The sequence below is a fragment of the Ovis canadensis genome, chromosome 4 (genome assembly GCF_042477335.2).
Source record: "Ovis canadensis isolate MfBH-ARS-UI-01 breed Bighorn chromosome 4, ARS-UI_OviCan_v2, whole genome shotgun sequence".
NCBI classification, from domain to species: domain Eukaryota; kingdom Metazoa; phylum Chordata; class Mammalia; order Artiodactyla; family Bovidae; genus Ovis; species Ovis canadensis.
In genome coordinates this window covers 113124737-113196546 of record NC_091248.1, presented here as the reverse complement: position 1 = coordinate 113196546, position 71810 = coordinate 113124737, and the positions used below count along the sequence as shown (strand labels likewise).

The window sequence follows — 71810 nt, the reverse complement described above, 5'->3', positions numbered from 1 at the left end:
ACAAGATTCCCAGGCGATTCGTGTTCACACGGAAGTTTGAAAAGTGCTAGGATAACAACCCCTTCTCTACAGACACATGGCACCCAGAAATTCATCCTATTCCTAGACCCCAACCTTCCTCCCCTCTCCCACCCTTTCACCCTACAGCACCACAGAGGGTGTCCTGCTGGTTTCAGGCAGGAGGTCAGGCAGTGGGCCTGAGGTGAGCAGCTGCGAGATGTCCTCTTCAGGACCTCAGCAGCTGTTCAGTCGCTCAACTGTGTCCGACTCTTTGCGACCCCATGGACTGCAGCACGCCAGGCTTCCCTGTCCATCACCATCTCCCGGAGTTTGTGCAAACTCATGTCCATTGAGTCAATGATGCCATCCAACCATCTCATCCTCTGTCATCCCCTTCTCTTCCTGCCTTCAATCTTTCCCAGCATCAGGGTCTTCTCCAATGAGTCAGCTCTTCACATCAGGTGGCCAAAGTATTGGAGTTTCAGCTTCAGCATCTGTCCTTCCCATGAATATTCAGGACTGATTTCCTTTAGGACGGACTGGTTGGATCTCCTTGCAGTCCAAAGAACGCTCAAGAATCTTCTCCAACACCACAGTTCCAAAGCATCAATTCTTCGGCGCTCAGCTTCCTTTATGGTCCAGCTCTCACATCCTTACATGACTACTGGAAAAACCATAGCTTTGACTATACAGACATTTGTCAGTAAAGTAATGTCTGCTTTTTAATATGCTGTCTAGGTTGGTTATAGCTTTTCTTCCAAGGAGCAAGCATCTTTTAATTTCATGGCGGCAGTCACCATCTGCAGTGAATTTGGAGCCCAGGAAAACAAAGTCTGTCACTGTTTCCATTGTGTGTTCATATTTGGTACTTAGTTCCTTGAAATAGTGAAAAGAAATAAGCGAGCCCCTTCCTCTTTCTTATGTCTCCACAGGGAGCGTGTCTCACATCTCAGGCTTCTCCCCGGCTGCTCAGTGCCTCTTTGAGGAAGGAGCTCCGTCTAGAGTTTCCTCTCCCTGTCCAAAGCTGCCATTAGCTTGCTGTGGAGGAGAAAGGAAACTGGAAACAAATTCCTCTTGAGGGGTGAATGCTTGTCAAGAGCTTTTTGGGGAGAGATTTGTCTTTCTGCAAATCTGTCTTTTGATTTGCAAAGATTTTTCTGTCTTTTGCACTTCCCTGGTGGCTCAGACGGTAAAGCATCTGCCTACAGCGCAGGAGACCCGGGTTCAGTCCCTGGGTTGGGAAGACCTCCTGGAGAAGGAAATGGCAACCCACTCCAGTATTCTTGCCTGGAAAATCCCATGGACAGAAGAGCCTGGTAGGTAGGCTACAGTCCATGGGGTCGCAAAGAGTTGGACGTGACTAAGCGACTCCACTTTTGTCTTTCTGCAGAGTAAGGGCTTATGAGCCGTGGCCTCAGAGTTATTTGAGTGAACGAGAGCTTCCCCAGGACTGTCAGATGGGTCCTTGGATGTGGGTGCTCAGCCCCAGGGCTCTTTGGGAAGAACGACTTGTCACCATGGGAGCTGATGCTGATGCTCTATGAGTGCAGGGCACTGGCCTGGGAACCCACTCAGCCTCCCTGAAGCACCGTGGGATGGAAGATGCTCCCACGGGAATGAGACACTCTGTTTTCAGATAACAGAGGCAAAAACCTTCTGAGCCTCCCAGGCTTCTTCACCCTCACTCCTCTTGAGGTAGGAGATAGATGAGCCCCTGGGCTGGACAGCTGCTGTTTGTCAAATGGGATAAAATTGAAGCTTTGCTTTTACCCAGACACTCCAAGGACAAAGCTAGTGGCAGAAGCTGAGCTCTGCTGCAGTAAAGAGATAAGATGGCTACTTCTGAGGTCAAGGAAACCTTCCCTGTCTGCACATGTGTAGGAAGACTCTCTGGGGCTCAAAAAGGGAGGGACCCCAACCCATAATAAGAGTGGACCAGTACCCACAGGCCACCGTACTGGGATCCATCTTAGAAAAAATTTGTGCACACATGTTGGGGAGGGTCCTAGGACAGGTCAGATATGAAAAAAGAAACCAGATAATTGGTCAAAAGTAAACCAAGACCCGGGGCTTCCCAGCTGGTGCTAGTGGGAAAGCACCTGCCTGCCCATGCAGGGGATGTCAGAGATGAGGGTTCAGTCCCTGGGGCGGGAAGGTCCCCTGGAGGAGGGCATGGCAACCCACTCCAGTGTTCATGCCTAGACAGTCCCATGGACAGAGGAGCCTGGTGGACTCTGGTCCGTAGGTTCTCCAAGAGTCTGACATGACTAAAGCGACCTAGTGTGTTTGCGACACACACGTAAACAAAGAGTCAAAGAACTGTCCTATGTAAGCGATTTAAATCCCCTCTTTCCTGTGTCCTCATTCAGGACACCCATCTCACTCAGGACACTCATAGCTTCTGTCTTAAATGAACTAACTGCTTTTCTGGGTGCTCTCCCATAATGATAATAATAAATAAATAATAAACTGTAATAATAAACTTTGTACCCATTTTTACAGTTTTTGACTCCTTGAAACATTCTTGCTTTCAAATGGGGGAAAGAGCCAGGATCCCTTGGCTTCTATCCTCTGGCCCCCAGTCCTCTAGTGGCCAGGATTCCTGGTTTTCATCCAGGCTGCGTGTATGTTGGAGAAGGCAATGGCACCCCGCTCCAGTACTCTTGCCTGGAAAATCCCATGGATGGAGGAGCCTGGTGGGCTGCAGTCCATGGGGTCGCCAAGAGTCAGACACGACTGAGTGACTTCACTTCCACTTTTCATTCATGCATTGGAGAAGGAAATGGCAACCCACTCCGGTGTTCTTGCCTGGAGAATCCCAGGGACAGGGGAGCCTGGTGGGCTGCTGTCTATGGGGTTGCACAGAGTCGGACACGACTGAAATGACTTAGCAGCAGCAGCATGTATGTTGAGTCACTCAGTCATGTCCAAATCTTTAAGACCATTTGGACTGTAGTCTGCCAGGCTCCTCTGTCCATGGGATTTTTCAGGCGAGAATACTGGAGTGGATTGCCATTTCCTTCTCCAGGGGATCTTCCTGACCCAGGGATCAAACCCAGGTCTCCTGCACTGCAGGCAGTTTCTTTACCATCTGAGCCACCAGCGAAGCCCCAGGTAACAAGCCCACTCCAGGTCCAGACTTGGAGTGTCTGGGAGATAGGAACCCTTCCTTCCTTCCTCTCTCTTTCCTTCCTTCCCCTCTTCCTTCCTCTCTTCCTCTTTTCCTTTTTCCCTCCTTCCTTCCCACCTCCCTTCCTTCCTTATTTCCTGCCTTACTTCCTCCTTCCCTTCTTTCCTTCCCCTCTGTGTCCCTGCGCCCTCAATACAGCACGCTTCCCTCTTTCCTCTACAGTAAGGTGAGGTCAGGTGAGGTAAGTTAGGGTGAAGTCGCTCAGTCGTGTCCTACTCTCCACGACCCCGTGGGCTGTAACCTATTAGGCTTCTCCGTCCATAGGATTCTCCAGGCAAGGACACTGGAGTGGATTGCCACCCCCCTAAGAAGCAACTGTAACATGAGCTCATGATCCCAGCAGAATCCGCCTTCACGCATCGTTTCCCAGTCCCTCCTCCCTACATGTTCCTCCCTGCGTGTTCTGGGTCTCTAAAGCTTAGCCCCCATGGATGCTCTGCTCCTTTCTTCCCAATCAAACCTGTTGCAAATGTATTCACATTGAGTCACAAATGCTCCATGGGTCCAGGAGCTAAGTTCTTTTGGGCAATTTGCAATTAAAAGCCTGGAGCTGAGCTGAAATCTTGAAGAGTGAATTGCTGGAGAAGGTCTGGGAAGTGACTTGGGTCTGCTACTCCATTTGCAGGGAAGGTTGGATTCCAAGGAGTATATATGGTCCTGAGTTCGTCACTCATCTCAAGGGTACTTGCCTCTTCCTATGGCCCCTGCTTTTGAATTTTCCCACCTGGAAAAGGTCTGGACCTAGGGTAGGCACTCAGCCTGGGACAGGACCTCACGTATAGCAAGTGCAGCCCTTGGGGAATGAATAAGCCCAGAGTTCTTTGTGGTAAACGCTTTGTGCTTTCACAGCATTATACTCAGACCACCTGTGCCGTGGTGAAAGCCTAAGCTGTTAGCCAGAAGCTTCCTAGGAGCAGGGTCCATGCACAGTTCCATTCTCCCAACTCAGCTCTGCCTACCATGAAGGCAGTCCATTCTGTCTCATGAGTAAATCAACAAGTGAAGAAATAAATGGAACAGTCTCCATGGCAAGCACAAGTGGGAAGGAGACCAGAGGCCTTTCCAGGCAATCTTTAAAGGCTTTACAGAAGGAAACTGGAAGATGCTGGCAAGGCAGTTAACTGATCCTTCTTCAACAGCAGACGTGCTTGAGGTTATTAATAGATACCACCCGTGCTTTTACATAAAAACTCTGGGGCCCTTTATGGACACAGGTTGGCTCTGAACTTCTGTTCCGCATCTCCATGGCTGTCCTACTGACTGATTTTTATCTCATTCATCTTATGAGTCAGGCCTGGTACACCACATTCAAAGTCATGTTCACTGGCAAGCACAGCACATTATGTATAAGATGGCTCTGCTTCCTCTGCCAGCACCTGGGTTCAAGTAGATATACCCTGACCAGTTATCGGCTCTTCAAAGAGATACAGAGTAAAACCTTTCCAGGTGATCTTTAAAGGCTTTACAGAAGGAAACTGGGAAGATGCTGGCAAGGCAGTTAACTGATCCTTCTTCAACAGTGGATGTGCTTGAGGTTATTAATAGATACCACCCGTGCGTTTACATAAAAACTCTGGGCCCCTTTATGGACACAGGTTGGCTCTGAATTTCTGTTCCACATCTCCATGGCTGTCCTACTGACTCTGATTTTTATCTCATTCATCTTATGAGTCAGGCCTGGTACACCACGTTCAAAGTCATGTTCACTGGCAAGCACAGCACATTATGTATAAGATGGCTCTGCTTCCTCTGCCAGCACCTGGGGTCAAGTAGATACACCCTGTAAGCCAGAAAGGAAAACACCAATACAGTATACTAACACATATATATGGAATTTAGAAAGATGGTAATGATAGCCCTGTATGTGAGACAGCAAAAGAGACACAGATGTAAATAACAGACTTTTGGACTCTGTGGGAGAGGGAGAGGGTGGAATGATTTGGGAGAACGGCATTGAAACATGTATACTATCATGTAAAAAAAAAAATTTTTTTTAAGACATATTTAAAAAAGAGAGAGAGAGAGAGACAGAGTAACCGGTGGCTAGGGGCTGACTTAGAGCCAGGCCTCTCCTGGATGTCTGGAGAGATTTTTTGCATTTGTGCTCACTCGTGCCCAACTCTTGCAACTCCATGGACTCCATAGACTGTTACCCCACCAGGCTCCTCTGTCCATGGGATTTCCCAGGCTAGAATACTGGAATGGGTTGCCATTTCCTTCTCCAGGGAATCTTCTTAACCCAGGGATCCAAGCCACATCTCTGGCAACTCCTACCCTGGCAAGCGGATTATTTACCACTGAGCCATCTGGGATTCCCTCTTGGCTTTTCACTGGGGTACTAAGTGTTCGCTGGGTGAAAAGAGCTCTTATGGGAGGGGCAATTACCTGCAGCCAGCATCCACTGGATCATCAGAAGTTCTGCTGGATGATCAAAAAAGCAAGAGAGTTCCAGAAAAACATCTACTTTTGCTTTAATAACTATGCCAAAGCCTTTGTGTGGATCACAACAAACTGGAAAATTCTTAAAGAGATGGGAATACCAGACCACCTGACCTGCCTCCTCAGAAATCTGTATGCAGGTCAAAAAGCAACAGTTAGAACTGGACATGGAACAACAGACTGGTTGCATATCTGGAAAGAGTACATCAAGGCTGTATATTGTCACCCTGCTTATTTAACTTCTATGCAGAGTACATCATGCGAAATGCTGGACTGGATGAAGCACAAGCCGGAATCAAGATTGCTGGGAGAAATATCGATAACCTCAGATATGCAGATGACACCACCCTTACGGCAGAAAGTGAAGAAGAACTAAAGAGCCTCTTGATGAAAGTGAAAGAGGAGAGTGAAAATGTTAGCTTAAAACTCAACATTCAGAAAACTAAGATCATGCAAGATGCTGAGCAGGCCTTTCTGATAGAAACCTCAGGACACCCCTAGAAGTGCGGCTATCCCTCCACCTCCTGGGGAAGACTGGCCCAGACTCAAGAGACACTGTCCACAAAGAGAGTGATGTGTTTTAATTTATGGGGGATTGTTTGTGGTGTAGAATAAAGGCTCGAAGCTTAAGCTGAAGCCATGTCTGAGTGATTAGGGTACGAGAGAGGACGTGAACGCCTCCATCATGCCCTCTGCAGCCCACCAAGCCTGCTCCTTGGGTTGGAGTGGGCCTGATCTCAGAGGCCTGAACATAGTTTCCTATGATCCAAAAACTGACAGAGATTTACGGAAGAGTCAAGAAATGAAAACAGTCCCATGTTTACTACAGAATAAAGAAGCAGCTCATCCCTGCTGTCTTAGACGAGTAAGCAAAAATCAGTGCAGGGAGTTTCTATAAACTAACATCTCTCTTTAGCATACAATCACATAAATTATGGGCTTCCTTGGCAGCCCAGACCACAAAGAATCTGACTGTATTGCAGGAGACCCAGGTTCGATCCCTGGGTCAGGAAGAGCTCTTGAGAAGGGAATGGCTACCTACTCCAGCCTTCTTGCCTGGTGAATTGCATGGACAGAGGAGCCTGGTGGTCAAAGTCCATGGGTTGCAAAGAGCCGGACACAACTGAGTAACTAACACTTACACTTTTTTTCACACATTAATTATGGGGCTTCCCCTAGGGGTAAAGAATCTGCCTGCAATGCAGGAGACTTGGGTTCCATCCCTGGGTCAGGAAGATCCCTTGGAAGAGAGTATAGCAACCCACTTCAGTATTGCTGTCTGGAGAATGCTTTGGACAGAGGAGTCTGGTAGGCTACCATCCACAGGGTCACAAAGGTCAGACATGCCTGAAGCAGCTGAGCATGCACACACATAAACTGCATGAGCAAAACTAGATTAGGGCTTTGGGTAGAAAACGCTTTATCCTTGCAGTGTGTACGTGCGCGCTCAGTCATTTCAGCCGCGTCTGGTTCTTTATAACCCTGTGGACTGTAGCCCACCAGGCTCCTCTGTCTGTGAATTCTCCAGGCAAGAATACTGGAGTGGGTTGCCATGCCCTCCTCTGGGGGATCTTCCAGACCCAGGGATGGAACCCACGTCTGCATCGCAGGTGGATTCTTGACCCACTGAGCCACTTGGGAAGCCCATCATTGTAGTGTGTGTGCCTAGTCTCTCAGTCGTGTATATAGAACATACTTTGTCTGATGTGAATCCTAAATTTATTGAGACCTGTTGTATGGACAAGGTTACTGTTTATCTTGGTAAATATTCCATATGCATTTTAAAAGAATATATATTCTGCTGTTGTTGGATGGAATGTTATATAAGTGTTTATTTGATCAAGTTGACTAATTGTGTTGTTTGAGTTTTATATACCCTTACTGATTTTCTACTTGTGCTATCAATTATTACTAAAGAAATATTGAAATCTCTTATATTACAGATTTGTTTGCTTTTCAGTTCTTTTAGTTTTTGCTGCACAGATTTTAAGTCTGTTATTGGGTACATAAATGTTCAGTGTTGTTAGATCTTCCTAATTAATTGATAATGTCCGCTATTATGAAATAACCTTCTTTATTCATGAAATATCATCTGCTCTGAAGGCAAGTTTGTTTGGTTAATAAAGCCCTTCGTGCTTTCTTTTTATTTGTGTTAGCATAGAATATAATTCTCATCCTTTTTCAATTGCTTCCTTATAATTAGCACGCTTCTTATAAACAGCATATAGTTGAATTATGCTCTTTTATGCTAGCTAATGATCTTTGCCGTTTAATAGGGATGTTTAGACCATCTTCATTTAATGTAACTATTGAGGTAAAGTTAGATTACTGTTTAGTTTCTGTTTGTCTCATCTTTTTTGCTCTCTTTTTTTTTCTTTTTCTGCATCTTGTAGGTGAACTGAGTGACTTTCATGAATTCTATCTCCATGAGATTATGAGCTGAACTCTAAGTTATATTTTTTTAGTGGTAGCATCAGGGTTTAAACTATACATTTTGAATCTATCATAGTCTCAATGCAACTTGTGAAAAAGTTTCAGGTTCGCTGAAACATTACCAACTTTAGTTTTAGTGTGAGATTGTCCTTCAGAATAATTTATGCAAATGTGCAGGGTATATAGCACACTAGCGAGACGTTTTCAAAAGCTGCTCGTGTGAACATCGACAAGCAAAGCATGTTTACTTTTCACTCACACTCCATTTCTACAAGGGTCAGGTTCACAGCAATTGCCAGACTGCACACCCTGAGAGGAAGAAACACTGGATCAGGCCCTCTGTGCTCTGGAAAAACAGGCGCTTAGATAGCTAAATGTATGTCAGGAAGAATTTCAATGACTCTAGATCCTTGCATCTTCCTATACATAGAAAAGCACTAAAATCCTTAACTTGAGGTATCTGTTCTTTGCGATTAGCAATAATCTTTTACCAAGATGCATACCCTACTGTGAGCTTCTCTGGTGGCACAGCAGTAAAGAATCCACCTGCAAAGCAGGAGACGCTTTCAGTCCCTGGGTTGGGAAGATCCCCTGGAGAAGGGAATGACAGTCCACTCCAGTATTCCTGTCTAGGAAATCCCACAGATGGAGGAGCCTGGTAGGCTACAGTCCATGGGGTCCCAAAGAGTTGGACACGACTTAGCAACTAAACAACAACAAAATACTTGACTACATGTATTTCCTGGCCAGAAAAAGCACTCATATGTAAATTGACTTCTCTCTTTACCTCTTTGGAGCAGTTCTCTCATAGCTACTAGAAGCTGTTGCCTGGGCTGTAGCCCTCAATAAGTCCCTGAGTAAAACTGGAACTCACAGCTCTCAGGGTGGGCATTTTCTTTGTCACCATACGTACATGCATGTTGCTGTTCTTTAGTCATTCAGTCATGTCTGACTCTTTGCCACCCCATGGACTGTAGCCCACCAGACTCCTCTCTCCGTGGGATTCCCCAGGCAAGAATACTGGCTGCTGCTAAGTCACTTCAGTCATGTCCGACTCTGTGCGACCCCATAGACGACAGCCCACCAGGCTCCCCTGTCCCTGGGATTCTCCAGGCAAGAACACTGGAGTGGGTTGCCATTTCCTTCTCCAATGCATGAAAGTGAAAAGTGAAAGGGAAGTCGCTCAGTCGTGTCCGACTCTTGGCGACCCCATGGACTGCAGCCCACCAGGCTCCTCCATCCATGGGATTTTCCAGGCAAGAGTACTGGAGTGGGGTGTTGCTATTTCCTTCTCCAGGGGGTCTTCTCAACCCAGGGATTGTTCCTGGGTCTCCTGCACTAGCAAGTGGATTCTTTACCACTGAGCCACCGGGACAGCCCACATACATACATGTATATATATAGTCTGGAGTTTCAACCTAAAAGCTTGGGTTATTGCGTTATTTCACCACCTCAGTGGACAGACAGGGTTACCTCTGCTACCTGGCCCTTGTGAGATACTTTGAAGAGTTTGTACACTTTGTCTTTGACAGGTGATTGCCCCAAATAACTTTCACTTGCCCTACAACAAAGCTAGTGAGACCAAAAGGTTAATTTAATAATTCCTATGAGATAAATTCATCCAGGGGTCAAGATAACTCTACATACACAGTACATTCAGTGCTTAAAATTAGAACAGGGAAGGAGGGTGAAGTAAGATGCTTTGTTTAGCATTCTCTTTGGAGATAGAGGCAATAACAGACTTTCTCTTTGGGAATAAAAGCCAATAACCGACTTTTTCCTGGTACAGTCATTCCAGGCAATTTGCCTAAAAAGAAGATTATTTCAGATAATTCTGAAAATATGTGAAACTGCTCCCCACTCCAGATTTTACCCTTTCCAAAAGCACTGAAAAGGTAGGTCATAATTATCATTATTATTTAACTTTTCTATTTTTTAACATGGGCTTCCTAGGTGGCTCAGCTGGTAAAGAATCTGCCTGCAATGCAGGAGACCTGGGTTTGATCCCTGGGTTGGGAATATCCCCTGGAGAAGGGAAAGGCTACCCACTCCAGTATTCTGGCTGGGAGAATTCCATGAACTGTATAGTCCTTGGGGTCGCAAAGAATCGGACACAACTGAGCAACTTTCACTTTCTTTTTAATATAACATCAATTTTGGGCTGGTTTACCTGCTTTAAAATTTCATATTCAATTCCTAGACTTCCCTGGTGGTCCAGTGGTTAAGAATCCGCCTGCCAATGCAGGGGACACGGGTTAGATCCCTGGTCCAGGAGGATTCCACATCTGCAGAGCAACACAGCCCACGTGCTACTACTACTGAACCCGCTCTCGCCCTAGAGCGGGTGCTCTGCAACAAGAGAAGCCACTGAAATGAGAAGCCGGAGCACGGCAGCTAGAGAGTGGCCCCTGCTCGCCACAGCGAGGGAAAGCCTGCATGCAGCGGTGGGGACCCAGCACAGCCATAAATAAACACATGATTTAAAAAAAAATTATGTTTCATTTTGTTTTTGGCGGACTGCCCAAGAGGATCCATTTTGGATTCCTCTCCAAATCTTCAACAGTTATATTCTTTAATAAGGTTAAAAATCACGTATCTCAGAACCAGCAACACTTTACATCAAGTACTTTAAACACTGAAAGCAGAGTGGCTGAGTATGAAGACTTCAGAGTCCTGGCTGTACCTTACTGTGTGACTTTCTCCAAATGTCCTTCTCTGTTAACTGTGAGGAGGGGACATTCATATTTAATTGATAGGTTTATTGTGAAAATTAAATGAATGATTCATAGATAATGGAATATATGTGTGGGTGCGTGCTCAGTCATGTCTGTCTCTTTGCAACCCCGTGGACTGTAACCCGCCAGACTCCTCTGTCCATGGAATTTTCCAGGCAAGAATACTGGAGTGGGTTGCCGTTTCCTACTCCAGGGAATCTTCCCGATCCAAGGATCAAACTTGCATCCTTTAAGTCTCTTGCGTTGGCAGGCAGATTCTTTACTACTACTGTCACCTGGGAAGTAATGGTATATATAGGCGCTTGGTATAAGTTGGGATCATTCAGTTTATTTTAGTCATGTCCCAACAGACAGTCCTGGATGTCCCTGTGAGAAAACCCAGAAGAATTACCAAAGGAATTAAAAAAGGCCTTGGCCATGCTCACACAAGTATTTCTAGATTTTTCCTGTGAAAACAAGAATTCGTTATGTCAGATAAAAAGCTTCCTGAATCCATGTCCCAGGAGAAGGCAATGGCACCCCACTCCAGTACCCTTGCCCGGCAAATCCCATGGACAGAGGAGTCTGTAGGCTGCAGTCCATGGGGTCTCGAAGAGTCGGACATGACTGAGCGACTTCACTTTCACTTTTCACTTTCATGCACTGGAGAAGGAAATGGCAACCCACTCCAGTGTTCTTGCCTGGAGAATCCCAGGGACAGGGGAGCCTGGTGGGCTGCCGTCTATGGGGTCGCACAGAGTCGGACACGACTGCAGTGACTTAGCAGCAGCAGCAGAACCCACGTTCCAAAAATCAAGTGTGATTTGTCTAAGTATTCCAAGCAGCCCTTGCCAGCCGGAGACTGTCACACACTGGGCTGCTTTTAATGGATTCCCATGCTCATCTCAATCTGTTTCACTAAAGCACTCTCCCCAAGGAGAAGGAACTCTTTTATACTGTTGGTGGGAAGGTATTTGGTGCAGCTGCAATGGAGAACGGTGTGGAGGTTCCTCAAAAAACTAAAACAAGAGTTACTATATGAGCCAGCAGTCCCGCTCCTGGGCATATATCCAGAAAAAGCTATACGTACATGGACTTCAGTGTTCACTGCAGTAGTATCTACAATAGCCAAGACATGGAAGCAACCTAAGTGTCCACTGGCAGATGAATGGATAAACAAGACGTGACACAGGAATATGATGGAATACTGCTCAGCCATAAGGAGAATGAAACAATGCCATTTGCAGCCACGCAGATGGACCCAGAGATTATCATACAAAGCGAGGTCAGTCAGAAAAAATCAAATACCATATGATATCCTGATATGTGGAATCCAAAATATGTCACAAATGAACTAATCCATGAAACAGAAACAGACTCACAGACATAGGTACCAGATCTGTGGTTGTCCAGGGAGAGGGGTTTGGGGAAGGATAGATTGGGAGCATGGGATTAGCAGGTATAAACTATCAAATATAGCATGGATAAACAATAAGGCCCTACTGTATAGCACAGGGAACTATATTCAATATTCTGTTAATAGACCGTAATGGAAAATAATATTAAAAAGAATACATATACATATATGTATATATAACTGAACACTTTGCTGTACAGATGAAATTAACACAATATTGTAAATTCATCATATTTTAATAAAAATGTTTTATAAAAAAATAAACAGGATAAAATTTCATATTTCAATTCCTTATTTCAGAAATGGAAGAAAGTAATACTAATGGAATAAAGTTTTGCCACTTTTCATCTAAGGGAAGATAAAACATATGCTATGCTAAAATTTGAGACCAAATCCAATGATGTCTGAATGAGGGTTAGGGTTTAAGGGCTCTGTTGCTCAAACACAGCATGCTGTTGCTGCTGCTGCTGCTGCTAAGTCGCTTCAGTCGTGTCCGACTCTGTGCGACCCCATAGACGGCAGCCCACCAGGCTTCCCCGTCCCTGGGATTCTCCAGGCAAGAACACTGGAGTGGGTTGCCATTTCCTTCTCCAATGCATGAAAGTGAAAAGTGAAAGTGAAGTTGCTCAGTCGTGTCTTCTAGCAATCCCATGGACTGCAGCCCACCAGGCTCCTCCGCCCATGGGATTTGCCAGAGAATACTGGAGAATACTCCAAGAATACTGGAGTGGGTTGCCATTGCCTTCTCCAAACACAGCATAGGAGGTACCTAATTCTTGGAGAAATTCATAATATAAAAAAATGGTTTGCTACCAGCCGTTCAGTAAGAAAAAAAATTGTATGAAACAGTAGAATGACCAATCGAGAAAGCTATTGCCTCGTTGCACTTGGCTCTGGCAAGATCCTTTCCAGAGAAGTTCTCTTTTCTTCCTATGTGTGCTAAGGCCAGGACAAACCAAAGTGTGCTGTTGCGCAGATTAGAAATCAAGTCAGACAGAGAACACGCCGAAGAGATAGGACTAGGAAAACGCTTGGAGAACAAACTGTACGAGAGTACAAACTGTACTGTCTTCAGAATTTGAAGAACTGTCATACGGAACTTTCAAGACTGCAAGCACTAAGACCAGAAAGAAGGTGCTGCCAGGAGTTCTATGGGGTGCACAACAGACATTAAGACATTACCATCGTCTGGCACATTGGCAAGCTGCCTCCCAAATCTCTGAATTCAGCATCTTTTCCTGGGTTGGGTGACTAACGATTAGGGTTGCTGAAAATGATTCCTCATTGAATGCTGAGTTGAAGTAAAATTCTGTGGCAGGAGTCCTCCAGCTTTTTGGTTTTAGGACCCCTTTGAACTGTTAAAGATTATTGAGGACCCTGAAGAGCTCTAGTTTAATGTGAGCTATATTAACTAATCTTTGCTATATTAAAAATCAGAACTGAGAGAGTTAAGAAATATTAATCTATTAGTTCATTAAAAAATAACAATAATATGGAATTCCCTAGTGGCTCAGTGGTTAGGACTCAGTGCTCTCACTGTCCTGGCCCCGGATTCAATCCCTGGTGGGGGAACTAGAATTCCAAAAGCCATGGGATTTGGCCAGAAATAATTAGAATAATAACAATAGTAAACTCATTATATATTATACATATATTTTATGTGAAAATGGCTCTTTTGCAATGCAAAAGAGAAGAGCCACATTATTTTTTATTTCACCACCTCTGTAATGTATGTTTTAAGAGAAGACAGTTGAATGCTCATATCTCGTGCATCCACTCTGTTGCAATGATGCATGTCACATAGCCTCTGGCAACTCCACCATATGCTTAGAAAATGACAGTCAAAAAAGGAAAGTGCTAGCTTGGAAGTATTATTGAAATAGTTTTGGCCTCATGAACCCCTTAGAAACATCTTGCACAATGCTAGTCACACTTTAACCCTTTTATTGTCTAATAACATCAACCCAATTTATTGAACTAATACTATATGAATAAGCCAGATTCTCCTCTTTCAGTGTAGGACTGAGTGGATTGGAAGAAAGTATCCACGAGTGAATTCATCAAAATACGAAAGGACTGTTCATTTTTTTCCCGCTGATCAAGATCTATCGATCTTCAACTAGGAGAAGTTCAGTCCTCTTGACAGCATCATATCGTTGGTTATTAAAAACTCAAATGATTCATCTGCAAAGAATCTATCTAAAAAAAATTCACAACTGTGTCATGTCAAAGTTGACACAGTTATGAGGAAATTTAAATTTGATGTTGTCCAAAGAGTAATTTCTTGATTCCTAAATCTAAAAGCAAAGTGAATTTTTAATTTCCGAGTAATTTCCCTAGTTTTCTCAGTTCCATATGAGAAACAATTATGCTTCAAACCTGTTGAGATAGATACAAAGTTAAAATTGTAATCAATTAAGAACATTCCAGCTTGCACTATGTTTTTTTTAAACTAAATTTACACTTACACGTTTTCACAACACTAAAACTGATCAGATCATATTTATTAGAATGCATTTTCTTATGCAAAGCAACATTTACATTTTTATAAATTTGCAAAAACATGTACTTACACATTATGTGTTAAACTTCTGGCAGATTGAGAGTAAAATACTGTGCTAATTTATAAATAATAAAGCTTATCCCACTGGCCCTATTAAATCAATCAAATAATAATTAAATATTTGCCTTTGTGGTACCATATTACAAAAGCACAATAGCCAAACAAAATTCATGGCTCTAATTTTCAGTCATTGTTCTTGTTTATTGCTGAATCATGTGCAACTCTTTCGTGACCCCATGGACTGTAGCCCACTGGGCTCCTCTTTCCACGGGACTTCCCAAGCAAAAACACTGGAGTACAGTGCCATTTCCTTCTCCAGGGGATTTCCCCAACCCTGGGATTGAACCTGTGTCTTCTGCACTGGCAAGTGGATTCTTTACAGTACTGCTGTAAAATTCATATTATTCTGAAAATGAGCCAAATTTATGGCTTAGCCCACCGCTTACTCTTAGTAATTAGATAATAATTGTGGTATTTGTTTAGTAAAAGATGAAGCTGACTAATCATTTTTCAAAAAGATCTAACCTCCTAAATTCATTTGCTTTTTCTCATTTTTGCTAGCAAATTCCTGTTTCCATGTATCTCTCACTTTTTTTTTTAACCTAGTTATCTGATTTTTTTTCCCTACTATTGTGGTCTGATTCTTTGGTAAGGCTGCCCACCCATTAATTCAATTGTTTAAAAGTTCTTGCCACATAAACTTTTCCAGCTCAAACCTTCATATTTCTACTAATTTAAGGGAAACTCTTCTTTGGAATGCTAGTCCCCAAAATAATACCAAAACAACCTGCTGATAAGAGGATGCTGACCGGACAGAAGTAAGGGAGAATGCTACCTCTAGGGAGTCTCATTAACATCTCGGGGGGGGGGGGGCAGGCAAAACTGGAATATTTATTGAGACTCTTGATGTCTGGCCTTTGGAAGGAGAAGCAGGCAGAGGTGGAGCTTGATTAGAATTAGGGGAGAATCAGGAGATAACAGATTAGGACTGGTGGACCCGGCAAGGTCAACATTTTGAGGATAAAACGAACTACCGCACCATTGCACTCAGTTCACTTGCTAGCAAAGTAATGCTCAAAATTCTCCAACCTAGGCTTCAACCGTACATGAACCAAGAGCTTCCAGATGTTCAAGCTGGATTTAGAAAAGGTAGAGGAACCAGAGGTCAAATTGCCAACATCCGTTGGATCATAGAAGAAGCACGAGAGTTCCAGGAAAACAGTTACTTCTGCTTCATTGACTACGCCAAAGCCTTTGAGTGTGTAGATCACAACAAACTGTGGAAAATTCTTCAAAAGATGGAAATACCAGACTACCTGACCTGCCCCCTGAGAAATCTGTATGCAGGTCAAGAAAAATCAGAACCGGACATGAAACAACATATTGGTTCCAAATTGGGAAAGGGGAATGTCAAGGTTGTATATTGTCACCCTGCTTATTTAACTTATATGCAGAGTACATCATGTGAAATGCTGGACTGGATGAAGAACAAGCTGGAATCAAGATTGTCGGGAGAAATATCAATAAATTCAAATACACAGATGACACCACCCTTATGGCACAAAGTGAAGAGGAACTAAAGAGCCTCTTGATGAAGGTGAAAGAGGAGAGTGTTAAAAGCTCGCTTAAAACTCAACGTTCAAAAAACCAAGATCATGGCATCCAGTCGCATCACTTCATGGCAAATAGATGGGGAAACAATGGAAACAGTGACAGACTATTTTCTTGGGCTCCAAAATCACTCAGATGGTAACTGCATCCATGAAATTAAAAGATGTTTGCTCCTTGGAAGAAAAGCTATAACCAACATAGAAAGCATATTAAAAAGCAGAGACATTACTTTGCCAACAAAGGTCCATCTAGTCAAAGCTATGGTTTTTCCAGTAGTCATGTATGGATGTGAGAGTTGGACTATAAAGAAAGCTGAGCACCGAAGAATTGATGCTTTTGAACTGTGGTGTAGGAGAAGACTCTTGAGAGTCCTTGGACTGCAAGGAGATCAAATCAGTCAATCCTAAAGGAAATAAATCCTGAATATTTGTTGGAAGGACTGATGCTGAGGCTGAAGCTCCAATACTTTGGCCACCTGATTCGAAGAGCCGACTCACTGGAAAAACCCTGATGCTGGGAAAGATTGAAGGCAGGAGAAGGGATGTCAGAAGATGAGGTGGTTGGATGGCATCACCGACTGAATGGACATGAGTTTGAACAAGTCCTGGGAGACAGTGAAGGACAGGGAAGCCTGGCTTGCTAGAGTCCATGGGGTCGCAAAGAGTCAGACACGACTGAGCAACTAAACAGCAACAAGATGCTCATGGTCTGGACCAGTCTACATTTCTGGCCACATTCTCTGTCTCTTTTCTTTCCCCAATGCCTCCCCAACTATCTATGCCAAGATACTTGCCATTTTTTGGATTCAGCATCCTCATTCATGTCAAGGTAACCATCTCTTAGAATGTCCTTCCTAAACTCTGTGTACGATGCTGTGTGCTCAGTTGCTTCAGTAATGTCTGACTCTTTGCGACCCCATGCGCCATAGCCTACCAGGCTTCTCTGTCCATGGGATTTTCCCAGCAAGAATACTGGAGTGGGTTGCCATGTCCTCCTGCAAAGGATCCTCCCAACCTAGAGATTGAACCCGTGTCTCCTGCATCGCAAGCAGGTACTTTACCTGCTGAGCCATTGGGGATGTTTCTCAACTTCAAAACCTACTCCAAATAAGACCCACTCTGTGAAAACGTTCCCATCCCCTTCCTCTGCATCCTTCCTGCCCTTCCCCCGTCATGTCACAGTTACCTTTGCTCTAAGCAGGTGGCTGGTACACAGTTCATCTCATGTTGTTTGAACTCATTTGGTTCCATTTAGCTTGACATAAGCCTGCCACTACACACACCTCTGTGGTTTTACTGTATTTTTAACCCCTGTAGTGGTTTCCTTGTTGCATTATTGACTAAGCAGATGCATGAGAGAAATGGGAAACATCCAAGCAGTTTAAACTTTAAATGTCATGAGAGTGACTCCCTGTCCAAGCTGTATTTCTCTTGCTTCTGGTTTCCAGGCAGGGGACAAATAGAATCCTATTTTAAAATAGATATTTGAAATATTACTCTGTTTTTTTCCACCTAAAGGATAATAACTATCTCCCACCTATAGACAATTGATCTTGGATGTTAAGAATCGATCCAAGAAAGAAGTCATTCAAAATGTTAAAATTAGACCAATATTGTAAAGAAGTAAACCCGCTGGGTATCAAACGGGAAGAATTCAGGTGTTCAAGACAAGTCCTATGTTAATTATAGGGAAGTGTATCTTCACAGGCAGAGCAATGGACCCATGCTTCATTACCAGGAGTCCTGGTTCTAGACTAAATGATTTCTTTCAACCTTCTATTTGGTAGCACATTTTTTTTTAATTTAGAAAAAAGCTTTGTTGACAATGTCCAATAAAGCCCAGGAGATCTTTTTTTTAAAAAAAAAAAAAAAACAAAGAATCAATCCAGAGACAGAGAGTAGACTCCATTTTACATGATCTGAGATCCATGAATGGCCCCCTGCCCTTTCCCTCCATAGAGTTACCTGAGGCTGGGGAGCCATGTCAGGCAAGAAAGGCATTCACAGGTTGATCATGATGTTTCTTATTATGAAAAACAAACAAACAAACAAACAGGTTTTCCCATGTCTCTCATTTCCCCCATCATCTCTGGGAACCCCTGCCAGCCTTCCTGGGTTCTAGGTTCTGTCTCTAGTACTTGTGAATCCATAAACTCTGGAGCCCCTAACTGCTATGTATCAGCTGCTTAGTGCAACTGCCATGTGGGCAGCCCTGGAAGAGGGTCTAGGGAGTACAAGGGGAGGAGACATACATTTTTTATGGTGCTTTGTCTCAGCTGGGGCAGACACGGGATTGAGAAGAGGGCTCCTTACTGCCCTGCCAACCCCCAGTGGAAGGACCCATAGACTGGCCAAGGCAGAGGCAGGCCTTCACTGGGATTCCCCCAAGCCTTGAATTCCAGGAAGGATACAGTCCCAGCCACTGAGGCTAAAGGTCAGGTCTCCCTCTCATGTTACACTTATTGCTTTGCAAAATTCCATCTTCTAGCAGGTGAGAGGGGGAAGATTGGTCTTCAGCTCCATTTTCTATATAGACAAGAAAGCTTGTAATCTGAGTGAAACACAGAGCTAAATAACAACCTAGAAAGGAATCCGGTATTTCTCTATATTGTTTATAACAATGTATAGACTGTAGTCATCGAAAAGACACCCTTATTTTCACTAGCATAAGTTGGGCTTCCCAGGTGGCTATAGTGGTAAGGAACCCACCTGCCAATACAAGAGACCTAAGAGATGGGTTCAATCCCTGGGTCAGGAAGATCTCCTGGAGGAGGGCATGGCAACCCACTCCAGTATTCTTGCCTGGAAAATTCCATGGAGAGAGGAGCCTGGCGGACTACAGTCCATAGGGTTGCACAGAGTCAGACACAACTGAAGCAACTTAGCATGCACGCTATGACTCAAGTACAGAAGGCATCGCACATTGGTATTCACCATCATTACTTTCACAAGTAATACCCTCTGATTCTTGCATGCAGCCAGACTTTACCCTTTAGTTTTACTCTTTTCATTGCCTGCCTGACTTACTTTAACCTTTATTTCATTACTTATGAATTCTGATAATTGGTATGCTGCTAAGTCGCTTCAGTCGTGTCTGACTCTGTGCGACCCCATAGATGGCAGCCCACCAGGCTCCCCTGTCCCTGGGATCCTCCAGGCAAGAACACTGGAGTGGGTTGCCATTTCCTTCTCCAATGCATGAAAGTGAAAAGTGAAAGGGAAGTCGCTCAGTCACATCCGACTCTTCGAGACCCCATGGACTGCAGCCCACCAGGCTCCTCCTTCCATGGAATTTTCCAGGCAAGAGTACTGGAGTGGGGTGCCATTGCCTTCTCCGATAATTGGTATGGTTTTCCTCTTTTGTTAATACTGATGGATAAAAAGAAAACCCCGAGTTTCTTCTTGCATAGGATAAATAAAAAGATAATGCCTGAGGCCTAGTATGCTTAAGTGATACACGTAAAGGGGAAGTGAAGCCTGGAAGAGTGTTGGCTCTGGAAACGAGGAGAACCTGTTTAGAAATCTCAGTTCAGTCACACAACAGCTTTGTGGCCTTGGCCACACTCTCCGAACTTCTGTCTCTTCATCAGTAGGATGTAAGTGATGAGAAACCTATTTCACAAGGGCTTTGTAAGAGCTACATGAGATAGTAGGTGTCACTCCCTTCCTCTATCATTATTACGTTAAACCACATGAGCTTGACATTTTTGTATTTTGTGTATTTTTTGATTGGTGTATAGTTGCTTTATGACGTTGTGTTAGTTTCTGCTATGCAGCAAAGGGAATCAGCCACATGTATTCATATAGAACCCTCTTCTTTGGATTTCCTTCCTAGTAAGGTCACCACAGAGCATTGCGTAGAGTTTCCTGTTCCATACAATCCGTTCTCAACAGCTATCTATTTCAAACATAGTAATACGCATTTGTCAATCCCCCAGTGTCCCCATCTATCCCACCCCCTTTCCCTCCTTGGTGTCCATACGTTTGTTCTCTGTGCCTGTGTCTATATGTCTGCTTTGTAAATAGGTTCATCTGTACCATTTTTTCTAGATTCCACCTACATGTGTTAATATGCAATATTTGTTTTTCTCTTTCTGACTTGCTTCACGCTGTATGACAGACTACAGGTCCATCCACAACTCTGCAAATGGCATATAATTTTGATCCTTTTTCTGGCTGAGTCACATGACATTTCTGTATTTTAAAAAGCTGAATATTTATACATTACTACGTTTCTATCTTATTTTAGCTAGTAAGATGCAAACCTAGAATCCAAACTCAAGGCTTCTGGGTCCCAGCCCCTTGTACTTCCATACTTTTCAAACTGTTGCTGTCAGTTAAACTTGTTTTTAGTTGGACAGGTAAAGAAAAAAACATTGCCTACCATTCCAGTTCTACAAGGTTCAAGCCATTAGCTACTGCAGTTGCCCTGAGAGGAATTCAGAATGGAGAAAAACAAGAAGCATTCTGTGCTTTGCATATACCAGCCCCCAGATAGTTAAGATGCATATCTAGGGAAAAATGTCAAATGACCCTAGGTTCTTACATCTTCCCTTTACATAAAAAAGCACTAAAATCATTAGTTTGAGATGTCTGTTCTTTGTAATTAACAGTAGTCTTTTTGATGTTTGGCTACCTGTTTTTTTCCAGCAAAAAAAAAAAAAGAAAGAAAGAAAGAAAGAAAATTCCTATTTATCTTGGTTTCACCCTTAATTCTTCAGAGCTGTTCCTCAGGGCTATCTAAGAGGCTATCTCTGGGCTACAGTCCTCTGTACGTGCATGTTAAGTCACTTCAGTCGTGTTTGACTGTTTACGATCCCATGGACTGTATAGCCCACCAGGCTCCTCTGTCCATGGGATTCTCCAAGCAAGAATACTGGAGTGGGTTATAATGCCCTCCTCCAGGGGATCTTCCCCACCCAGGGATTGAACCCACGTCCCTTATGTCTCCTGCATTGGCAGATGGGTTATTTACCACTGGTGCCAACTGGGAAGCCCTTAGTCATCAGTAAGGACACCAAATCAAACTTCACCAAATCAAACTTAACTCACAGTTCTTACATTGCGTGCCTTTTATTCAGTTGACAGACAAGTGCTGCCAAGTGGAATTATGGAGCAGCTTAATACTGGAGATGTGTGAAAAGAACAAACAGTAAGAGTGGGAGAGAAAAAGAACTTACGGGCTTGGTGCAAATGTCTAGATTTTATGAATATAATGATTGTCCAGTCAGCCTGCCTCTCATAAGAGCCATGAGCTATATGTGGTAGATGTCAGCTCTCTTTCTTAATGTCAATGTCATTGGTTAGGTAACACGATCACTAATTTTATATTCAATCTTAACTTGACTAGGCCATGGGGTGCCCAGATATTTGATCAACATTATTTTAGGTAATCTCATCCAGAGATTACATTTGAATTGGAGGACTGAGTAAAGCAGATTGCCCTCCAAAAAGAGGGTGGGCTGCATCCAATCAGTTAAAGACCTGAGTAGGAAAAAAAAAAAAAAAGCAGAGCAAGAGAAAATTCTACCTACCTGAATGCTGGAGCTGGGATGCCAGTCTTGTCCTCTGGCTAGAATCTACAGCACCAGCTCTCCCGAGTCTCCAGTTTGCAGACTGCAGCTCTTGGGACTTCCATGCAGCCTCCATAATCACATGAGCCAATTCCTTATAATAAACCCCTCTCATCTATCTTCAGGGCTTCCCAGGTGGCGATAGTGGTAAAGAACCTGCGTGCCAGTGCACAAGACATGAGAGACCTGGGTTTGATCCCTGGGTCTGGAAGATCCCCTGGAGGAGGGCATGACAACCCACTCCAGTATTCTTGCCTGGAGAATTCCATGGACAGAGGAACCTGGTGGGCTACCGTCCATAGGGTCACAAAGAGTTGGACATGACTAAAGCAACTTAGCCATGCATGGACATCTATATCTAGATAAATGTACATATAAATATTTGATGTATAGATACCCTTGTGAGGATTAAATCAGATCTCTCTATAAATTCTCTCTATCGATCCCGCTAAAGCATCCTGCTAACGAGCAAAATGAGAGATATAGGGACATTATAGCCTAGTTTTACAGGTTCTTGTGAGGATTAAAAGAGATGATATATATGATATGTATAGAAAGAGGAAAAGAAAGATTATGTGTGTGTGTGTGTATATATATATATATATATATAGAGAGAGAGAGAGAGAGATGGAGGGAAACAGAGACAGTGAGACAGAGAAAGAATGCATGTCTGTATATGTGTGTGTGTATGTATCTATTGGGAGAAATATATACACAGTATTGGTTCTGTACTAGAACACTGACTCATACAGAGATGGTTGCAAAGGTTCTAGTTGCCTTTAGATGCACTCTGGAGCTGCCACCCATAATTGTTCGTAAGGTGTTTTTTTGTTTGTTTGTTTGTTTTTTTAAGATAATGGTGTTATCCATCACTTTTAGATTTAGATTTTCAAAGTCTAAACTTGAGAATCCCCCAGTCTGTCTTTAAGCAGCCAGCTTTGCTCTGTCTGTGAGGTCATGACTCAAACAGAAAGGCTCCCTGTGGGTGAAAAGGAATGTGTCTCTGATTTCAGTGGCATTGTCCTGGGCAGAAATCGAGATGGTATGTCAGAAGACCTGCATTTGAATCCCAACTCTGCTATTTATTGTCAGTAAGAAGTAACTTTTTCTGAGCTTTGGCTTTTTTCACCTGCAAAGGGAGGTCTACATGAAGATCCCAGAGGGGTCTGGGAAAGACTTTTAAGAGGACAATATATGTGAATTGCTCATTGTAACGCAATAGCATTTTAAGAATATTAGTTGTTGGAATGTATTCTTTTATGTTGAAAGGAGTTTGGGTTTTGGACTTGTGTACTTAGTTTAGTCAATCGTCTGAGCCTAAGGATCTTCATGTACTAAACAACAAAAAGATAAAGAGAGAGTTTGCAACCTACCTTTGCTGCTTCTTGTAAGGATTAAAGAGGATAACGTATGAACTGCCTCTAGCAAAAACCATGGCAATGCATGTGCTTCCTGCTTCCTGTAAAAGCATAACTCTTTCTTAAATTAATAAACCATCATTATTTTAATGTTACTCCAAGTGTGTATTTTTAAATAAAGAAAAATCAAAGAACTGCCCCCACCCAAGTTCTGACAAATGATGTCTACATGCATCTTTCACTGTCACCCATCATTATTACCTCTTCCAGCTCCACAAAACTTCTTGTCCTGAACCATTCTTGGCCCATTGAGGACTTGTAACTATGAAACACAAGGCCCCCAACCTTTAACCGCAAGAAAAAGTCGAGAGGCACAGCTGACAGATATGCATTCTCTGTTACCTGATATTCAAGACTATTACATAGTTAAAAGCTTTCTTCCTGAAGATTTCACAGGAAAGAGAAAGCAATTTCTGCTCTGAACACTTAAATCAGCCAGAAAAAGGAAGAAGTTCTATTAATAAACTTATTACATATTCATAGATCCCTCACCACAAGCCTTCTCTATTTATAGATCTTATAAACACTCTTACTGAAAGGTTTTAAGGTACAGATCATTCATGTTCTACTTCTCAACCTGGTTCAAGCTCTTGGTAGATCATTTTCTCCTTGGCAGTGAGATAAGAGAGAAAGTGAAGGGACTTTCTGAAGTATTCCATCTGGGTTCCATCCTCCATTTAGCTTTATATGGTCAGGGGCAGGTCCCTTAACCCCTCTGAGCCTTAAAGACCTCACCTGTAAGGTAGCGCTAATACCCACCTGCAGGCTGGATTAGTAAAATCTGGGTGCCAATCAGCTGCACAGAGAAGGTGACTTCACACACTCCTCCTTCATTTTTGAACATCTTTGCCCAGATAGCCACGTTAAGGGTAGAGAGAATGTGATTGAACAATGACGCACGTGGGACACTCCTTCAATGAAATGGACCCCTGATCCAAGCTGGACCTTGGTGGCTGCTCTCCATGCACTGGGAATACCCATGCAATGTGGCTTCTGTAGCCAGAGTCAGACCAGTTTGCTCCCTGTCACCTTGTCATGTAAAACTTTTAACACACTGCCTTTCACTTGAGTCATCTTATCAGGACCTGTTTGTTGTATTTCTCTAGGTTCTACCCTGCCCCCATAAAGTAGGAAAACCTGCTCTCTGGGAACTTTTTTAGAGAACAAGACACCATTCATTCCCTTTCACCTCCACCAGCTTCACTTACTCTTCCTTGTGGGTAGTGGAGTGACTTCTTCAGTCACATTCAGGACTTTTCCTGAATTTGAATTGTGCCTGTTTGGGACACCCTTTTCCAGATCTTCTCTCTCTCCCTTTGTTTCTCAAAGAAAACCTGTCTTTGGATTGTATGCATTTTCTCCCGGGTAAATGACCAGCCTCTAAAGCGGGACACAGTGGTCCAGGTTTGCATGGCTCTGGTAGGAACATTTAATCAGAAGTTCAGGGGAGGGCACATGGTGGAGCCTGGTCACAAAGTTCAAACCCTATTCTCCAGCTCAGCCTTGTCAGAAACAAAGCTGATATTTGGGTTCCATGTATCTGATTCTTGTATCTCTGGCTCAATTTATTCTCAGCCCAGGAAGTGAAAAGCAGTCACCCTCAGACTCCAATAGAATGTGATGAATACATGTTGACGATTACTTTGACTTGATTGCACAGGCATTTCCATGCTAGGAACATGAAATATGCCATTTTTTTCTGAACATCAGATAAGTGCTTGATTGTCAAGCAAGTTCTGATACTTTTAAGATAGACAAATCCAAATTTTGTGTATGGGTGCATTAAATCAAATTATGGTTGGAGTAAATATTTCTTTTTTTTTCTGTTTTGGCCACACTGTGCAGCAAATAGGATCTTAGTTTCCTGACCAAGATCAAGCCCACTCTACCTGACTGCCAGGGGAAGTCCCTGGGTAAATATCTTTCTAGATTTTGTTACAAAGGTAACTCTCTTTGAGATTTTTTTAAATGACTACTGAAGAAAGTTTTTTTTTCTTTTTTTGCAAATATTGACTTTTGTTTCAGTCTTTAAAAAATCAATGCCTATATGTAGTTTTGGCATTGGCAGTGCTACAAAGCTGATGCTTCTTCAATACCAGAGTTAAGTCAGGGTCAACTCTGGGTTCAGTTCAGTTCAGTTCAGTCGCTCAATCGTGTCCGACTCTTTGCGACCCCATGAATCGCAGCACTCCAGGCCTCCCTGTCCATCACCAACTCCTGGAGTTCACTCAGACTCACGTCCATTGAGTCAGTGATGCCATCCAGCCATCTCATCCTCTGTCATCCCCTTCTCCTCCTGCCCCCAATCCCTCCCAGCATCAGAGTCTTTTCCAATGAGTCAACTCTTCGCATGAGGTGCCCAAAGTACTGGAGTTTCAGCTTTAGCATCATTCCTTCCAAAGGAATCCCAGGGCTGGTCTCCCAACTCTGGGTACATAGCCATAAATCAGGTGACCAGATGGCTGATATTCGTTCACTGGACAGAAGCAGCCCTCTAAGGAAGGCTGTATTGCAGAATGTCGGCCTCGAATCCCAAGTCAGATACCTGCCTTCGACCCAGCTCCATCTTCCTCGCTGTGATCTACGGTACCTTTTAACCTTCCCATGCCTCAATTTCTTCTTTCACAAATTGGGGGAATTATTATTAATGGTAACTGTCTTCTGAGTTTCCTGTGGGGATTACTTATATTAATAGGCTTGTAATGATGCCTGGCACAGAGGAAGAACACTGGTTCTGGGACCAGATTGCCTAACCCAACGTGCCACCTACTCAACCTCTGTAGGTCTTGGTTTCCTCATCTATAAAACCGGTTTAACAATACTCACCTCTTGAAGTGAGTATGATGCATAAGTAAGAACATCTGTGCAGAGTTTGTGGCAAGCAGTAGCATAAATACGCATGGTATCTTTTTATCCTGAAAAAGATTTTTTTCTATTGTTTTGACCACCCTGTGGGGCAGGTGGGATCTTAGTTCCCCAGGCAGGGATGGGACTCGTGCCCCTGCAGTGCAAGTACAGTGTTTGGGTCACTGGACCACAGGGAAGTCCCAAAAGGGAAGACTGAAGGCAGCCAGTCCAGGACGGACATGACAGCTGCACCGCTAAAAGAACCGAGGCTCCTTCTCTCCTGCTGCTCCATCCAGGCTGTCTCATGATTCCAGCTGGCTGCTTGAGCTCCAGGTCTCATATATCTACATTCCAGGCTGCAGAAAGCAAAAGAAGGAAAGGTATTCCCATAACAATTTACTTAGTTGTTAGGTTTACCAAATGTTCTCTTAGAAAATTCAATTCCCTTTGCTTGATTGGCATGGAATTAGAACCTTTTCTCAACTATAATTTTACTTCCCATAAAACCTGTGTTACCAAGTCCAAGCTTGCTCTGCTCGCTGTGCAACAGGCCAATAAATCCGAGATGAGGTGGAACTTCCGAGACAAGGAAGGGACTTTATTCAGGAGCCGGATGACCAAGAAGACGGCAGGCTAGCACCTCAAAAGAATCATCTTGTTGGGACCTGGATGCTAGGTTCTTTTATGGATAAGAGATGGGGAAAGGTGAGGAAACAAAGTAAAAAGACTATTCAGTCCTTGCAAATGTCCCTAGAATGGCGAGCTTCATGCAGCGGGACGTCTTAGTTTCACTTCCTTAACAGTCATTTTCATGGATGGTGTGAAATGGAATATCTCCTGTCATATCAACAAACAAAGATGCCACATCTATCTGTGATGCTGGCCTCCCCAAAAGTGAATCTCTGGGCCACGCTGGTAAGTAGGGGCTCTGCGCCATTTACCACACAAAGAATTTAAGAACGTCACAGTCCTTCACAGGTGGGCAGGGTCAGTTTATCTCCCTGAAGCAGGCTATTCTGTATGCCTATAATAACAAAAGCAGCAAGATGAGGGTTAAAGTCACAGAGCCGATCCAGTGTGAATTCAAAATTAACCCTTTCTGGGTATGTGACACCTGCTGGGGATTTTTCTACATTCATAATTGAAACAAATCTCAGAATTTCAGAAAACATTTTTCCCTAAGAAGTTTCATGTATATATGCATATATATATATGAAACAAGTTGCATGTATGTATAGACAAGCTGCAGTCAATGGATTTATAGTGCAAATATCAGTCATTTTACATTTTATGGATGGTGCGCACCTCTATAAGGCTTCCCACGTGGCTCAGTGGTAAAGAATCCACCTGCCAATGCAGGAGACATGGGTTTGATCCTTGTGCTGGGAAGATCCCTTGGAGGAGAGCATGACAACCCACTCCAGTGTTCTTGCCTGGGAAATCCCATGGACAGAGGAGCCTGGCAGGCTACATTCCAAGGGGTCGCAAAAGAGTAGGACAGGACTTAGTGACTGGACAACAACAAGCCCTCTGTTAACTTTTGAGGAAGTTAGAAATCCATCAGTTCAGTTCAGTCACTCAGTCGTGTCCAACTCTTTGGGACCCCATGGACTGCAGCACGCCAGGCCTCTCTGTCCATCACCAACTCCCGGAGTTTACTCAAACTCATGTCCATTGAATCGGTGATGCCATCCAACCAATTCATTCTCTGTCGTCTCCTTCTCCTCCCACCTTCAATCTTTCCCAGCATCAAGGTCTTTTCAACTGAGTCAGTTCTTCGCATCAGGTGGCCAAAGTATTGGAGTTTCAGCATCAGTCCTTCCAATGAACATTCAGGACTGATTTCCTTTAGGATGGACTGGTTGGATCTCCCTGCAGTTCGGCCCTCAGCTTTCTTTATAGTCCAGCTTTCGCATCCATACATGACTAAAAACCATAGCTTTGACTAGACTATATAAGGATCTAAAAAGAAGCTTGGAAGCCCTCCCTGAAAAGATGTACACAAAAAGATATACTCCTAACTGTGCATATATAATGGTTTTTTATTGCATTAAAAATGTATTTCTTTATCAGAAATAATATTTTAACATGTACAAAGATTTATGACTCATTCACTCTCATAAATGTTGAAGTTTAGTGAACTGTGTTGACAATGGGATTTCCTTTTCTTTTAACAAAAGGAAAAAAAAAAACTGCCTCAAGTTTCAGCATGTGCTGCCTCTGCAAAGTCCGTGAGTTTCTTGGGACTGTGTTCCCATTTCTCAACAAAATCTTGTGATTCAAACAGGCATTCAAAGCCCTGATTCTGATGAAACTGATGATGCCTGCAGCAGCAGACAAGAGTTCTTTCAGGATTTTCGCAGAGTCCTCGAAAATTACAATGAAATGCGGGGCCCTCCCCCACCCCCAGGCACTCCCCACCCGTCATTCTAACTCTTTCAGCCTTGTGATCACTGTATGAAATCATCATATCCATTTGGTTAATGAATTTATTCCTTTTTTTTAAGTATTAAAATGTTTTGCATCGTGATTACTGAGGTTTTTTTTGTTTTTTTTTTTTTTTTGGTCGAGCCTGAGGTGAATGCCTCCCTGGGCTCACCCTGATCTTGGCCCTGGAGTCTGAGGCAGTTTGAAAGAGGTGGGATGGTGTGGAGTGGGGAGAATTTCAGTTCAGTTCAGTTCAGTCGCTCAGTCGTGTCCAACTCTTTGCGACCCCATGAATCGCAGCACACCAGGCCTCCCTGTCCATCACCATCTCCCGGAGTTCAATCAGATTCACATCCATCAAGTCAGTGATGCCATCCAGCCATCTCATCCTCTGTCGTCCCCTTCTCCTGCCCCCAATCCCTCCCAGCATCAGAGCCTTTTCCAATGAGTCAACTCTTCACATGAGGTGGCCAAAGTATTGGAGTTTCAGCTACAGCATCAGTCCTTCCAAAGAAATCCCAGGGTTGATCTCCTTCAGAATGGACTGGTTGGATCTCCTTGCAGTCCAAGGGACTCTCAAGAGTCTTCTCCAACACCACAGTTCAAAAGAATCGATCCTTCAGCGCTCAGCCTTCTTCACAGTCCAACTCTCACATCCGTACATGACCACAGGAAAAACCATAGGCTTGACTAGGCAGACCTTAGTCGGCAAAGTAATGTCTCTGCTTTTGAATATAGTATCTAGGTTGGTCATAACTTTTCTTCCAAGGAGTAAGCGTCTTTTAATTTCATGGCTGCAGTCACCATCTGCAGTGATTTTGGAGCCCAGAAAAAATAAAGTCTGACACTGTTTCCACTGATTCTCCATCTATTTCCCATGAAGTGATGGGACCAGATGCCATGATCCTCGTTTTCTGAATGTTGAGCTTTAAGCCAACTTTTTCACTCTCCTCTTTCACTTTCATCAAGAGGCTTTTCAGTTCCTCTTCACTTTCTGCCATAAGGGTGGTGTCATCTGCATATCTGAGGTTATTGATATTTCTCCTGGCAATCTTAATTCCAGCTTGTGTTTCTTCCAGTCCAGCATTTCTCATGATGTACTCTGCATAGAAGTTAAATAAGCAGGGTGACAATATACAGCCTTGACGTACTCCTTTTCCTATCTTTACTGTTACTTACCAATAAACCTACTACCATTAAATCTCAAATTTAAGCATCAAATCCTGACCAATACTTCTTATCTCATTTATTTCCTCTAACACTCATACTTCATCAATTCTTTGGCACCATTAAGAGCTCTGACTGACTAATCTTATGTCATTTCTCTGTCCCTCATCTCCACCTTCCCTAGACAGTCAACATCCCGTCCTCCTTGATTCCCTCTTTATCCAGCTTAGGTTCCACGGTCTATCACAATAATTGTTGCATTTACGTTTACCTGGCAAATAGAGTTTTTCTGTTACCACCAATAAGGAGAATCAAAGGCTTTTTCCATTTAGACAGAATGGACAATAGTATGCATTTACAGGTTTTCCCCAGGATTAAGTTAATTGCTTTGTCTTCTGTCATAGTCCAAAGATATCTGGACCTCAGGACATCCCACATGGATCCATTATACCAACCACAGCACACTAATTAGACTGTCTGAGCAAGAAATGGCTAGTACATTGGAGACCTGAGAATGAAGCATGTCCTCCAGAGGGTGGGAAATAAACCCCACCAAGACTCAGGATGCATGCCACATCAATAAAGGTTTTAGGGGTCTGGCGGTTGGCACATTCTGGAACATCCCACCCAAGTAACGTGCAAGTGTGTGGCTTTAGTCACATTCAACTGTTTGCAACCCCATTGACTATAGCCTTCCACTGTCCATGGGATTTTCCAGGCAAGAATAATGGAGCGGGTTGCCATGCCCTCCTCCAGGGGATCTTCCCAACCCAGGGATTGAACCCATGTTGGCAGGCAGGTTCTTTACCACTAGCACCACCTGGGAAGCCCCCACCAAAGTAAAGCACAAATTATAGCATCTTTCAACTATCAAAACAAAGGTACAGAAGAAATAGCAAGAGTGTCATTAAGCGATAAGCTCCTACTGTTGCCTAGGTATTTGGGGCGTCTTCTTCAGCAAATAAGAAGAGTCACCATCTTTCCTTGCTTCTCCGCCACCCCTCATATACACAAAACAACTCAACCACTCTCAAGGTCCATGGAGGGTTCTTCTCACCTGCTGAAATGTGTCTAAGTATGCACATGGCTCACCTCACTTTCCATCCACCTTGTCCAAACTGTCAACCCTGCCCTCTTCTTTATCCTGATCACCTCCTGTATTTTCAGCACGTGGCTTATCATTATCTAGCTGGATATTACATTAGCTTGCTTTTAGGTATGTTTACTAACTCTTCCAGGCTAGAGAGGAAGCTGCATATGACCAGAGACTGTCCTGTTTATCTCTGTAATCACAGAACCTAAAACAGTACTTATTGGCATGGAAAGTGGAGTGAAAGTGTTAGTCACTCAGTTGTGTCCGACTCTTTGCTACCCCATGGACTGTAGCCCTCCAGGCTCCTCTATCCATGGGATTTCCCAGGCAAAGAATACTGGAGTGTGTTGGCATTAAATATTCAGTAAATACCTACAGTATAAGTGAATGAAGTTGTTGACTGAATATACCTCTCCCATAAAGATGCCAAACTTGCTAATACTACACGTGCTTTATCTGTGCACAGAGATCTTTTCTTCTAGATTTTCTGAGCACTGAGGATGAAACAGGGGTGGGCAGCCAGGAAGTTATCAATCACCTCATCCAAATCCATGCTCATGGGGAATGACACGCTTCCTGAAGATACCAACACCTGTGTTATCAATTCTGTAGAATCACTGACCTGATACCCTCCATCCCTACCTCAGGAGACCCCTCAATCTCACTAGTAATCCATTCCTAAATCAGAGTGCCAGAGACATTTATTTGCATACAAGGCCCATTCATTCCCTCAGCTGGCAGTGATGTATGAATTAAGTCTCTCCTTTTGCCACAAGCATCCTGAGTCCTCTCACTCAGAAAAGAGAAGCCATGGGCAGCAGAGGTTCTCAGCCACAGAGCCACCACACCCCAGGATAAAGAATTCATTAATGTCTTAGGCATTTCTTACAATGCCTCCCTCACTCATCTGCTTTCTCTTAGGCTTTTTGATGCGAAGAAAAAGGGTGGCGTCACAGCTGCAGGGACGGGAAATTGTGTTGAAGCCTGCACAGGCCCACATGTGCTCTCACACATGCACTGCAAGAGTGTAGACAGCATGAATGCTCACGGGGAGGATAATGAATGCTCCGTGCGAGTAACTCCACCTCTGGGAGTTGGTTCTTTCCTATTTGGATGCTCTTAGGCAATGTGAGGTGAGGGGGAAATTTGCCTCTACACAGAATTTAAGGGGAGGAGAGCACCAAAAATCTCAGTAACTGAGATAGATTATATTTTAATGCAATATTTTTAAAAATCTATATTAATACCCCCAAAATCCATGATGAACAAAAATATCAAAATTTTAAAAGAAGGCCACTTACTAACTTGTTGGCCTTGCAAAATTAATATTACCAAACCTCAAGTTTCTTTGATGCTCCAAATGAGAAAGGAATACAGTCAGTTTTCTTGGCCAGGAGGCCAAAAGGATCAAATCAGAAAATGAATTTGAAGCACGTGATACACAGGAGGCACCCATGGATATTACTGGGCTTTCCTGGTGGCTCAGATGGTAACGAATTTGCCTGTAGTACAGGAGACCTGGGCTCAATCCCTGGGTTGGGGAGAAGATCCCTTGGAGAAGGGAATGGCTACACACTCCACTATTCTTGCCTGGGAAATTCCATGGACAGAGGAGCCTGGTGGGCTACAGTCCCTGGGGTCACAAAGAGTTGGACACAAGTGAGCAACTAACACCTTCACTTCTCACATGGATATTACTATTCACAAGAATTTATTGAACTGTGCTAAGGGTGACATTTGTCCCTCTTTCTCTCTCTCTCTCTCGCTCTTTTTTTTTTTTTTTGGCTATCCTGCAGTATCTATGAGGAGAAGGCCATGACACCCCACTCCAGTACTCTTGCCTGGAAAATCCTATGGACAGAGGAGCCTGGTAGGCTGCAGTCCATGGGGTCGCTAAGAGTTGGACACGACTTCACTTTCACCTTTCACTTTCATGAGAAGGAAATGGCAACCCACTCCAGTGTTCTTGCCTGGAGAATCCCAGGGACGGGGGAGCCTGGTGGGCTGCCGTCTCTGGGGTTGCACAGAGTCGGACACGATTGAAGTGACTTAGCAGCAGCAGCAGCAGTATCTATGAGGAAGGTTGATATTGACAGTTCTTCCAATGTTGTTTACCATCTAAACCTCATCTGGCAAACAAACACAATTAAGTATTGACACGAGCCCCCCATCAGACCAGTTTCCTGAGTCTCTTACATCCAGCCCATTCTGTGACAGGTGCTGAAGTCTCTGTCTTTTTCCTGTGACCTCCACACTTTCTCCTTTGCCTTTCCTTGCTTCCCATTTCTAGAGGGCCAGTCTCAGGTGTTCCCATTCCAAAGTGATGATTGCTCCTCCAAGGGTACCAAAGGATGAAGTGTGCAGACGTGGGAAAAAGACACCTTTGCTGGCCTGCTGGGAATGCTCTCCCTGTGGATTTCTCTGGGTGCTGCTGCGGTCAGGTCCGCAGTGTCTGGTTATCACAGTTCTCCTGCTACCTGAAATGAGGAGTCATGGTGAGGCCACGGTGTGGATGGAGGGCAGAGTTTTCCAAACTGGAGACCATGACCCAAGAGTGGATCACAAAATCTTTCATCATGGAACTGGGAGTGAATCATGGTTGCAATCAATACTAGAAAAATAAAACAATATGCACTATCAGAGTATGCCACACATAATAAGGATGAAATTTTTTGTAGGTCTTTTGTTTCTGTTATATATACATACATGTCAGCTTTTTCACCTGCCATAGCGATTAAAAAAAAAAAAAAAGAATTTGTGGCCAGCAAGCCATCAGCCCCTGCAGCCAACCCTCAACGGTGTACCTTGAAGGGATTCAGGATGGAAAAAAACCAGGATACTGACCAAAGATAGCTGAGGTGCATATCAAAGGAATGATTTCAATGAGCCGGACTCTTGCATCTTCCCATACAAAGAAAATCGCTAAATTCCTTAGCTTGAGATACCTGGTTTCCTTTAATTAACAGTAATCTTTTACTGATCCCTCTATCTGATCTTTGTTGCAAAAACTCCTACGTATGCTAGCTTCCTCCTTAGGAGCAGTCCCTCAGGGCAATCTAAGAGGCTGACTCTCAGGCTTAAATTCTTAGGAAGTCTGCCAAATAAAACATAATTCTCAACTTTTAGATTGTGCATTTTTTTTTCAGTCAACAAATGTAATCTATTCCTTACTGTGAGTCACAGTAAAATTACTTGAAAGCCACCTGTGAATCAGTGAAGAGTTCAGGTGCTATAGTCAAACTCCTTGGGTTTAAGTCTTGACCATGCCACTTGTTATACGTTCGTGCTTAGTCATGCCAGACTTTTTGTGAGTCCATGGACTGAAGCCCTCCAGGCTCCTCTGTCCATGGGAATTTTCAGGCAGGAATATTGGAATGGGTTGCCATTTCCTCCTCCAGGGGATCTTCCGGACCCAGGGATCAGACCCTTGTCTCTTGTGCCTCCTGCTCTGGCAGGCAGATTCTTTACCACTAGTGCCACCTGTGAAGCTCTCAACTTGCTATGAGACCTTAGGAATATTTCCCCCCTTCTCTGTGCCTCAGTTTCCTCATGTGTAAAATCGATGACTCATACTACCCACTGCAAAGAGTAGTTATAAAGATTAAATGACTTAATGCATACAATGTTTGTAGAATAGTGCCGGGCACAGAAATTAGCTATTATATTATTCCTGTCGGCAGCAGCACCTGCATATAATGTATGATCCCTGGGTCAGGAAGATCCCCTGGAGGAGGGCATGGCAACCCACTTTAGGTCCCTTGCCTGGTGAATCCCATGGACAGAGGAGCCTGGCGGGCTGCAGTTCATAGGGTCACAAAGAGTCAGACACGACTGAAGTGACTTAGCACACACAAGTATGCACTCACAAAGTGACTGAAGCAGTGCCTGAGACATAATATGGGTTCAATAGTTATTTGTCCTCGTAGAATACACTTTGTTTATCACTGTATTCTACTGTATTCTGTTCTCTCTGCACACAAGAAGATGACGCTTGCTCATCTCATTGAAGACAGGACCTTGCAACTAGGTCTGGCCAAGATTGTAGATGGAAGGAACGTGTGCCACTTCCAGGCCTAAACAGTTCATCGCTCATTTGTGATTGTTCAGTGCTCTTTGACTCTCCTGAGGCAAACCCTGAAGACTTGGGTTGGGGCAATCTGTGAACGAGGTGGTAGAAGCTCTAGCCTGGGTCCTTGAGGGATTGCGTGACTAGAGCCTGCTGCTGCTGCTGCTAAGTCACTTCAGTCGTATCCGACTCTCTGCGCCTACTGGCTCCCTTCACCTCAGCTACCTGTGCGGATGGGTAGCATGTAACCTCCGTGTGCTTGCTGATCACAGCTTTACGCAGATATAGTTCACACGCCATAACATTCACCATTTTAAGTGTACACTTTGGTAGTTTCTCATGTATTTACAGAGTTATAGCAGATTTCACAGGACCTTGATTGCCAAGCTAAAGAGTTTAAGTTTTATCCTAGAAAAATTGGAGAGTTAATAGGAAATTGTCTTTTTAATTGCAAAAAAAATGTTTATTAATTAAATAATCTGACAAACAATATTACCCTTGCTTTCGGCTTCTTCCTAATTTTATTCATACGTCACATTATAGTTTTCATGTTTGTAACCATGTCCTATGACTTCGTTTTCTATGGTAACCTTAGGATTATTTCGTATATATTTTTCTCTATATCTAGATTGTCTTCATTCTTTTTTAAATAAAGATTTATTAATTTTATTGTTTGGCTGTGGTGGGTCTTCGCTGCTGCACGTGGGCTTTCTCTAGTTGCAGACAGCAGGGGCTACTCTTTGCTGCCGTGAATGGGCTTCTCATTGCAGTGGCTTCTCTTGTTGCAGAGCACGGGCTCTGGGTGTGTGGGCTTCCGTAGCTGCGGCTCTCAGGCTCAGCATTTGTGGCTCTCCAACTCCAGAGCACAGGCTCAGTAGCTGTGATGCACACATGGGCTTAGGGCTTAATTGCTCCGAGGCGTGTGGAATCTTCCCAGACCAGGGACTGAACCAGTGTCACCTGCATTGCAAGGTGGATTCTTTACCACTGAGCGACCAGGAAAGCCCCTGTCTTCCCTTAATGGCTACACCCTGTCTCTTGCTATTGTTGGACATATAGTTTTCCATGATGTGTATAGAACTGTTTTTCAAACATACATGTGTGTGTGTGTGGACTAGGGTGATTCAAGTGAAATGCCAAGGGTATAAAAATTAAGGAAGTATCCACATTCAGGCTGCAACTTTTCACCTAAGTACCTCACTTGCCCAGTCCCAGCCCTATACTTATAGTAAGGTGTCTGTGTGCATGTATGTGTGTTTTCCTTCTAGATTATTCCCTCAGAATGAGATTACTGGTTCTTATGACAGGATTATTGGCTTAGAGCCCTTTGAAGTTCTTATTGCTCTTGCTAGGGATTACTGGAAGGTTTCTTAGAAGAATTCCATTGACGGTTTTTTAAAGCATAATTTTGATTTGTGCACAACAGCATTTTACAAAGATTACGGAAGTTACAGAGCAGTAGAGAGACTGTGACAACAGTATGTCCCCACTATAGTACTGCTGTTGCTATAGAAGACCCCAGGTCTGACTTTGTACATTTGTTAGCCCGGTCAGAATACTCCACTTTCAGCCAGTTATGCCTTCACACAGTCAACTGTTAAAGTCAATCATCAAAGAAACCACAACAAGCCATTCATATTGAATGCATGTCCCTAGCAGATGACCCTGCTGTGTATACCAACCTGCTCACTCCAGGTGTATAATTTCTCTATGAGACTAGCCCTTAGGACAGCAACCTCTATGCCAACAGATTTACGCATGAAGACTGGTATGACTACTGCTATTTTATCTCAAACCAGGTTCCTAGCTGCAGGGCTCAAATGAAATTGCTATTATTGGGGAACAAATAGTATCAGAATTTGCCTACCCACAACAGTTTCTGTAAAAGTCAAATGGAAAAATCTCTGGCCCAGTCTGTTTTGTACACATTTTTTCCTGAGGGGAGGGCACTTTTTAAAAGGCACTGAAAGGAAAATCACCAGAATGGAATTCAGAGAGGTCTGGGTTCTGAGTCATCCCCAGGCAAATGTAGTTCCCAATCTCACATAATTAGGGGAAATATTATAGGGAGATAGAGCAGAAAGAGCAAGGTTGAGGTAGAGTACAGTATCATGGAAAGGGGTTGTTCAAAAGAAACCAAAATTATCCACAAAGCTCTTCCACCAACTTTCCTTTGGTTATCCTGGGAAAGAATGTGTTAGGACTGCCAACTAGGACTGATTAACTCATTACCTGCTACTGCAGCGGCTGCTGCTAAGTCCCTTCAGTCATGTGCGACTCTTTGCGACCCTACGGACTATATAGCCTACTAGGCTCCTCTGTCCATGGGATTCTCCAGGCAAGAATACTGGAGTGGGTTGCCATGACCTCCTCCAAGGGATCTTCCCCACCCAGGGACTGAACCCACGTCTTTTTTGTTTCCTGCATTGCAGGCAAGTTCTTTACCACTAGCGCCACCTGGGAAGCCCAATTCATCTAACTCCTCCTAATTTGGCATACTTGAAGCAACAATATTAAAGTTATCTTTTCTTTTGTGGGTTTCTGTCTTATTCATCTAGAAAGCTTTGCTAAGTTACTGTGTATGAAATGTGCTGCTTCCAAAGAGCCTTACTTTCTAAAGACTCAGTGTCCTCTGCGTGTTTTGGATTAAGCTCATCAGGGATTCCTATCCTCAAGAGAGGCTGGCTTTAGGAGAAAGGGTTGCTGAATCACATTCAGTGTGTACAAACAGCTTACATCTATGGCAGAGTGTGAAGACAGCCCTAGGAGGCTACATACAGGTTGCTGCTGCTGCTAAGTCACTTCAGTCGTGTCCTACTCTGTGTGACCCCATAGACGGCAGCCCACCAGGCTCTCCCGTCCCTGGGATTCTCCAGGCAAGAACACTGGAGTGGGTTGCCACCTCCTTCTACAGGCTAGACAAACCTAAATCTCAAGCTGATGTTTTGCAACAAGATTGCCAACCATTTCTCTGGCGTGCACCTTACTAAAAGCAAAGGGCGCTAAACTCCAGCTGTAGTAGTCAGTTTAGTTCAGTCGCTCAGTCATGTCTGACTCTTGGCGACCCATGGACTGCAGCAGGCCAGGCCTCCCTGTCCATCGCCAACTCCTGGAGTTTACTCAAACTCATGTCCATTGAGTCGGTGATGCCAGCCAACCATCTCATCAGTGTGTTCCTACAAATCAAAGTCCTGGCTTTGGTCAAATTCCCAAAAAACCATGCTACTGGGCTTGAACAATAAACTTATCCTTCTGTGCCCTCAAAAAAAAAAAAAGAGAGAAACCAAAACTCCTTCCCAGGCTATTATTTATGGGAATTCTGTTACTTTTGCTAAAACATTCGCGTTTCCACGCGCCACAGCTACTGGCGGAGCTCGCTGCGGGGCGTGGGGGCGTGGGTAAACCGCCCGCTCAAAAGGAATTCGGAGCCGCTAGGACCTAGCAGGAGGCGCTTCCTCGCAGAGCCCCCCGGGCTAACAGACGTGCGGCATCCTGATTGTCGGGGCGGCCAATCAGAAGCTGCGCTTGCCGAGCGAGACTCCCATTATACCCGCCCCTTCGCCCTGCCTCATCCGCTATTTAAAGAACCGCGCTGAGCCTCCTCTGCACGGTTCTCTGATCCTGATCAGCGGAGCTCAAGCAGTCATGGCCAACCACATCGTGCTCTACACCGGTGCCAAGATGCCCATCTTGGGGCTGGGCACCTGGAAGGTAGGTACCCTGGCGAGCGTGCTCCGGGGCTCGCTTAAGTGCTCAGCGCGGCCTGGGGGTAAGGGACCGAGAGTGACCCTGAGCAGCGGCCCCCGCGGCGGACGCCAGGCCTCGAGGGAGCCACGCTCCGGCAGGTCCGGTCCCGGCAGGATCTGGGCCTGAGGTTCGGGAGCCTGGGCGCTGAGGCGGGCGGGGCGCTCGCCTCGGTCTCGGGCCGGGGGACTTAGGGTGGGGTGGGAAAGGGGTGTTTGAGAACGGCTCGCGGGTGGCCGACCCCATAACTCCTGGTGCATGCGATCCGCTGGAATCCGATCTCAGCTGGAAAGGCAACTAGGGGGCGCAGATCGAAGGGAAATTTTCCCACGTCCGTCGCTGTGGCTCGGTGGATGAAGGTCGGGGAGGGGCGTTCCCGGAGATGGAGCAAAAAGAGGCGAGAGGCGTGGGGCGCCGGCCTTCCTGCCTAACCTCACCTGCGGGCGCCCGCGCCGTTTGTCTTTCTTCGAAATAGTTGATCCTTAACCGTTTCCGGCTTTGCTCCCTCAGGAATAAGCATCCCAAGGTAAGCCTGGAGTCTGCAGGTAATTGAATTAGGCTGCACGAGTGTGCCCAGGACCTTTCTATTTACACTGTCTCCAAACGCCCTGGTCGCTGAACTCCCAGAGGCCGGCGTGCCCCTCGGAGTGTCCTGTGCTGGACGAAGGAATCTGCGGGGGTGCGGATGGTGAGGGGAGGTTCCCGCCCATGCAAAACTGCGGGCTGGCATCAGTAGTTAAAACTGCCTCCTGAAACCTCGGCACCGCTGGAACCTCTTCACAGCGTCCCCAGGAAAAGGTTAGGAGTAAAAATGGTAGTCTTGAGTATCTGACAGTTGGGGGGCGCCGAATGATGTTACGGGCGCCGAAGCAAAACCCCCAAAATTTAAACCGCTTGTAAGTTAGCTTGGGGTATTTTGTACATTCCATTCCATGGCTATGACTCAGGTGTTCCAGGAATTTTAAATATAGGACTGGGCATTAGCCATTTGCACACTGACAAGGAAAGAAAAGACTGTAGAGATTAAGGGCACCTTGAAATGGTCTGAAGGAGACAGAAGATGGTATTTATCTCTATCCTAAAATCCGCAGCTGAAATCTTGTAAACGTTCACTGTCGTGGAGTTGCCTCCCAGGAAAAGTATTTCTTGGACAAAGGAATCAGAGTTATATGTGCCTTGTGTTTCCTTCCAAAAGTCCAGTGGTGGCTCTAAGGGTGTAATTGAATTATGACCATTGTACCAAGTAAAATTCGGTCTGTCGCAGGTTATTCTCTTGGAATGGATGTGAACAGACACTTTCTTGGCAGTGGCAAATTACAATTTCTGAGGCAGCACACAGACAGACGTGTCACTGGAACAAAACCACCACCTCGCTGAGCCTTATAAGTTTGTTGTTTCAAAAACTGGGACCTTAGGTCCATTGTTTCAAAATCAGTACTCTGGGGGTAAATAAGGAGTAAAAGTTGATTTAAAACTAGGGCTTTATCATTTGCTTGAGCTCTTAAAACCTACCCTAATGTAAATTTAGTTAAGATAGCTCTATAAATCGGTACGTTTAGATCATTCACTCCAGTAAGTTCGTTGAGTGTAAGGGTAGCGTCTGACTAGGGTCACAAACTATTTACAGAATTGCTCACAGAGCCTGGTAAATGGTAGGTATTCTAAGGACAACATGTTGAATTAATATGAAGAAGTAAGATAATTTCAGATTTGAGGGAGTGGGTGAGGAGTTGAAGTTGTTTGGAACCATATAGAGGCATGGTAGGGGAGGTGACAGGGAGATAAATGGTTTAAGTATGGGCTTGGAGGAGAATTCTTTCTTTATAAGGAGCAGTATATGAATAGTGTTTGATACCTTTCCCCTGTATGTGCAAAATATATATTTTCACAGATGCTGGACAAAAATGGGGTGACCCAAATACCATTTGCTTATCTTTGTGAGAACTGGGGGAGGCCCTGGGAGTGGGGGCAGTTCCTGGTTCCCATGGATCTTCCGTATCATGGTGGCTGTGTTGTATCCTTTGGACCCTTGGCAGGGCTCTGGGAGTCTCCAGTCAGTTACTTTGAAGGTCCTCAGACTCCCCTTCCTCTCCTTGGAGGTGAAGCTTTCAGTCCACTGGGAGAACACCTCTGCCTCCAAGCCCATGTGGCTTAGAGGCCGTTTCCCCTTGGCAGGCTTGCCTTCCCCAGTGGACAGTAAATAAGCCACGGGCATTGTATTCCCAGGAAGCGGCTAAAACAGATTACTTCTGATGCTGACCAGTGTCCTGTTGCTGATAAATGTGTGGAACTAGCTGGAAGCTTGTTGATGTATAAATGGCCATTGTAACTCACCTACATACCCCAAGCCTAGAAGTGGAGGACAGTTTTCTCCGCTGCTTTTCCATCGTCTTCTGCCCACACCCACGAGCCTTTGAGACATTTCCCCCTAAGTGTTCCCCACGCAATGAAAATTCAACATCACAGATAGACGGTACATCTGTGTGTGTCCTGTGACCCTTTGACAGGCCACAGAACATTTTATAAGCTAAGTGTTTCTGGTTTTGCCCTCAACAAACCAGTTTTTGCCTCTTTGAGGTTGATTAACACTTCCTTTAGGAGAAAATGCTGAGAAAGAACTCAGGCCAAGCTCTTGATGGCCTGGGATCCCAGGCTAGAAGAGTCAGAGCTAAACCAGTAGCTTGTCTTTCTGTTCACCTGCTTCATCTCCCTGTAGGTCTCCACCTGCAGCTGTTCAAGAGCAAGGATACTTAAATAAGTCCTGCCTGTGCAGGGCCAGCCCTGGGCCACCCCCATTACAACCAAGTGGAGACAGTGGTGTAATTTAGGACAGCTGGATTCACACTGAATGAGAGAAAGTTAATCTCAGTTTTCTTGTTGGTTTGTGTTTGTGGCCAGACCTGCTTGTTAGCTTTGGTGTAAAAAGAAAAAAAAAAAAATAGCCCAAATGGACTGTGTTCATGTGATAAGGCAACGAAAAAGATACTTCTTCAGCAGTCTGCTCTTTATCACATGAAATTGTGGTTTACATTATTAAACTGTAGATTTGGGCGTAATTGAACATGAGCCGAATGAGGTTGGCTTATCTGCATCAAGCAATAAAAACACCTCTGTTGAGGTGAAAGACTTTGTCATTCTCTGGATTCTCCCAGATGCTTATTCTATTGGAGTCTTATGAGTGTGGCAGACTTGAAGACTTCTTGGTACAAAATCGCTGGATATGGGCATCATGTGTAAGCACAGGGCAGGCAAGCTGGCCCAGCTTGCTCAGGTTTCCCTGGACCTTATTGTCCATTAAACAAACAGGAGCAGGATATAAACCCTTTCAGTCTCCAGAATATCTTTACGTTCAATATCAGGATACCTTTGTTTTGTTCTGTTTTGTTTTGGGAGGGTTTCTATTTGTCTGCTTTGGGGCTGTATCACATGATATGTGGGATCTTAGTTCCCTGACCAGGGATTGAACCAGTGCCCCTTTATTGGAAGGGCAGAGTCTTAACCACTGAATCTCAAGGAAGTCTCACCTTTTGGTTATTAATGTGCTGAACTGCAAATGAGGATGTTATTTGTAAATAGGCAAACAAGACTAGGACTGTTGCCGAATGCCCGTTTCTTTGTGTGCTTTTCCAGCAACCCCCAAAGGTTAGTAAACCGCAGCCCATTTTTATAAGCAAAGTTTTATTAGAACACATCTCACTCCTTTACATATTGCTTTTGCAGCAGCATAGTTGAGCAGGTATGATGAGACTGTTTGGCCCACAAGGCCTAAAATATTTCCTGCCTGGCCATTTAACAGAAAAAATTTGCGAGTTTCTCTTCCAGAAGATTCTAAATAAATTAACTGGAAGTTGGAATACATTTTGAGAAATTAGGTCACAAATGTCTGTTTAGCATATGTGTAGTTGAAATGCTTTATATACAATGAGAGGCAGAAAATTATATCATGACATCACTAGTATTTTAAACAAAACTGATAATTAAAAAGTAAGGTTAGTTTTTTTTTTAAATGTAGGTTGAACTTCTCTGAAGTGAAGCTGGTTTAACAAGAAGAGGTTAAACAATGCTTTTCAGTGACAACTTTTCTCAGAAGTGTTACTTTTCAAGGCCTTAGAGGTTGACGCCCTGTTTCTTTATCAAAGTTTACATAAAAAGTTATGGTTACCTATTTTTGCTCCAAGTTTATCATTGGCACACTGTTAAACTTCTCACCCAGGTTTTTTTCCCCTCAAAGTGAAGTTTCCTTTATTCCTATCCCCCTTCATTACAAAAGTGATACCTGTTAACTGAAGAAAATATTTTTAAAAAGTCAGAACATAGTCCTCTCTTTCCAGACATCTGCATGTTAAAACTACAAAGGATTCAGTCCCTGAGGTACTGTTTTGTTTCATTGTTTTTTAACCAATGACTCTGTTTTATAACCTTTGTTGTTTGGAGCTGTGTGTTGCTAAGTTGTGTCTGACTCTTTGCGACCCCATGGACTTCGTAGCCTGCCAGGTTCCTTTGTCCACGGAATTCTCCAGGCAAGAATACTGGAATGGACTGCCATTCCCTTCTCCAAGTTTGGAGCTGTAGTATTTTTGTTGTTTGTTTGTTTGCTTGCTTCTGACTTGCAGAGGGAATAGAGGGAGGGATATTAAGGTAACTAGCAGGACGAGCTCCAGTGATTGGGTTTTAAGAGGAGAGAGAGATAGTAATTATTCAAGTTGGGACTGCCTGGCCTGGAGTGTTACGTGAAAAGGAAATAGGCCCAGTTTGTGGAACTGACGGCGGGGGGGCGGGGCGGGGGGTGGTCTCAGGGGTAGAGACGTGTCAGCGACGTCACTTGGTACCATCAGCTAGAACGTTGTCCAGTTGCTGCTCAAGCTCAGAGCTCTAAGCCCTAAGAGGATGGGCAGATGTGCCCAAGTCACAGGGCAGATTAGTGGCAGAAGTGCGTTTCAAACATGATTTCGCCTATATGATTTGTATGAGCCTTTTTTTTCCCTACCAGATCTTAAAGTGGCTGCTTCATTAGTGATGAGGAAAGTTAGTTTAGTCTCCTTCGGGGGAGGGTTCTGGGTAATTACTACTGAATGTAGTTTGTGGATTCCAGTACATTTTCATCCCAGAGGATGGTTTTCCAAGCCCAGGTGACTTGTCCTCTCCCTGACCAGTGTCTCCCTTCCTCCAAGGACAGACCTCTGAGCCAAGGCTAGCCCTCAGGTCCTGGTGCTAGGGTTCAAACCCCGACATCTCTTTCTCACTGCTCAATCACGGGGCCAGTTTCCTAAACTCCGCACCTTCATTCCCTAATCCAGAGATCACGGATAACCAGGGTTGTGGTGGAGATGCAGTTCAATGATACACTTAAAACTAGTGAAGACTGATCCATAATAAGTGGGAGCTGTTGTTATTTTCTCTCCAAGCCATTGTGCGCTGCACACCACGTGAGTCAGGTTCCATTTATGACAGGACCTGCTCTGGCACAAGTCTTCTAGTAACAGCATAACTGTCCCTGAGCTGGCCCTGGCCCACCCAGCCCCGGTGAGGGCCGTTGTCCCTACTGCACACAGGGCTGGTGGCCCCAGACAGCCTTCCCTCCCATTACTGCAAAGGTGTCTCTGGAAAGGGGAAGCCAGCATGTAGTATCCGTTTGCTGGAGTCCTCTTATGGATTGCCGCAGCTTGTACGTATTTAATTGTAAATGCCCAACAGTCCTTGCTTCTGCTCCTCATTGTCCTTTGAAAGCAGTCTGGACTCAGCTTCTCAGCATGTGCTTCCCAACTAATCAATCTTCTCTGTCCAGGCAAGGGTCAGGGAGCCACAGCTTCTTGGTAACCTCTTGTAGGTCGTTTCTGTCCTTGGCTCCTCTATACAAGCATCATAACTTTTTTTCCCCCCAGTTTTGGGTCAGTTGTTCAGCAGCCTTGATTATCCTACTCGGCACTGTTTTGGTCCGAAGGAACCAAATAACCAATTTAATCTTAAGCAGGAAAGAAAATGTGTTGGGGGTGTGGAGTCACCGACTTAGAGCATGTCAGGAGTACCAGATCCAGGGCTGTGAAGCATGTGACCAGGAGCTGTCTCTCCTCCACTCTTCATCTGCCCCTCAAAGCCCACTTCCGTCTAGCACCTCCTGGCACACGTGCTCCCCGTGCAGAGTCGCCAGAATGAAACCATGTCCTGAGAGTGCCAGCTGAAGTCCAAATGTGGAATCTTGTGGGCCTGCCTGGGATTACATCTCGGGCCCTGTACCAGTCGCTGTGGCAGATGCGATGTGTGGCCAGACCTCGGAAAGGTGCCTGCCCTCTGCTCAGGGTTGGGGCCGGTGAGCTGCTAGGCCAGCACAGTACAGGGCCCCACAGAGGAGGTCCAGCCAGGGTACCTTCAAGCCTGAAGAAAGTTGATGGCATGCTGGACTCCCCTTCCTGGGCCTCCGTATTCCACCTGGCTCGCTTTCCTGGGAAGGGGTGTACCCTGCGGCAGGGGGCCCCAGGGACACTGTGGCATTTCTGGCTATGCTGAGGTTCTCACCGTGAAGGGTGGGGAAGACTGCAGGTACAGCTTGGGTCCTTTGGGGACCTAGGTGATGGCCAGGTCATCTGAAGATGTCTGATGTCACACCTGAGGTCAGCATCGCCCGTCTGCCCACCCTGCTCCCCCCGTGGTGGCGAGAGAGCTGGGCAAGCTCACAGCTCGGTCCTGCGTTCCTCCGCCTTCCTCTCTTCGCAACAGCTGATATCAAAACAGCAGATGTCTGCAGCTGCTCATGGCCCCAGGGGAGTTTCCCTGCTCATTCTTTTCTACCCCAGCTCTCTGGAGGAATGCGCCCTATTCACCCAACAGTCCGATGCACATGTGTGTGTTTTCCACCTCTCTGGTCCAAACAGGAGTGTTGTACAGATGGGGTGCGCAGTCAGGCTGGGTGCTGGATGGCGGGGTGGTTCTGTGCCTTCCTGCTCACCCAGATGCACACATGGTCCAAGCAGGGGCAGCGTCCAGTCTTTATGCAGCTCTGACCACAAACCACGTGGTGGTCTTCCATGAATCCCATTTCCCCCCCGTCAACTCCTTTCTGTCCGCTAAGTGCCCCTGAGCGGCCACCTCCCGCTTCCACCTCTTAAAGCAGATTCCTACACAGCGAGATTTGGGCACAGGCCTTTGAACCTGCAGCAGTCGTTTTTGACTTTGATACTCCCCAAACTGCATAAAAACAAGTGATGACCAATACCAGAATCCACTTGTAAAAGGAGAAAATAAGTCATAGGCATTCACTGACGAAACTCGAGAACCAAACGGTAATTGGAATGAATATTTAACAGTGGTTTTGAAGTATTTTGAGTTGTTTGAAAGCAGTGGTATCCCTCATTGTCTTAGGAACCTCACAGATTGAGATAGTGGGGGCTTTTGTTTATACAGTTCACTTCAGTCACTCAGTCATGTCCAACTCTTTGCGACTCCATGGACTGCAGCACACCAGGCTTTTCCTGTCCATCACCAACTCCCAGAGCTTGCTTAAACTCATGTCCATCAAGTTGGTGATGCCATCCAACCATCTCGTCCTCTGTCGTCCCCTTCTCCTCCCGCCTTCAATCTTTACCAGCATCAGAATCTTTTCCAGTGAGTCAGTTCTTCGCATCAGGTGGCCAGAGTATTGGAGCATCAGCTTTAGCATCAGTCCTTCCAATGAACATTCAGGACTGATTTCCTTTAGGATGGACTAGTTGGATCTCCTTGCAGTCCAAGGGACTCTCAAGAGTCTTCTCCAACACCACAGTGAATTGTTTATACAGTGATTTGTAAATCAACAGATGCTGAACAAACAAGGAAGTGAGGGGCTTTGGCCCATCTAGTTAAGGTGATCTGTGCTGCTAGTAAAGGGTGGTCAGATTTTCCTAAAGTGAAGCACTGTGGCATCTCACCTCGGGTGGCCTGGAACAAGAGCTGCTGAGGAGCCTGGGTTCCCTTCCTCCTGGCTTGTGTGCAGATTGTGTTTTGTTTCACTTTTGGTCTTGTCTCCGTGTCTTCCATTTCCTGTTTCTTTCAGTCCCCTCCAGGCAAAGTGACGGAGGCTGTGAAGGTGGCGATTGACCTTGGGTACCGTCACATTGACTGTGCCCACGTGTACCAGAATGAGAGCGAGGTGGGTTTGGCCCTCCAGGCAAAGCTGCAGGAGAAGGTGGTGAAGCGTGAGGACCTCTTCATCGTTAGCAAGGTACCCCGCCCCTGCAGGGGAGCCTGAGGGAGGGTTCTCGTCCATGTTTATCCAGGGCAGCATCCATTTAGGGGCCAAGACCACAATCTGGGGTCTCCGAACATGGCTAGGGTTATCACCCAGCAGGCGGTTCTTCCTGGGCAAATGTGTTCACTCAGGGCCACACCCAAGGCCACGTGAGCTCCAGGGCTCGCCTGTCTGTTGGATGGTCACTCCACTGGGACCCGTTGGCTGGAGCCCCTTGCTGATGAGGCCAAGGCTATGGGTTAGCACCCCCTTTCCAGAGGGTTATCTCTGAGGATAGGACTTGGTTCCCCTCTGCAGACTGAGCTCTCTTGGTGGTACCCAGGAGATACTGGGTAGGAGGGTGGGGCTGGCCCCATGAAGACCAGCCTGGTGGGAACTATGTTCAGGGCCTGGGGCTGGCTTGCCAACCTGCATTCCATTTTGTGCCTTCAGTTTGGTCCTCCTGAAAGGGTTCCTTGACCTGATTATCCTCCCTTCCTTTGGGAAGTTAGAATTCACGTGTGCAATGGAATCTCTGTCCCCACCGTTGACAGCATCATGGTGAAGTCAGTGGGTTTTGGGGTGCGGAAAGCGAGTCCCCTGTCCCTGAGCCATCTGGCTCCCAGCCTGTGGGCTAAGACATGTTCCCTCCCTGGCTTCAGCTGTGGTGCACGTATCACGACAAGGACTTGGTGAAAGGTGCCTGCCAGAAGACGCTCAGCGACCTGAAGCTGGACTACCTGGACCTCTACCTCATCCACTGGCCCACAGGCTTCAAGGTAGGGGCTCAGGGGTGGCCAGCGGCATCACCCTCTGCTGTTAGCAGGTCACAAGCGGGTGGACCCTCTGTGTGTCCCTGCCGCTGCACTCGAGGTGCAGTCCCTGGACCAGCAGCAGTGGCCTCGCCTTGGAGCTTGTTTGAAGTCCGCCTCGGGCCCCGCCCAGCCCTCTGACCCAAACAGAGGTGGCTCACGTGCACGTTTCAGAGTTGGAGGAGCACCACTCTTTGTTATTTGGTAATTGGGTAACTTCAACCTTTGCGACAGTGAACACAGCTGAGATGACACTCCTGCCCATTAGGCGGCGTCATCAGCTCCCACCGCTCCCCACCACTTCAGGCACCTTCACATACACACAGGCATGCACACATGCACACACAGATGCACACGTACACACACATATGTATACACACACATGCACCCTGCACGTAATGCACGCGTTTTCCAGTATTCTGTACACATGACATCCTGCGGAAACTTGATGAACCTCAGCAACCTACTTCTTGACATAAAAGAACTCTCGAGTTATTCCATCCTTAACCTCCATTCTAGCCACAGGCTCAGTTTTCTGCTTCATCAACCAGTGTGAAAGCAGGTGGGTTTTACCCTGAAGCTCTTATTTTATTGCACTGTGGTGGATCTGGGCCTGACTTGCATCCTTTGTTTAGGCTCGGCGAGGTGGTGCTTTTGTAGGCTTGGGTCCAGCCAGAACGTGGGCCCTGGGTCCCCCGCTACCCACACACCCCCGTCCACGGCAGGCTTCATCTCACTGACCAAGAATTGTCCATCTCCACACAACGGTCAGTGCACACCCATCTGATAGAAAAGTCGTCTGGAGGCTTCAGGAGCTGTCTGCTACTTCTTTTTCCCAATGATACGAATTTGCCCTTGAATATCCTCTGAAAACAGACATCTGTTGCAATTCAGAGTAATTGTTTTAGAACTTTGCTTTCCACAATGCGTCTGCCCCAGCAGATCTCTGCAGGTCTGTGATTGGTTTTGATTGTTACTGCAGCCTGGGAAAGACTTCTTCCCGTTGGATGAGGATGGCAACGTGATTCCCAGTGAGAAAGATTTCGTGGATACCTGGACGGTAAGGCAGCCCCTGGCTTGGCCCCCCTTTCATGCTGGCTCCGCGGCCTCCTTGTAAGGGACCAGGCGTGAATGGTCTGCTCTACCATTTCTTTTGCCGTGATTGTCACTCTGCCACTGTTGGGGCTCTTCCTGCCTCATTAAAGCCATCCTGGCTTTTGTCTTGATGCCTCTTGTCTTTCCAAAGATCTGACTTGCTGGCACTGAATAATAAGGGCGTGACCTGTTAAGCTGGCTGGTACAAAAGGTGCTTCTGGTCCTTGTCCTGCTGGGCACATGTCAGCAGCAAGCAGACCCTCTGGTTTCTAGGCCATGGAAGAGCTGGTGGACGAAGGGCTGGTGAAAGCTATTGGAGTCTCCAACTTCAACCATCTCCAAGTGGAGAAGATCTTAAACAAACCTGGCTTAAAATACAAGCCGGCGGTTAACCAGGTAATGTCAGCAGGGGAGCTGGTGTGCATGGGAGACTGTTCTGTGACACTCTGATGCTAGCAGTTCCTTGTTATCCACATCACCTGGGAGGTGGATCTCTGGTTGCTGGCAGAGTCCTGATGGCTCAGAAAAGACAGTGCCACATCTGAGAGTGAAACCTGCAGGAGAGAAAGGGTTTTGAGCCTGGCTTGTGATGACTCAGAGTCTTGAGACGAGCTGTTTGCAGACATCGACATCCTCAGACCTGTCACAGCTGATAAATGAAATGGCCAAAGCCAGAAAAAACCCTCAAGGCCCATGGCCATGGTAACAAGACTAGGATCCTTAATGTCAAGAACACTAGCTGGGAAGCAAGAGTTGTCACCGCCCATCCAGGAGATGGGACGCGGGTTGCCCATAACTTTCTGTCTGGAGGGAGGGGTCTTAGCCAAGGAAGACTTCCGGTGTGGCCCGTGCCCACAGGGGCAGCATCAACCCTCCTGTGTATCCGCAGATCGAGTGCCACCCATACCTCACTCAGGAGAAGTTAATCCAGTACTGCAACTCCAAGGGCATTGTGGTGACTGCCTATAGTCCCCTCGGCTCTCCCGACAGGCCCTGGTGAGTCTCCATGGGATCGTGTTCTCTTATCTGTTGGCAGAGATAATGGCTGATAAAGGAAAATCCAGCATCAAGGAGAGTGCTTCCGAGGTGATCAGCAGACCTCCTGGGAGCCTCCTGTTGGGTTTCCTGGTTGGCATTTTTAGTAGCAGGATGCCTCCTTTTTTTCCAAAGGGTTGTGAGTTTGTAACTGAGCTCTGAGTCAGGAGGAAATTGGCGGGCTGCCCTCTGAGGTCGGTGGGCCTTAGGATTAGGGTCACGGCTGCCTTGAGCAGTGGTGACGGTGGTCACTCATGCAGACCGTCTTGTTGTCTATCTCTAGGGCCAAGCCCGAGGACCCTTCCATACTAGAGGACCCCGGGATCAAAGCGATTGCAGACAAGCACAATAAAACCACAGCCCAGGTATGGCCGTTTCCAGGCTCTCGTGACTGTTCACAGAACTTCCTGCATTTGTGGTGGTTCCCTTTAGCCTGGAGGAGCAAGCCCCATCAGCCCTCCCCAGATGTATGGCTTGGGTCCTGAAGCATGGTAGAAAGGGCACTGAGGACCCTTAGAAGACCATGTGGGGCTGGAGATGATCGGACCTGCCCTGCTACCTCTGAAGGCTACCATGAGGGTCCACACTCGCCCCCTGTTCAGGAAAGCCCATCTCTGCTTGCAGAAGGGCTCAGCTGTGTGCTCCCAATGGCTAGCGGGAGCTCCTAGACAGGGAGTAACATACAGAGAGACATGGAGGCTGAGCGCTGGGCTTGGGGGTTGGAACCTAAGCACCTCCCTTCCTCCTTATGGCGCGTGAGGCATCACCCCTGAGCTGGTCTCCTCACTGCGAAGTTCTGGGGTTTCTCTCTTTGGGTGTGAGCTGGGCTGGGGGTCAGATTGGGCGAGTGGAAAGTGCAGAGCTCCTGATGGACGTACACACTCGGCATCTCTTTGCACAGGTGCTGATCCGATTCCCCATGCAGAGGAACCTGATCGTGATCCCCAAGTCGGTGACGCCTGAACGCATTGCTGAGAACTTCCAGGTAAGTCCTGGCTGGTTGGCCCAGGGTCCCCTTGGTGGAGGAGGGGCCAGCTTTTTACCAAGCCTCTGGATGGTCATGTGTGGGCCCCCCGCCATCTCCTCTAGGACAGGGAGCCCACTGTAGACGCAGGACGCTGGTTCCTCGTGGGTGGCAAGTGCTGTGCCAGGGTGAGGCCTGGGCCTCGTTGTACATGCAGACACCTGTGCTGGGATTTCTCAGGACTTGTCATTTGCCCGAGAAATGCTCTTGAGTGATGCTGCCCAGATTTGCATCACAGCTCAGTTTCCCCGTCTGTAAAATTTGTACCTATTTCAAGGGTTATCTTGAAGATGAAATAAGATGCACACAGTACCTGGTACTGTGTAAGCACTCAGGAAACACTGCTGTGCTGACAGCTCCGTGGCCTGTAGAGACCTTGCAGGGCTCCAGTGAGGTGACCTGCGTGGTTCTCTGGGCACCTGCCAGAGCTGAGGAGGCCTTCTGACCCTGCAGCCCCTCCTGCCCACCTGCCTACCTCCCGCACCAGTATCAGGGGCCAGGCCAGGAGACGAGCTCACCAGGAGGGTCCCAGTGCCCCTGAGACTCTGCTCTCCCCAAGGCGAGCAGCTCTCGGTCATCACCCAAGCCCTGGTTCCTGTGGCTCTGTTTCTAGGGAGAGCGACTGATCACGCCTGTTCCACTGGTCAGGGGCTGAGGCTGTAACACAAGCTGCTGGCTGCCTGGGGCCTGGGCAGGGTTGGGGAGATAGATAAAGTGGTAAAATAGTTAGCATGAGAAACACATATCCTGCTAGAGATGGATTTTTTTGTTTCCTCTTTTATTTTCTCAAAGCATTGGAAAAGAAACATTTTCATTTAAAAATTTTTTTAAAGACCCACTTTTGTTATTTTTCAAACCTATTTACTTTTAATTGGAGGATGTGTTAGTTGCTCAGCCATGTCCAACCCTTTGCAACCCAATCAACAGTAGCCTCCTACATTCCTCTGTCCATAGGATTTTCCAGGCAAGAATACTGGAGTGGGTAGCCACGCCCTTCTCCAGGGGATCTTCCCGACCCAGGGATCGATCCTTGGTCTCCCACACTGCAAGCAGATACTTTACCATCTGAGCCATTGGGAAAGACCAATTGGAGGATACTTGCTTTACAATATTGTGTTGGTCTCTGCCACACATTAGCCATAGGTGTACGTACGTCCCCCTCCCTCGTTTTTAAGCTTCCAGGCCACATGGCATGTGGGATCTTAGCTTCCTGACTAGGGATCAAACCCTCGCCCCCTGCAGTGGAAGCACAGAGTCTTAACCACTGGCCTGCCAGGGAATTCCCTGGGCAGAGGTTTTGAAGTAAACTGGGAGTCCCTTGGACTGCAGGGAGGTCCAACCAGTCCATCCTAAAGGAGATCAGTCCTGATGCTAAAGTTGAAACTCCAACACTTAGGCCATCTCATGCGAAGAGCTGACTCATTGGAAAAGACTGATGCTGGGAGGGAAGGGGACGACAGAGGATGAGATGGCTGGATGGCATCACCGACTTGATGGAAATGGGTTTGAGTAGACTCCAGAAGTTAGTGATGGACAGGGAGGCCTGGCATGCTGCATTTCATGGGGTCGCAGAGTCAGACATGACTGAGCAACTGAACTGAAATAGAAAAAGAAGTATCATTTTGCCTGTAGGATGTGGAAGGGAAAGGTCTGTTTTCATTGTTCATATCATACCCAGACAAAACATGTATGTTCTGAGTGGCCATGTAATAAACTTTCTCTGAGTTTAGTCTACCTTCCTGCCCCTCCTCATAGCAGGCAACATCTCACCAGTGGTCCTGCCTGGAGCTGATCATATGCTTTCATATTCTGTGTTGGATTTTGTTGTTTAGTTGCTAAGTCATGTCCGACTGTTTTGCGACCCCATGGACTGTAGCCCTCCAGGCTCCTCTGTCTGTGGGATTCTCCAGACAAGAATACTGGAGTGGGTTGCCATTTCCTTCTCCAGGGGATCTTTCAAACCTGGGGATCGAACTGAGTCTCCTGCATGAGCAGGCAGATTCTTTGCCACTGAGTCAGTCACCAGGGGAGCCCTTACCTGTGTTGGGTAGCTGTTTACAGAGTTTTATAGGAGTTGTGGTCTGTTTTGTTTTCTTTTCAGGTCTTTGACTTTGAACTGGACAAGGAGGATATGAACACCTTGCTCAGCTACAACAGGAACTGGAGGGCCTGTGCCTTGGTGAGGTGAGTCTCGGGAGAGCCCCTGGAGGGATGCAGATGAAAGAATAACTGCTGGAGGCCTTACCACCCAGGTCCTGCTCATGCAGCAGCTCTGGCTTGTTCACGTTACCTGGGCTTCTCCTCCGTGTGCAGCAAGGAGCATTTACAGCATGTCAGCTGAGCCGCACTCCGCTCCAGGGAAATGCCCGGCGCCTTGCCCTAGTCTCTCCTTGCCCTAGTCTCTCCTTGCCCTGTGCACTGTTGGCCTAACCTACAGTAACCTGGGGCCAAACAGCTTCATTTTTTTTTTTTTTAAAGCTGGCGTATAGTTGCTTCATAATATTACATTAGTTTCTGCTGTACAAGGAAGTAAATCAGCTATGTCTATATATATCCCCTCCTTCCTACCCTGTCCCACCCATCTAAGTATATTGTACTTTTACTTTTCAAAATTGAGTGGCTCATATGAAACCAGATGATTCCAGATGGCTCCTGCCCCACCTTCCTGGAAGAATTTCCCCATGACTCTTTATCCATAAGGACTCATGAGAGGGTTTTGGTCGGAAGACTGTGTGCTCGGGGCCCACCAGCACCCCAGCTCTGACAGTGGAGCCACCTAGACCCCTCCAGTAGATGTGAGCTGGTTCCTTGTGTTCCCTCTGATTTGTAGTTTGGAAGGAGATGAAAAGGAAAGTAGGGTTTAGTTCTATCTTTTTTTTTCCTTTTCGTACCACTACATTAACTCAGGAAAGTTTAAAACACATTTCCTGCTTTGAAGAAGACTCTCCCCATTTTACACGGAGACTGAGAACCTGCTCTGTCACTGTTTGTATTGTCTGACCTCACCGTTCTTGTCTGTCCCCTCTGATAGTTACTTTCCAACGCGGAGTTTGAGCGTTCCCTCGGGCCGGCCCAGGTGCTAGCTGTCTCTCCAGCCCTTGCTCTCTCTCCAGCCCCTAGCTGGCACCCCTGGTGGTTCCCCCACTCCTCCGGCAGGTGTCCCCAGGTTTGCTTCTTGATTAACAATTCTCGCCTGTGAGTGTGTGGCTGCCACGCTGTGGCCACAGGCAGAGTTGACCACTGGCCCTCTCTGAGTACATACAGCAACTGTATGTGTTAATGGCACTGACCCTTTAGACATTAAAATCTTGTTTGATCTAGTGGGCAAAGGAGAGAGACGAGAGAAGTGAGTCAGTCAGCAAGTTCCATCCTTGTTCTCCTTTGAGAACCGCTCGTCATTCATTCAGCTTCCTTTCCCCTTCCAGCTGCTGACACAGCGTATGGTAGGGCAGCTGCTGCAGGCCACTGATGTGTGATGGATTAGGAAAGAGTTGTCTGCCCCGAGCAGGGTTCACCCTGAGGCCTTTCACACTCTTCCCAGCCAGGCTTTCCAACACTATATACCTCCAACACAGGCCCTAGGACTGTGAACCTTGGCAAACAGCTCCTGTATCTTTCCACCCCCAGCTCAACGTCCAGCCTGTCCCCTCTCCCTGTGTTTCCTGTAGCAAATCTTCAGTTGTTCATTTCCGCTCCCACTGGTCCCTGGAGGCTTCTGGAGCTGACAGTGGCCTCTTGCCCCATGTGTGCCAAGTACTTGTTGGGTCATGTGTGTGTTCTGTGTATCTGTGAGTCTGCTTTTTTTTTTAATGGGTAGAAAATCGTTTTACAATTTTGTGTTGGTTTCTGCTGTACGCCAATGAGAATCAGTCATAATTTTGTGTCTATATATATCCCTTCCCTCGAGGCTCCCTGCCCTCCCCGAACCCCACCCCTCCAGGTCATCACAGAGCACCGCACTGGGCTCCCTGTGTTATTTAGCAACTTCTCACTGTTTGTTTTGCACATGACAGTATATATACGTCATTGCTACTTTCTCCGTTCATTCCACCCTCACTTTCCTCCGCTGTACCCACAAGTCCATTCTCTACCAGGTTCATCAGTACCGTTTTTCTAGATTCCATGTATATGCATTAATGTACAATACTCAAGACATCACTTCTGTCTATTTGAAATTGGTTACAGTAGCAGTCTCATCCAGGAAAGGCTAATGTGTTCCTATTTCCTCCCAACAGCTGTGCCTCCCACAGGGATTACCCCTTTCACGAGGAGTTTTGAAGCTGCGGGTGCCTGCCCTTGCCCGGGTGACCGGCCGTCTCCCACCTCACTTTTCTTGTGTGTAGCGTAATTTGGCCCGTGTCCCTCAGTGGTGGGTCAGCAACTTCTAGACAAACCAGCGAGGGCTTGGCCAGCTTGGTGTCGGGTCCAAAAAGCAGAATCAGTAGATTAGTAGAAGTCTCTTCAGTTTTCCTTTGCCCTTCTAGTCTGGGGAACTGGGGAACATGCAACCCAAATACTCTTTTCTAAATTGAATTTACAAAATCAAAATAGTGCCTCTAACAATGGGGTTTTGATTGCTTGGAACTGTAATCCTTTCAGCTAGACTTTTCTTTGCCTCAAATAAAAAGTGCTCTTATGAGTTTGATGCTGTCTGTTTTGTTTTGGTTTGTTGAAACAGTACGCTGCCTTCTATTCCCCTCGACCCTCCTCCCCAGATACCATACAGCTCAGCTCCACAACAGAGGAAGGACTTGGCGTCTTAGCACTTAGGACCTCAGTACTACACCCACCTGGCTTTAGGGGGCTGGACATCTGACTGTACATCAGACACCCAGGGGGCTTTGAATGCTAGCATGCTGGTCCTTATCCCTGGAAACTTATCTAATTGCTCCAGGTGTAGCCAGGACATCAGGAGTTTGCAGGACCCCAGGGTGACCCTTGTGCAGCCAAGCTGAGAGCCAAAGCTCTAGGACCGAACCAGGACGCAAACCCGTTTATAATTTCACAGATTTACGTGTTTTTTTCTCCTACTTGTGAAGGCCAAAGTCCTGTGGTTACAAAACAGCACCATTCATGAGAGACTGCTCTCATGAAGCTCATTGTCTGGGGCAGAGGGAAGAAAAGCAGCAATAATTGGTAGCTGGGGCCACTATAATAAAAAACCAGGGATTGGGTGGTTTAACAGAAATGTATTTCTCACAGTTTTAGAGGTCTGAAGTCAGAAATCAGGGTGCCAGCGTGGTTGAGTTCTTATGCGGGCCCTCTTTATGGCAGGTAGATGGCTACCTTCTCACTATATCTTCCAGTGATAGAAATGAAAGGAAGCTTTCAGGAGAGCCAACCCATTGGAAAAGACCCTGATGCTGGGAAAGATTTAAGGCAGGAGAAGGGGGTGACAGAGGATGAGATGGTTGGATGGCATCATCGACTCAATGGACATGAATTTGAGCAAACTGCAGGAGATAGTGAAGGATAGGGAGCCTGGAGTGCTGCAATCCAGGGGGTCACAAAGAGGCAGACACGACTGAGCAACTAACACTAGCGTAACTGATCAAAATGACAAAGGCCAGGAAGGAGATCGGATTGACAGGGGTTGACTTGAAGTTTTATAAAGACAAGTTGCTTTGCTTTGCTCCTGGCTCTGTTAATTCATTCGGTGAAAGCTGCTTTGCAGGTGATCCATGTGTCAGATGGATAGCATTTAGTTGGGCAGCGTGGGTTGCTGGATCTCACTCAGGGATGCAGAACAGTGTAGCCCCTGAGTGGCTGGGGTGGATCCAGGTGGGGGTGCCCACCAGCTCACCAGCTGGCAGCCCTGCACCTGGATCCCTCACTGAAACCTACCCGTCACTGTGGTCCAGTTCCCCCTGCTTGGTAGGCAGGTCCCACCTTATCCCAAGTTGAACTGCAAACCTCTTGCATCACTCTCCAATCACCAAGAACAGTGTGTGTGTCGCTCAGCCATGCCCAGCTCTTTGTGACCCCATGGACTGTAGCCCACCAGGCTCCTCTGTCTATGGAATTTTCTGGGCAAGAATACTGAAGCGGGTGTACATGCCCTCCAAGGGATCTTCCCAGCCACCAAGAGCAGACTATCATTTTATAAACGGTTGTGGCAAGTCCTCTGAGAACTAGTTCGCAAACCCTGTTTCTCCAGGTAGCAAGGGCTGGCTTCAGTGCTCTCTGGGAAAGCTTTGGGGTCATCACTAGTAAGAGATTTAAAATCAGATGCCTGCCTTCTAGGTCCCTGCTTAAAAACACATTCAAAACAAGACCATTTAGAAGCCAGCCAGGAGCACAAACCAGATAAAATTCCCTCTGCTGGTCCCCCTCCCTGCTTTCTAACCTACCTCCAGTTGTATCTGGTTTCCCTGGTGGCTCAGATGGTAAAGAGTGCCTGCAATGTGGGAGACCTGGGTTCGATCCCTGGGCTGGGAAGATCCCCAAGAGAAGGAAATGGCAACCCATTCCAGTACTCTAGCCTGGAAAATTCCATGGGTGCAGGAGCCTGGCAGGCTACAGTCCATGGGGTCGCAAAGAGTTGGACAGGAGTGAGCAACTTCACTTTCTTTTCCTTTTCCAATTGTATCTAAGAACTCTGACTTGCCTGGTGTGGAGGGTGAGGAGGGTGATCAAAACCTCTCATGAAGGGCTGGGTCTGCATGTTGAAGATAAAATAGAGGAGTATTTGTAGCATAAGGCCCAAGCTGATAGACACCAGAGGGTCTCCATGGACAGAGTTGCTGCTTCTCGCCCCACCTCCCTCCTCTCACCAATCCCTGGGCAGGTTGCAGCCCAGCCTCAGGACGCAGGTAAACCCCTGATCCCAAATGCAGTGACACTTCAGAGGCCAAGTTAGTGGCAGTTACAGAACAATGGTGCAGGTCTTTGAGGAGCTCTGTTGGGGCCCTGAAATATATTCATGGGTTTGGAGTTGGACCAAAACAAAGTTACAGGCAAAGAGTAGAATTGTTCAGATAATGAGACCAGCTGAAAGATGGAACAGAATTTGAATCACATGGGTGATTAAGATGTGCCTGAAAACCTGCCCTGAACAATAGTGGCGCAGGTTGAATGCAGACAGCATGGTTGAAGGTCTATGATTTCACATTTCTCAACACAACATCCTTCATGTGGACACAATTCCCAAATGAGCTGTTTCAGTGTAGTGTCTGGCAGAGTCCTGGGGGTTCCCTCTCCAGGAGAAGCAAGTTGGGCTTCTGAGTCAGTGTTGGGCTCAGCCCTGCAAGGCTTTGGCAAGAGGCTGTCTCTGAGGGTTCATTGCTCCTGGGGTCCAGCTCTGGGTCATGTTTAGTCTTTCTGACCCTTGACGGCATTTTCTAGCTGTGCTGCAAGGAAGACGTGGGGCTCAGAATCCCCAAGGGGGGGCCTCTCTTCTTTTCCTCCCCAGAGTTTGGCTTCTCAGGTCCTCCAGCTCAACTCCCAGCTAAGCCCGTGGGAACAGCAGTGTTGGTTTCCCTCGCCCTCCTGTCCACAGTGCCTAGAACTGTGCCTGGGCACAGAGTGGGCACTTGGTGATGGCAGCTGTGTGTGCAAGTGAGTTAACATGTGAAGAGCTTATAACAACTAGCAGTGAAAACCTAGTGTGAAATCAGTGTATTTTAGACCTAGAGAGGTCTAAAGCCAGAGAGGCTGCTCAGTTCTGACTGGTGACCCAAAATACATGAGAGGTAGCAAAGAGTTTTGTAAATATAGACAGTGTCTTTGTATTTTTAAAATAAGGTTGGCTTTTTTAAAAAAAATTATTTTATCATTTCTGGTTGCATTGAGTCTTCGTTGCTGTGCATGGGTTTTCGCTAGTTGTGGCAAGCAGGGGCTATTCTCCAGTTGCTGCTCGCAGGCCTTAGAGCGCAGGCTCAGGAGTTGTGGCACATGGGCTTAGTTCCCGCACAACTTGTGGGATCTTCCCAGACCAGGAATGGAGGCTGTGTCCCCTGCATTGGCAGGCAGATTCTTTACCACTGGACCACCAGGGAAGTCTTGGATGGACTGGGTCTTCACGGCAGCTCTGCCCTTCCTAATCCACAACTCACCTCTATTCCTGCAGTCTACAAATGCTGCCCTCCTAGCAGTCAGGAGGATTAAGACTGTGAATGTGAAACTTATCTCCCAGGCTTTGCACACAGCCCTTGATACATGCTAGTCATCGTTGCTGATGTTGTTCAGTTCAGTCGCTCAGTCATGTCCAACTTTTTGTGACCCCATGGACTGCAGCATGCCAGGCTTCCCTGTCCATCACCAACTCCTGGAGTTGCTCAAACTCATGTCATTGAGTCGGTGATGCCATCCAACCATCTCATCCTCTGTTGTCGCCTTCTCCTCCTGCCTTCAATCTTTCCCAGCATCAGGGTCTTTTCCAAGGAGTCAGTTCTTCTAATCAGGTGGCCAAAGTGTTGGAGTTTCAGCTTTAGCATGTTAATTAATGTTAGTACGATGTTGTTAATATTATTACTATAATTATATTTTGCAACAGAAGCAAGCCCCCTGCACCCCACCTCCCCAGTTTGTGGATGGTGCCCCAGGGGTTGGAGCTGTGTCCAGAGTGAGGCTGTTTGCTCTGTGCGACCAGCTCTTTCTCCACTGCCTGGACTCAGTCCAGCTTCAGGCACAGAAAGAGCCACTCCTGGTACCTTTATCTGTGAGCAGCACAGTGTGAACTTCCACTTCCAGCCTCAAGGACTGTGCTTCCTGGCAAGAAGAGTGAGCCCTGAAGAAAACGCTGCCCACATGTTTGTAAGAAGTTGTTTTTTTTCCCGTACCGATGGAATCACAGAGCATTGGAGATCAACTAACCCAGGGTTTTCCAACCTGTTTTTGGCAGTAGGCTCCTTTCTCTAAAATAAACCCTCTGTCTATCCTCAATATATGCACTAGATAAGAGGAGAGCTGCTGTGGTTTAAGTGAGGGAGGAGTCTGGGAACCAAATCAGTTATTACCCCCTACACACAGCCCCTAGCCGTGAGGGCCCTGGAACAGTTTCTAAGCCTTCAGATTCAACTCTGTGTGTGTGTGTGTGTGTGTGTGTGTGTGTTTTAAACAACAAACTGTAATATTTATTTCTAGCTCCATTGGTAAAGAATCTGCCTGCAATGCAGGAGACCCCGGTTCGATTCCTGGATTGGGAAGATCCCCTGGAGAAGGGATAGGCTACCCACTCCAGTATTCTTGAGCTTCCCTGTGGCTCAGCTGGTAAAGAATCTGCCTGCAATGTGGGAGACCTGGGTTTGATCCCTGGGTTGGGAAGATAGATCCCCTGGAGAAGGGAAAGGCTACCCACTCCAGTATTCTGGCCTGGAGAGTTCCACTGGACTGTACAGTGCATGGGGTTGCAAAGAGTCAGACACAATGGATCAACTTTCACTTGACTTCCTTTGTGGCTCAGATGGTAAAGCCTCTACCTACAATGAAGGAGACCCAGGTTCTATCCCTGGGTCGGAAAGAACCTCTAGAGAAGGAAATGGCAACCCACTCAAGTACTCTTGCCTGGAAAATCCCATGTACGGAGGAGTGTGGTAGGCTACAGTCCATTGGTCTCAAAGAGTTGGACACAACTGAGCAACCTCACGTTTAACATTTATTTCACACAATTAGTTGCTAGAGTCCAGGAATTTCAGAGGGGCTTAGCTGGGTGGTTTTGGATGGAGGAATCACTCAGCAAATGCAACTCATCATGCTAAGGCTTGACTGAGGCTGGAGGGTCTAGTTCCAAGATGGCGCACTCAACCACTGGCAAGTCAGTACTAGTTATTGGCAGGAGGCCTTAGTTTCTCCCCACATGCCCCTTTCCATAAATCTGCTGTTCATGATATGGTGGCTGACTCCCCCTCATGTGAGTGACCCAAGAGGGCACAAAGGGGAAGCCACAGGTCTTCGTTATCTAAACTCAGAAGTCAGACACCATCATTTCCACCACAAATCAACCCCAATGACAGCATGGAGGCTGGCCCCCACAAGTTACAAACCTAGAACTGCATATAGTTTAGAACCAGGGAAGCCCTCAGAAGTAACAACAAACATGCACATATTTCAAAAGAATATGTGATCAGATTGGCATTTCCAGCCAAGCAAACTTTTGGTTTTACAACAACAAAAATCTCTGAGGATCAGAGAGGTGAAGAGACCAGTCAAAGCTCACAATGCAACTTTTTAAAAATTTATTGAAATACAGTGGATTTATAATGTTTTATTAGTTTCTGGTATACTTCTGAAGGAGAAGAAATCATTATCTCAAAGAGATATCTGCTAACCCAAGTCCACTGTAGCTTTATTCTAATAGCCAAGACATGGAAACAGCCTAAAAGTCTACCAGTGGTTGAAGAAGTAAAGTGAAGTCGGTCAGTCGTGTCCAAATCTTCACGACCCCATGAACTGTAGCCTACCAGGCTCCTCCATCCATGGGATTTTCCAGGCAAGAGTACTGGAGTGGGTTGCCATTTCCTTCTCTAGAGGATCTTCTTGACCCAGGGATCAAACCCGGGTCTCCCACATTGTAGGCAGATGCTTTACTGTCTGAGCCACCAGAGAAAACCAATGGTTGAATGGAAAAAGTAATATATCTATTGATATTGATTATTGATATATTAGTAAAATATATTCGTGTGTCAATTATTGTTGTTATTTAGTCAATAAGTTGTGTCTGACTCTTTGCGACCCCATGGATGGTAATCTGCCAGGCTCCTCTGTCCGTGGGATTTTCCAGGCAAGAATACTGGAGTGGATTGCCATTTTCTTTCTCCAGGGGATCTTCCCAACATAGGGATCGAACCCACATCTGCATTGGCTGGCGGATTCAACAATATATTAATATATGCTGCTCATTGGGCTCAGTTGCTCAGTCATGTCCAACTCTTTGCAATCCCATGGGCTGTAGCCCATCAGGCTCCTCTGTCCATGGAATTTTCCAGGCAAGAATACTGGAATGGGTTGCCATTTCCTCCTCCAGATTAATATACATTAATGGAATACTATTCACCTATGAGAAAGAAGGAAACCTTGACATTTACAAGAACATGGGTGGACCTCGAGGGCATTAGGCTAAGTGAAGTAAGTCAGACAAAGGAAGATGGTCTGCTTAATGTGGAATCAGGAAACAATGAACTCAGACACAGAGAGCAGAGTGGTGGTTACCGGAGGTGAGGGAGATGGGAAAACGCCGGTCAAAGGGTACAAACTTCCTTTAGTTCTGGGGACATAATGTACAGTATGGTGACTGTAGTTAATGATACCGTATTGTATACTTGAAAGAGAAAATAAAGCTTTAAAGTTCTCACCATAACAACAAAATGGTAATTACACGAGGCGAAGGATGTGTTAACTAACCTTATTGTGGTAGGTATTTCTCAATGTATACATACATTGAATCATCACATTGTACACCTTAAACTTAACCCAAGTTATACAGTAATTATATCTCAGTAGAGCTGAGGGGAAAAGACAGTCTCGGGGGAAAATGAAAACTAAAATTATGACCAAAAAAAGGGTGGGATTTGGGGTGAATTTTGTAATCAGGGAGGAAAAGACCAAGGGCTTCTAATATACCACTTATTTCTTAACCTGGGTTCTAGAACATATTTGCTTATTTTGCTTCTTTAAATGATGTACACAGATTTTATATACTTTTTTGGATATGCACTTCAAATAAAAGTAAATGTTTGCTGAATCAACACATGATCTCATGTGATCCTTACGATAAACCTGTTAGACATGCACCACAATTCTCATTTTGCAGATGAACTTATATCAAAAAAAGTTCATTGATGTGCCAAATATCTAGTCAATGTTTCCTCCTTCTCATTCTATGATCTTTCCACTGAATTTCACTGAAACTAATTTTTATGACTCTCTCTGTTGCTGTCTTTCCTCTACACACACGAAAACCTACAGTGCCAAACTGCAGTTATTGGGCAAAAGATATCAGATTCTATTATCCTTTAGAAATTCCTGTTCTCTCGTGGCGTGTTTGGTTTTCTATGCTGTGTAGATAACACAGCCATTCACTAGTGATAAGAAAACTATGCACGAGCTGCAGTTCAGGAATCGCTGCAGTGGTACTGGAAAAGTGAGGTACGGTCAGGCAAGAGACAGTAGATTTTGGAAGAGAATTCTCAGGATATATGGATTAAGGCTGGGACCCTGGAGGGCAAGTCAGCCTGAGGCCCCAGGACAAGTAATATGCTTCTGTGGAATTGGAGCCCAGGGTCATGGGAGAGCAGAGACGGGAACACAAACCACAGGGGACAGCCCCCCCAGCTCAGTATGGTGGGGATAGCACAGAGGCCCAGCGCAGGATGAGGAGGGGGAACAGCAGAGGACTATAAACGCCCGCTGCAGGGCTTCTCCTGGGTCGGCAGCAGAGGCCCCCAGCTTGGACCTGGGTCCCAAGGAGAATTATGTGGCCTTCCCTCTCAGTCACCATGAGTCAGCAGGTTTGGACAAGCATGTCAGCTCTGCTAGGGCTTTCAGAGGTCACATGGTCACAGCCTTCATTGTCCAGAATGGGCCAAGTGACTCCATCAAGACAAGCCAGCCAATGGTTGGGACAGTCAGGATTAGAACTCATGTCTTTGCTTGATCATCCAGTGTTCTTTTTTCCCTAGCTCACCTACACTGGTGTCCTCTTAGCTGGAAAACATCATTTTGGAAACCCCCAACTCTCAATTGTGGCCTCATTTGGACTAGAGGCTAGACTGACTGCAAAGCCAGTGGGGTGCAAAGCCAGTGGGATGCAAAGCCAAGGGGTCCAAACTGCATTTGGAGGAAGTCTGGATTTGTGCACCTGGGCTGAGGGTTGGGAAGGGGTGTCTAGGTCTCCTCTCTCCTTCCCGCCTCAACTGGAGCAAATTCCTTTTTATCTGTTTTGTTTGTTGGAATTGTAAGATTTCATGTGCAGAGAAGGGTTCTGATCCTTAGGAAAAAAGATCACGAAGATTAAAAATCACTCTGTGGCAAACCAGATTGTATCTCTTGGGGTTCTCTCTGCTCATTCCCCAATTTTAGTACCTTTCAGTAAGAATTCTTAGAGACCTCATTTCATGTTCAGCTCTGTGGCACGTGCTAAGGGGCACAGAGAGGGAGATCACTCCATCCTCAAGGCATAGGTCCACAACCGATTCCTATCACTTGGAGGAGGGAAGCCTTTTTAAAAAAATTATTATTTTTATTGAAGTATAAGTTGATTTACAATGTTTCAGGTGTACAGCAAAGTGATTCAGTTATCTATATTCTTTTTCATTACAGGTCATTATTAGAGTTTGAAATATAGTTCCCTGTGCTATACAGTTGGTCCTTTTTGTTCATTTCATATATAGTAGTGCAGTGCATGGGTGCTCACTTGCATCCAACTCTTTGCGACTCCATGGACTGTTACTGTATGTATGCTGCTGCTGCTGCTGCTGCTGCTGCTGCTGCTGAGTCGCTTCAGTCGTGTCCGACTCTGTGTGACTCCATAGACAGCAGCCCACCAGGCTCCGCCGTCCCTGGGATTCTCCAGGTAAGAACACTGGAGTGGATTGCCATTTCCTTCTCCAATGCATGAAAGTGAAAAGTGAAAGTGAAGTCGCTCAGTGTCTGACTCTTCGCGACCCCAAGGACTGCAGCCTACCAGGCTGGAAAAGCCTACATACATAGTACCTAGTAGCGTGTATCTGTTAATCCCAGTTTCCTAATTTATCCCCCCGCCTTTCCTCTTTGGTAACCATAAGTTTGTTTTCTATGTCTTGTTTTTGTTCAGTTGCTCAGTTGTGCTTTGCGATCCCCATGGACTGTTGCCTGCCAGGCTCCTCTGTCCGTGGGATTTCCCAGGCGAGAATACTGGAGTGGGTTGCCATTTCCTCCTGCAGGGGATCTTCCCGACCAAGGGACTGAACTTGAATCACCTGCATTGGCAGGTGGGTTCTTTACCACTGAGCCACAAAGTCTGAGGAGGCATTTTCAAATGATACTTCAGCTTGCCTATTTCACATACCATGTTCCTACCATCATCCTGTTTAATTGCATCCCTTTTCTTGGGTATCCTGGAGAAAGGTTGCAAAGGGTAAAGAGATAGGACCCTTGGTGCCTACAACTTGCCAACTTTCTGGTGCTATAATAGGGCTGACTTTTTCCTATGTGTGCATGGGAGCTCTATTTCACAAGTTTCCAGGCGATTTCCTGTACTGAGCAATAACTTCCTCACAGAGAAATAAGGGAGGACTTTCTAGGTTGATGTTCCTAAATTGGGCACAGCCTGTGTAAGCCCTGTTGATGCCCCTGGGACTACCTGGAGGACAGGTGGAAGTTTTTGTGGCTCAGCTGGTAAAGAATCCACCTGCAGTGTGGGAGACCTCGGTTTGATCCCTGGGTTGGGAAGATCCCCTGACAAAGGGAAAAGCTACTCCCTCCAGTATTCTGGCCTGGAGAATTCCGTGGACTGTATAGTTCCTGGAGTTGCAAAGAGTCGGACACGGCTGAACAACTTTCATGTGAGAGTGAATTGACGTTGTACCCAGAATTCCCCACACCCAGAACTCACGTCCCTCAGTTATATTAAAACGCTGCTTGGATAGCATGGGTGGAGAGGGCAATGGCACCCCACTCCAGTACCCTTGCCTGGAGGATCCCATGGACGGAGGAACCTGGTGGGCTGCAGTCCATGGGATCGCGAAGAGTCGAACACGACTGAACGACTTCACTTTCACTTTTCACTTTCATGCATTGGAGAAGGAAATGGCAACCCACTCCAGTGTTCTTGCCTGGAGAATCCCAGGGACAGGGGAGCCTGGTGGGCTGCCCTCTATGGGGTCGCACAGAGTCGGACACGACTGACGCGACTTGGCGGCGGTGGATAGCATGGGGGCAAGTCTAAACCTCTGGTCTCGGCCCAGTCGCTGGCCTGCAGCCTCCCCCAGAACATTCCTGACAGTGCTTCAATGGTCTGGGTGGGCTTGATCCTAAAACAAGGATTGGACACCCCTCTAGGCACTGCGGAGCAAACGGAGCTGGGTGGGTGGGGCGGAAGGAAACTAGTCCCTCTAGTTCATTGCCTGTGAGCAGAGGGAAGGCTCCATCCATACTCCCCACTGCGTTTTCTTTTCTTCCTAAGCTCAGGCTGTTGTGTGATGCTTGCTGCCCCCTACTGGCTACACATGAGTCAATACACGTTTTAGTATTAATAACCCCTGGTGACTGGGGAGCCCTTGTTTACTGCTGGCAGGTAGGCCTTCATAGGAACAATTGCAAGAATACTGGGGTGGGTTGCCATTTCCTCCTCCCACAGATCTTCCCGACCCAGGGGTCGAACTTGTGTCTCTTGCATCTCCTGCATTGGCAGGCAGATTCTTTACCACTGCGCCACCTGGGATGCCCAATGGCCATAGTACTCTGGCCTATACTATCAGTGGGGAACTTATAAAAGCGTATCAGGCACTATACTAAGCTTTTTACATGCATCATCTGATTTAATCCTCACAGTGATTCTGAGAGGTAGGTCAGTCAGTCAGTTCAGTCGCTCAGTCGTTCTGATTCTTTGCAACCCCATGACGCAGCATGCCAGGCCTCCCTGTCTGTCACCAACTCCCGGAGTTCACTCAAACTCATGTCTATTGAGTTGGTGATGCCATCCAGCCATCTCATCCTCTGTCGTCCCCTTCTCCTCCTGCCCCCAATCCCTCCCAGCATCAGGGTCTTTTCCAATGAGTCAGTTCTTCGCATCAGGTGGCCAAAGTATTGGAGCTTCAGCTTCAGCATCAGTCCTTCCAATGAATGTTCAGGATTGATTTCCTTTAGGATTGACTGTTCTGATCTCCTTGCAGTCCAAAGGACTCTCAAGAGTCTTCTCCAACACCACAGTTCAAAAGCATCGATTTTTAGCTTTCTTTATGGTCCAACCCTCACATCCATTCACGACTCCTGGAAAAACCATAGCTTTGACTAGATGGACCTTTGTCAGTTAAAGTAACGTTTCTGCTTTTAATATGCTGTCTAGGTTCGTCATCGGAAAAGGCAATGGCACCCCACTCCAGTACTCTTGCTTGGAAAATCCCATGGACGGAGGAGCCTGGTGGGCTGCAGTCTATGGGATCGCTAAGAGTCGGACACGGCTGAGCGACTTCACTTTCACTTCTCACTTTCATGCATTGGAGAAGGAAATGGCAACCCACTCCAGTGTTCTTGCCTGGAGAATCCCAGGGACAGGGGAGGAGCCTGGTGGGCTGTCATCTATGGGGTCGCACAGAGTCGGACACGACTGACGCCACTTAGCAGCAGCAGGTTTGTCAAAGCTTTTCTTCCAAGGAGCAAATGTCTTTTAATTTCATGGCTACAGTCACCATCTACAGTGATTTTGGAGCCCAAGAAAATAAAGTCTTTCAATGTTTCCATTGTTTCCCTATCTATTTGCCATGAAGTGGTGGGACCAGATGCAACGATCTTAGTATTTTGAACGTTGAGTTTTAAGCTGGCTTTTTCACTTTCCTCTTTCACATTCATCAAGAGACACTTTAGTTCCTCTTTGCTTTCTACCATAAGGGTGGTGTCATCTGTATATCTGAGGTTATTGATATTACTTAATCATTAATTTTAAAACATTTGTTATTATATCACAAATTTGTTTTTTCAATATTCTGATTAGCATTCTTTCAAAATAATGGAATGTCTTTGTAATCCTGTACATTTAATGTTATATATTAAAAAATTCTTAGACAAGTGTCCAAAGGCTTCTGCAGGATGCCAAGGGGTCCTGGCATGAAAAATGATTAGGATTGCTGACCTTGATTTTATGCCAGGCTTTGGGGCTTCTGACCCAGATCGTATAACAGCAGTGACCAGAGATATAGGAACAATTGCAGTTCTCCAAATAGGATGACTACGTGACTTATTTTGCAAACCAGGACACTTTCGACTTTTGAGTTGAAAGGTGACACTATTAACAATTATGTCAGGACAAGTGCAAACTGAGATGTAAGGTCACCCCACCCAAATTGCATGCATTCTGGAAACCAAGGAATTAGATAAGAAAATGCCATGTGATTAAATGTAACTTACATCAACATAAAAACTCACCCTATCTATAAATATGCTGCTGATAAAGTTAAATTATCTCCTAAAATCCAACCAGAAAATAAAATATAACTAATATAAAGTATGCGTGCATGCAAGCTCCTTTGCTCAGTCATGTTTGACTCTTTGTGACCCTAGGGGTTATAGCCCGCCAGGCTCCCCTCTCCATGGGATTCTCCAGGCAAGAATACTGGAGTGGGTTGCCATTTCCTCCTCTAGGGAATATAAAGCATATGGAATTCAAAATAAATAATTACAATGTATAAATATATTATAAATTATACAAATGTACCCCTTACTGTGGACCAAGCACTGTCTGTCCTAATTGGTAGGGACTGACCCTGATGTTGGGAAAGACTGAGCACAGGAGGAGAAGGGGTTGAAATGGCAAGAGGATTAGATGGTTGGATGGCATCACTGAGTCAATAGACATGAGTGTGAGCAAACTCAGGGAAATAGTGAAGGACAGGGAAGGTTGATATGCTGCAGACCATGGGGTCGCAAAGAATCAGACAAGACTGAATGACTTAAAAACAACAACAATTGGTATTATTATCCTCATCTTATGAATGATGAAAACTCGGCCAGCACCACGCGGCGAGAAGGAAGTGGAGCCGAGTCACAAATCCACACGTACACTGACTGCTGCGTCTGTGCCCCAAGCCTTGTTCTTCACTTGGAGACCTTGTAACATTAGGAAATCTCACTATCTGAAAGGAAACCAGCAACATAACAGATGGAACACAGCAGATTAGTCTTGTTTATCTCCAGCACAGTGTAAGGTAGAAGCAGCTTTTTTTCTAGGTGACAAGATCCAGTTATTTGAAAGACATTCTCCAGAGAAGGAGGAATCTGGAAGGTGAGCAGTAGACGTGTTCCTTTAAGACTCCTAAACTATAAGGATCTCTCCCCAGGCGTTCACCATTTTCCTTTGATTGCAACCGAGGGCTCCTGTAGGAGAGGCAAGGATCAGGAGCATGGACTTGAAATTTCGGGCACTGATTACCAAACCGAGTAGCCTTGGGTAAGTCACGTAGCCCTGGCTAAGTCACGTAGACCTGGCTAAGTCATATGGCCTTCTGGACTGTACTTTTCTCATCTGCCAAATGGAAATAACGATAAACCTCATAGGTGGTGGCGAGGAGTCAATGAGCCTGGTCAATATGTGATGTTCAAGCGTGCTAAGTCACTTCACTTGCGTCCAACTATTTGAGACCTTATGACGTGAAGCCCACCAGGTTCTTCTGTCCATGGAATTCTCCAGGCAAGAATACTGGAGTGGGTTGCCATCCCCTTCTCCAGGGGATCTTCCAAGCCCAGGGATTGAACTCGAGTCTCTTAAGTCTCCTACACTGGCAAGCGAGTTGTTTACCACTAGCGCCACTCAGCAGAGAAGGCAATGGCAGCGCACTCCAGTGTTCTTGCCTGAAGAATCCCAGGGACAGGGGAGGCTGGTGGGCTGCCGTCTATGGGGTCGCACAGAGTCGGACACGACTGAAGCGACTTAGCAGCAGCGCCATTCATTATGTAATACAGGCTAGCAATTATTATGATTATCATTTATTAGCCCCTAACCATTCTTAGACCCTTGTCTAAGAATTTTTTAATATATAACATTACATGTACAGGATTACAAAGACATTCCATAATTTTGAAAGAATGCTAACCAAACTCATCTCTATTATTCAGAGTGTTTCTGAGTGTTCTGGAATCTTCTGCTCTGCTTCCTCTTCGTCTTTCTTCCACATTCTATAGCTATCTTTGGGTGATTGTGAGCGTGTGTGCTTATGTAGCATTTGTGCCAGAACTCATGTTGCTGACGCAGTGAAAACTCTGACAGCTGGAAGTGAGACCAGGGCTACGTGTTCTCAGGTTTATCACATCGTCTCGATTTGCCCACTCCGTAATAGCATTTGTGTCCAAGCATTTCATTCAGGTTTTGCTGAACCGACATGAATTTTTATAAGTTCGAGGGTGTCTGGAGAATGCTTCAGTATAAATTGAGTTGACAAAAAAATGGGATAGATCATTTATCACCTTCGTGGAAACAAGATGAATTTCTGCTTTCAACTGAAATAAGAAATGATGGAAGACTGCTGGGCCTGAGTGCGTAAAAAATTGAAGTGGTAAAAAAGGAAGAAAATTCAAAATAAAAAGAGAAGATATAGCTTTGGAAATGTTCATGTCAATGTGAAAAGGGATTAATAAATATGGTTTTATAAGGCCAGTTTTTAAAAACATTTTGGTTGCATCCTCTGCTAAGAAAAACCATTTTACATCATAACCCACTCTGGACATTAAAACAAAAATTTTCACGCACAGAAAACTCATCGTGTGTGGAGTGGTATTTTTATTTTTATATAATTTTCTTGTATTTTTATTCTGTTCTATTCTTTTTGCTGTTGTTCAGTTGCTAAGTTGTGTCTGACTCTTTGTGACCCCATGGACAGCAGCATGCCAGACTATAGCTGCCAGGCTCCTCTACCCATAGAACTTTCCAGGCAAGAATACTGGAATGGGGTGCCATTTCCTACTCCAGGGATGGAACCTGTGTTTCCCGCGTCTCCTGGATTGGCTGGCAGATTCTTCACCAATAGCACCTGGGAAGCCCTTAATGCTGGTCATGAGCCACTCGATCGGTTTCTTAATCTACTAATAAATTGTGACTTGCAGCTGAAGAAACAGTGATCTCAAGTGCTCTTATAAATACATTATTGGATAAAGAATATACAAAGATTTTTTATGTATAAAATAATTCTTTGCAATTTTTAAAATACAGCAAAACCATTTTTAAATTGAGCAAAATCTCAGCCTCAGTACTCACCCAAGATATACAAATTATAAAGCAGTGATAAAATACAATTTCACTGATTAAATTAATGGTGTTAGAGTAAAGGTTTTCCTTTAATGCAGTTATTTATACCCCACTTTAATTCAAAATGAATTTGAGATGGTTTTATGTACTGAAACTGCCAAACACAATGGAGGGTAGAATCAATCGCTGCAGTTTTGAGAAGCAATTTGGTGGTACATTTGTGGAGTCATAAAAATGTTTGTACCCAAAAGTAATTTCACTTCTGGGAATTTGTCCCAGTGAAGCAGCTCAAAGAAAAAGAAAAATCTCTAAGCAAAAGCTTTTTATATCAGTACCTAAGTAGTAAAAGAAATGAGAAGCAGTCTAAATAGCCAAGAATAGCACCGTATTTACATTAGCTATTCTGCATCAATTCAAAATATTTTTCAGCCAATAAAATGATAATTATGATTATGAAGCAACATGAGTAGATGCTCATGCTAACAAATGCAAAAGTTATCAAAGTTCCAGTTACTATGGCTGCATAAAAATTTACCCTGAAACCTAGTGGCATGAAACAACTGTTTATTATGGATTAGGAATTCAAACAGGACACAACTGGATGGCTCATTCGATCACGTGACTGGTGATGGACACTGGCCATCAGCTGAGGCCTCAGCTGGCTCTCTTGGCTGAGATACCTACGGGTGGCCTGAGCTCTTTCAGAACATGATAGCTGGGCTCCCAGGGTGAACAGTCTCCAGAGAGGGAGCCTGGCAGAAGTCAACTCACCTTACATGCCCTGGCTTTGGTAATGATGCAGCGTTAACTCCTCCATTCTTGGAGACAGTCACAAAGTCCCATCTGGTGGTTTCAAAGGAGAAGGGAAAAAGACTCTGCCTTGTCATGGGAGAGGGACCAGTTTCCAAACAAGCATGCAAGACTCAAAATGCTGCTGTGGCTGTTTTTCAGAAAATACAGTCTGCTGAAATCTATGATCTGGTTGCTGCTGCTGCTGCTGCTAAGTCGCTTCAGTCATGTCTGACTCTGTGCGACCCCATAGACAGCAGCCCACCAGGCTCCCCCGTTAGAAC

The 71810-nt window shown here is 45.8% G+C and overlaps 1 protein-coding gene across 2 annotated transcripts; it reads left to right on the top strand.

Annotated features, from left to right (window-relative positions):
• The first annotated feature begins 38374 nt into the window (after positions 1–38374).
• Positions 38375–55512, top strand: AKR1B1 (aldo-keto reductase family 1 member B). Of its 2 annotated transcripts, none has more exons than XM_069588403.1 (10): positions 38375–38668; positions 46728–46895; positions 47564–47680; positions 48696–48773; positions 49082–49204; positions 49698–49804; positions 50127–50208; positions 50745–50828; positions 52969–53051; positions 55103–55512. In XM_069588403.1, exons 1-10 carry the CDS (start codon positions 38603–38605, stop codon positions 55143–55145), a joined length of 951 nt encoding a protein of 316 aa, XP_069444504.1. In that variant the 5' UTR covers positions 38375–38602; the 3' UTR covers positions 55146–55512. The 2 variants fall into 2 exon arrangements, with proteins under 2 accessions (XP_069444504.1, XP_069444505.1); XM_069588404.1 differs by lacking the exon at positions 38375–38668 and adding an exon at positions 38836–39227.
• Positions 55513–71810: the final 16298 nt, after the last annotated feature.

Coding starts and splice junctions, on each gene's coding strand:
- AKR1B1 (XM_069588403.1), top strand. CDS start 38,603: ATGGCCAACCACATCGTGCTCTACACCGGTGCCAAGATGCCCATCTTG. Junction 38,669..46,727: donor TGGGGCTGGGCACCTGGAAG/GTAGGTACCCTG, acceptor TGTTTCTTTCAG/TCCCCTCCAGGCAAAGTGAC. Junction 53,052..55,102: donor AGGGCCTGTGCCTTGGTGAG/GTGAGTCTCGGG, acceptor TCCTCCCAACAG/CTGTGCCTCCCACAGGGATT.